The following is a 72,089-nucleotide window of genomic DNA, read 5'->3' on the forward strand; positions in this document are numbered from 1 at the left end:
ATCTTCCTCAAATCTTCCATATCTTTGCTGAAATGTTACCTTAGGCTTTTCCTGACCCTTCATGAAAAACTGAGTACACTCCCTTCCTGTAATTCCCACTTGTCATCTACCTTATTTTTATTCCATAGCATGTATCACTCTGATATATTCCCTATCTCAATTTGTTTACTGTCAATGTCCTCACCTCTAGAATATACATTCCGTGAAGGTATGGATTTTTTATGTTTTGTTGCTCCCAAACTTGGAATAGAGTCTGGCACATAGAACTAAAAAAAAAACCATTAGAAAAATAAGCGCCTATGTGCATAATTATAATGAAATATAAGAATGAATAACCCATAGAGGAGTTTAATGCATTCACCAGACTAGTTCGGTTCTGATTACTTACTCATGAATTTCTCTATCAGTGGTTTTAAATCAGGGGTATTACTGCACCCCTCCCCCTCCAGAAGGCCATTTAAAATGTATACGGGTAATTTTGGTTGTCACCATTCTGTAGAAACTGAAGAAGTTTCTCTAGGGATTTAACATTCAGATAAGCCAGGAATGATAAATGTCTTTCAAGGCAGGGACAGTCTGTCTCAACAAAATATTTCCCTATCCCTCATGTCAACATCATTCTTATTGAGAAACACTACTGAAAAATAATTCTTTCCTATCTATAAAAACACAAAAGGGCTGCCCAATACTGTATGAATCTGTTTATTAATAAATAAAGTATTAAAAATAAATGGACATTATGTTTTACTTCAGGAAAGATTTATAATTTATCCAAGAACTTATTAATACAATTATAGGTTTAGATAGTTGTTCTATTATATAGTAAGATTTATCATTTTATTTTCTATCTCCAAAAAGATAGTTCATGTTCTTAGACTTCATTATTTTTTTCCTACTTGAATGTTTCTCCTTCACATTGGTTTGATGGTTTCAGTTCAGGAATCCAGTCAGAATAGAATTCTCACTGTCTCAGTGTTCTGGGTACCAGAACTCATTAAGTAATGGGGAAAGACCCAGGTTGTACACATGACAATTAATTCTGTTATTTCCAGATTGTCCTACTTGATTCACATGGAATTACTGAGCAAACGCAAACCTTGACATACTTCTTTTTACTTATTTCTTCTTTCTCTTTCTCTGCGGCTTACTCACATTTTTAAGTACAAATAGTGCAGGAAAAAGCTGAAGAATTTGGTGCTGTTTTCTCAGAACTAGCATTCTTTGTCTTATTCTTTTCCATATAAGGGTGAAATCAGGGCACAACATAAAAATGTCTCTCTAGGCAATCTCTGTCATAAGTTGGCCATTCAGATTACATGGACTTGTTCCCAAAGGGATACTAATTTAATTATGATTTCAACTACAGATTAAAGAATAAAAGTAACTTAGATGAGAGATAATGGTTTTCTGGAAAAACAGGCTTGGTTTCTGCTTCTGTGGCAAATTAATTCTGTTAGCAGAAACTCTAAGGATATAGATTCCATAAATCCCTGGTTATTTTTCAGAACATCATGAAAAAGTAATAGTGATTGTAAAAATCATTTATTTATTTATTTTTATTATTTATTATTTATTTAATTAATTTATTTATTCCTTACCAAGAACTGTGTGCAAGAAATTCTTTACATCTATTACCTCATTCATTCATTTATTGATCTATCTCACAAATATTTATTGGGCACCTACAAAGTTCTAGGTATATTCCAAGGCCCTAGAAATAAGGTAATAAATAAGGTAAAGTGCTTGCCTTCATGAAGCTTATGTTCTTGTGGGAGAGACAGATAGTAGACCAATATATGTAATGCAGTTAGCAGCATGCACACATGCAGATCTTAGCTCAGTTATCATATTGGTAGATCTCTGGAGGCAAAAATGCAAAGGAAGAGTTAGAGGGTGATGGGGTGGGAAAATTGTCAGTTGGGGGGCAGGTGGGGCAGATTGAAAGGCTAAGGAAAAAGCCTGTGTGACTCTCTGGGAGGAGGATGTTCCCGTCACAAGGAAGAACAAGTGAAAAACCCCAAAGACTAGATGAATTTGCAGAAAGCAGGCATAAGTGGGCTGCCAGAGAGAAGTAGAGTAAGATGGAGAATGAGGAGAAACCAGTCCAGCAGAAGTAACGATAATGCATTGGGTACACTGAGTGCCTTGCAATGTCAGCAGAAGCTTTTGGGCAGCAGAGTCATTGAATGTGCTTTACTTTCCAAATGATCAATCCAGAAGCTGTGTGGTGCTGGACTGTGACAGAGAAAAAGTGGAAGCAGAGAAATATGTAGTGAAGCTGCCAGTGTTTAGACTTGTCACCTCCAAACTTTTTGGTGTGTACCCTTACTTGTAGAAAGTTCTGGATCTTGCACACTCACTGTATATAATATAAATTACACCATGATGCCAGTATACATTAGAGACTTTATACCATGCACTGATGTATTGTGTGCTTACGAAAGAGAAATAACAAATAAAATATTTAGGATAAAATTTTTAAAAACCTTTAAAAATGTTATTATTTTATCAGTGTTGTAAAAACATTTGCCTTCACCAAAATATTATTTGGTATTTCTGCTATTATTTTAATTTTAAATTTTATTGGTATTTACAATTTCTATCAGAATAATAGGACAACATAGGCTCAATAATTTTGAAAAGTCTTGTTTAGTATAAAGCTTCAAGCACAATTTTCAATTATGTTGGTTTAAAAATGTTTGCTAATCATGACAGCTTCACCGTCACTAGCTAGCTTATCAAAACAAATGTTGGGCGCCTGGGTGGCTCAGTGGGTAAAGCTGCTGCCTTCAGCTCAGGTCATGATCTCAGGGTCCTGGGATCGAGTCCCGCATCAGGCTCCTTCCCTCTCTCTATCTTTGCCTGCCTCTCTATCTACTTGTGATCTCTCTCTGTCAAATAAATAAATAAAATCTTTAAAAAAAACCCAAAAAAACAAATGTCATTAATGAATATTTAATAGCATGGTCACCATTCCAAATAGTCTTGAAGAGTTTTAATTCTTTGACCACTCTGTCACACGTGATTGTGTCATCATTGTTTTTCCTCATAATGTGGTTGACAGAAAGCTTGTTATGATAAGCACAGAAATTATGACTGTTAAAGTTCCTTAGGGTTAACTTGTGCTTTCATTACTAAATTATTTTAAATCTTGAGGTTCCAATATTTGTCAAGGTCCAGTAAAAGCTGGATTTCAAAAGTGGTTAATTCTCTTACCTGAGTCACTAAAATGCACCATGTGCAAAAGCCCTAAAAGCAAACAGTCACCTGAGGAGCATAGTAAGGCCGCCTTGTACACTCACCATTCCTTCAGGATGCCCCAATTGCCTCTGGAGACACATGGCCCTTACATGTGTGGATCTGGGGGAGAGGGGGCTGTCAACCCATTATTCTATATAAAATCTTAATAACTTTTCTTTTTTCTTTAGATAAAATTAAATAGAAGGAGGAGTTCTTGTGTTTTTTAAGTGCTTTTCTTAATGGTTCTTCTTGTGCATTTTCTGGGAGCACAAATTCCTTGTTGGACACCATTAATTTATGTGAGAAACAATGGTGGCTTGGATTAGGCTGCTGGCAGCTGAGGAGATGTCAAGCGTTACTTCTAGTGGTGAATGGTACCAGAGATAATAATCTGGGCAATAAATGCACTAATTGTTACTGGATTGCCATAGCCCCTAGGGCTTTTTTACCCCTCAAAGCTAAGCATATTGATTTTTCATAAAGAAGATAGCTTGAGGTAATAACTCATATTTAATATTTCAAATTCATAGTTAATATTTTAGTGTTACTTTTTTAGAAATTGTGCTTCTTTTCTCTTACATTGAAAAACTGGTTCCCGAAAAGAGTACCCAAATTACTTATTCGCGTTATTTTTTCTCCTCTTTCCCTCCCAATACTACCACAGAGAGCCAACTGAATATAGTTGTTTCTTTGTAGCTCTGTCTTTACAATATATTCCACTAAGGTTATACATTCATTGCATTTCAAAGTTATTTAAAATATTGTTGTCCCCTCCATCCAGTTCCCTCTCTCACAGGTAATCATCATTATTTTATTTTTATTTATTTTTTCTTAAAGATTTTACTTATTTATTTGACAGATATCACAAGTACACAGAGAGGCAGGCAGGGGGGGCGGGAGTAGGCTCCCTGCTGAGCAGAGAGCCTAATGTGGGGCTCTATCCCAAGACCCCAGATCATGACCTGAGCTGAAGGCAGAGACTTAACCCACTGAGCCACCCAGGTGCCCCCATTTTTATTTTTTTAAATTTATGATTCTATGTCTCTTTTTGCAAATAAAAACATATATATATTATAACTGCATGTGTGTATATGTGTATTATTTCCACTAATATTTCTTATAAGGGGAAAATTCTAGTTATATACTTGTGTATGTTATATGCTTTTTCACTTAGTATCATACCCAGGGAGACAACTCCCTACCCTCCCTACCAGCATACAGGGATTTTTCTTGTTCTGTTTTTCATTTGCATAGTATTCCCTTATGTGGACATACCATTCAGGCAATTCTCTTTGTAACGTTCAAACATGTGGATAGGGAACTAGAGGCTTGAAAGATGAGGGGGTGAAGCAAAAAGAGAGGACTAGCAGGAGAAAAAGAAGCAATTGACAGAGAGCCACAGGGCTCCTGGAGAGAGTCTCTGAAAGGATTTAGGTTAGTGAGGCTTGGGTGAAATCTGGTACATTGGTTGTGGCAGCAATTCCAGTGTGTGTGTGTGTGTGTGAGAGAGAGAGAGAGAAAGAGAGAGAGAGAGAGAGAGGCTAGGCGGCTTCCCACATATCACCAAGCAATTCTCAGACACAAGCAGGTTGTTTAGGATTTTTTTTTTTTCTAAGATTTGTATTTATTTATTTGACAGACAGAGATTACAAGCAGGCAGAGAGGCAGGCAGAGAGAGAGGAAGGCAAGCAGGCTCCCTGCTGAGCAGAGAGGCTGATGTGGGGATTGATCCCAGGACCCTGAGATCATGACCTGAGCCAAAGGCAGAGGCTTTAACCCACTGAGCCACTCGGGTGTCCCAGGTGTCTAGGAATTTAACTCAATTCTGATACTATCTATCTACTCAGAGATAATATCAGATCCCACAGGTCAAGATTCAGTCCTACAAGACTGCTCTCCACCTCAGATGCCAGCCACAAGCCCAGGTTATTACCTATGCTTACCACCAACCATGAACTGAGGTTCCCAGGACTTCCTCCTTGGAGTTAGATGCCAGTCACAGGTCTAGGTTTTACCTGTACTTTGGAGCAACTGGCTATAAATCAGAGGTTCCCACCACTTCCTTTGGACTCAATGAATTTGCTAGAGCAGCTCACAGAACTCAGAGAAATATTTTACTTACTAGATTACCAGTTTATGATAAAAGGATGTAACTCAGGAACAGACAGATGGAAGAGGTGGGTAAAGCAAGGAATGGGGGAAGGACAAGAACTTCCATGCCCCTCCTGGTCCTACACCTCCTTGTGTTCGCCAACCCCAAAGCTCTCAGAACTCTGTGGTTTTTCTTTATTTATGGAGGTTGCAAAAGATAGGCATGATTGATTATATCATTGATCATTGGCTGTTGATTCAACTTCCAGCCCCTCTCCCCTCCTGGGAAATCAAGGGTGGGACTGAAATTTCCAAGCCTCTAATCACAGGGTTGGTTCCATTGACAACCAGCCCACATTCTTAAGTGCTTTCCAAAAGTCACCTCATCAACATAACAAAACACACCTGTCTCACTCTCCATCAACACTTAGGAATTCCAAGGATTTGGGGAGCTGTGAGCCAGAAATCAGAGGAAGAACAAATATGTATTTCTTATAATAAATCACAATATCACATATAATAAGGAAAATTTTAAAGTCCTAGATTCAGATACTTCTCAGCTCCCTGGCCCGTGAGATGTACATTTCGCCAGAGAGAAATTCTATAAGATCTATAGAAGATCTATAAGATCTTCTATAAGATAGAGCCACCCTAGGAATCACTATCCTTGGGCCAACTAGTGGCCTGAGGTGTGCCTCTTCCCCAGGAACATCTACGGTTTCTCTTCAGGCTCTCCATGTGGGGAAGCATAAACATATTTGCGTTCAGCTATTACAATTTTCCTCAGCCAGAACTTCTTGATGAACATTGATCTTTTCCTCTTCCTCCATGGAAATGTCTTTTATATTTTTACTTCAAAATATTATTTGGAATTGAGTAGAAAAAGAAGGGAAGATGGAAAGACTGAGGCAGGGAAGAGAAGAAAGAAAGGGGGAAAAAGGAAAACAGAAGATTATTGGTATATTTCAGTGATGCATTAAAGATAAAATCATTGTTGCTTTAGAGAAGTAGTTCATCATACCTTATCAAAATTATCATGCCATCTAGTTCTAAGTCTATTTGAAAAATCTTCTGAAAACAAGAAAATAATTAGATATACTTTTAAAACAAAACAATTAATTATAATATTTTATTGAAAGAAAGAAAATACAGCAGAGTTCAAAAAGCTACACTTGTTATGCTCTATAAGAATAGAGGTTTACACAGGTTTTATGTATGTACACATTCATGACATTATATCACAAAATCAAAGCACCTTTCATTGCCACAGTGTTAACTAATGAATAAAACTTATCCAAATTAATCTTTAAAAAAATCTAAAATGATATGGTATATTTTAGGATTATGTACATATTCGAAATGTTTATATTTAAAAAACACATTGTTTTCATATGTGCACCACAATTATCACCAATTCCCAAACTACAATGGTACCAAAATTCTGTTTGTCAAATAACAAAACATGAGATCCTGTAAGTTATCTCCAAGCACCAAAGTTAGCATTTGATTCTTCATCCCACCAGCTTCTGACATATGTAAAGTGAAGTGGGTATTGAAATAATTTAGTGCCTCAAATTTTTTCTTATTTTAATTACCTGATTATTTTAGAGAAAAATAGGGGGAACTGGATGTTTTAGATCATGTTTTTCTGTTTAATGGAATCCTTGGGCTCTAAGAAAAAACATTCTGCTCACTGGGGAAAGTTGGGAATTTGAGCAGATCCATTTTGTATGTAGTATATGTTAGAGTTTTATATATAATTGAGATCATTAAAAGAGTTCTTTTTCTTTAAAATAAGTTTGAAAATACTACTGTGGAAAACTGCTTCAAAATATATTTCACTCGGTTATGCTAACATAGTATAAGAAACATTCCTGTCAGAACAGGTTCTCACAATTGTGTGATACCTACACATAATGTCAATGACATACCTCAACTGGAAATTTACAGAAGACTTTTGTCTTTGTTAGTTATACCAAGTGATATAATTCTAAGTTTTTATGTACATTTGTTAGGCTAGAAGGACTTTGCATGGAATAATACAATTTTATCATTAGCTAAATACTATGACCAAAGAACGTTATCAAATTTTAGACCAAGTAAAAATAGAGAGGTAATCCTTTTTAATGAAATTAATTTAACATATCTTCTTTTAATCTTACATACTATGTTAAATAAAAATAATCACTTCTGAAAATGAGACACATTTATAATTCTGTTCCCTAACCTTAACTCTAATTGTATTTATGTTGTAAACCAAGTGAAAAACATACTTTAGTAATACTTAGTTAAAAAAAAAAAAAACTTCGATGAGCACCTTAGAACCAAAATATCATTATAAAACATTATTATTTAAGAAAGTGGATGCCAAGACATAGTCTCTCTCTTATCCTCTCCGAAAATTATATCAGTACAGTCAAGCATTTTCAAATGCTGTCAGATTTAAAGAGTACCCTAGAGTTCCAATATTGAGGAACTTCAATTTTTTTGAACAAAAGAAACTGCTCTTTTTGCAGGCCAAGCAGCCACCAAAAATTTATTTTCACAATCACCAGAGGGCGCTAGTGTCCGCAGCACGATTGGTGTAGGTGTACTCTAACCTTCAGGTGATACTTGAATTTGGACACTGCCAAACTAAAAATGCCTTAAAAAAAAGGAAATTGATAACTTCTAAAAAATATATTTACATTCTGTAACACCTAAATAATGTTGGACTGTTAGATAAATACGAGAGTTTACTGGCCTATTTCTGGCTAACATTAATTTAACAGGATTTTATTAATATTTCTGAATCAGGAATTGAATGGATATCACTTTTAACAATGAATAAAGAGCGCATTACTAAAACTATTAACACTAACAATTCATTTAGCACCACGTATTTAGCACCAGAATCAATATCAATACTTCACACTTAGTAAAAACTTTAACTGTAAAGGACCTCAAAATGTTAACAAGGATATGGTGGTTGTAATGCATTTTCAGCACCATTAATGAGTGAACTGTTAAACTTTCTAAACTTTTGATTGACCTCTCTTAAGTCAAAATTATATCATGGCATAATTTTTAAAAATAATTTTGCATGTGCTTAAATATACCTCTCCCCACACAAATAACAATAATATTATATATATATCAAATATACTGTTAGGCACTGATAGAAATCTAACTTTACTCTCCCTAAACACTTTGGTTGGTAAAAGCTTCCATTTATGTCAAAATTTGCATCCTTCGTCCTTTGATACTGAGGAACATAGGGAATGGTGTTTTACAAAGGGGAGAACACAGAGCACAGGCTGACTGTTACTTTTCCTTCCTGGACACATTCAAATTGTCTGTGTAGCTTATATATTCATTTACTAGCAGGGTATGAAGACAAAACACTTCAGCTGGTCTAAATGTGTATCAGATTTGCTTCTGTAGATGTTATAAGTTGCTTTAACACAAGCATGTATTAATGAGAAAAATGCACGCTGTTTCTGTCCAAATAGTCTGAGTAAATCGTACTGGGTCAACTTGCCTTCGTGTTTGGTCAGCTCTGTGCTAGAGCTGCACGGAGCTTTCGAATGAATGTTTCCACGAAGGTTTCAAGTGAACGGTATGGCGCTGCCAAGGGAAGCTGGTAGGGGAAACCCTGACGGACCACAGAAATCACGACACTTAGGCTACTGAGCAGAAGCAAATATGGTACTAATAAAAATTGTTTCCAACACATTTTAAAAGCAAACTTATCTGTCATAACCAGCAACATTAAGACGTGCCTACACGACTTAAATGCAATTCTGTAAAGAAATCCATCGGTTTAACAGTTAAAATTGTCCTTTTTCCTGATGACATGGAAGCAAAAAAAAAAAAAAAAAGTCCTCTATTGTGACAGAGTGTTTTCTTTTTTACTGTATAAAGGGTGATCTGAAAACTCTTTGCTATAGAGAGAGGATCTGTACTGTGGAATATGGAGAATATGGAGAGTACGCTTTCTTTTGAGTGATATGTTTTGAAATGAAAACCTCAACACTGACAATTTAAAGCTACTCTTAAGAAATATCCAATACCCAGACTCTTTCTGCCCTTGGGAATTACAGCGAGAAGGAGCCATCCTAGCACCATGGTTGAATGCTGTGAAAAACAGAGCACACTGTGGATATCAGCAAATTTTCATTTGCTTTTGCCTGGAAAATGAAACATTTCACATGCCTACCTTACGCTACTCACTTTAAAAAGTACACATAGCATAACAAAAATACCCGTTATATTTTCAGCTGAGTTGTTAAGTTATAAATAAATGCATAGCTCTAGTTGTGATTTGGAAAGGACTGTGGTCTAAGTTATTCATGCCTAGATCCTAGGTCTTAATCTGGTATGTTTGATGACTTATCTGGATTTTTGATGCATTCAGAGCTTTATATTTAAGAATTTTTTTGTCTTAATAAAATACAGAAAGGAGGGCATCCCTTAAATTGCTGCAATCCTACACTTTTTAGTTAATTCTAAAAATATATTCATAGACACGTTTATTAAACACTTTCTGCATTATAGGCACTCTATAAGAAGTTGAGATGGGAATCAGACAGTTTCTGCCAAAGAGAAGCTCATAAAACTTAATTTTTTCCAGTAAGTTTCACAACATTAATGATGCTTTTACTATTCATAAATTTGCTATTAATATGGTAACTTTAGTCTCATAGGAACCTCTGTGAAATATGTAGCAAATATCATTATTCTTTTTCAGAACTGAGAAACCAAGCCACACAAGCAATCCAGCAACAGGACTGGAACTGAGAACAGTCATCTTTGTTTAATAGTACTTTTGCTACTTCTATAGAAGAACTCTAGGGAAATGAAAATTGGAAATACTTTGTAGAGAAAGCATGTAAACATCCCCCTAATTAGCTTTCTCTCCAATTGCCCACAGCTAGATAAAAGTTAGACTGGGGCTTGAATTTTACTTACAACTACTTCTGTTCTCCAGTTTAGTCTCCAAAAACATTTATTTTTAATACAGTCTATGTATGTGCCCACAAAAGCAGGGTAGTATGATATCAAAAACTTTTGGTCACCACATTCAATTTGTAAAAAGGAATCAGACCAATTGTTTGTCATCATGTAAACCTAAAACTCCAGATGGTGGATTTTTCCCTCATTGACTGGATTTAATTGTCAACTTTCAGTGCCTCCACCCTAAGAAACTGCAAATGTGTAGTGAATTTTAAACAAGTAGCTTCCTTCTGTTATTTGCACTCTGGAACTAACCCTGTTTGCTTATGCTGTAATTCTATGGAAGAATTACAGAATTTGTGAGCACACACACACTCTCTCATAATCTCTCTTTCATTCTCTCTCTGTCACACACACACACACACACACACACACTCTCTCTCTCTCTCTCTCTCTCATAATCTGTCTCTCTTTCATTCTCTGACACACACACACACACCATAATATAAGATGTCTTGACCCAGATGTTGAATTTTTTTTCTCTCTAATAGCAAATTCCTGAAGGAGGAAACGTTGCATTTCCAAAACCACATGAGTGAAATTGCCACAGTGACTTCGATTTGATTTCCACAATGCAACTTAATGGAGAACTGAAAAATTATTCTTCTACATAGACACAGAATTAAGCTTTGCTAAGTAGTCCTTAGCAAATCATCTGAAGAGGGCCACTTTGCCAAACCCTAACCGTGCTGAGCATGCAGGATCTTTATGATGATTGGAGGGATGCTCACCGAACAATGACGTAAAGAGACGCAAGAGTCGTTGGCATCTCACGTGTCTCTGGCATCCTTCACCCTCTGCTGACAGGCCTCAGGATATACAAGACTCTCCGGATAAGCCCTTCTGAAGCTCTCACCTGTAATTTTTTTGTGCAGTGACCCGATCTCTGTGACTTTTCATACCTGTGTCCTAAATCTTAATTCTCCTGGGCTTTGTCAGGTTTTTCAGCGTCCTGCCTTCTGCCTTCTGAACTCACAACTACTTACTCTGGTACAGTAATCCCTGGGCAGTTCATTATGTTCAACCTCTTTTAGTTCCAAGTGTTGTAGCTACATTTTCATGCTAATCAAAAGCCTTTCATATTACACAGTGTTACACATATTACACAGTGTTCTCATCACCTGTTTCACCTATAGGTGACCATTGTGGCATCTGGTTCCTCAAACGTACACTGACATCAGTTTGTTAAAAAACTAATTTTGCAGCGAAATCTTAAACTGTATTGTTTCCTGAATATTTTTTGTGAGCTTCTTGAAGGCAGGAACCGTATCTCATGATCTTTGCATTGTCAGAACATAACTGAGTGCCTTGCACATAGGAAGCACTCAACACACGATTACTAATTCAATAAAAGAGATTAAGCAAAATGCACGACGTGACCTTACATAAATTGAGCATATCCTTTGGTGAACCCAAATAAGACAAGATACCTCCAGAATAAAATCCTTGGTTGCTTAATTAAATTGTTAAGCCCGGATATCACTGAATGTTATCTCGTAAATTATCACTTTGTAGGTATTATAGAAATGGGTGCTGAGGATGTCCCACCACCTCATCTATATTTTTAGAATAGTGTAATTTTAAATTTCCCTCAAGTTAACTACTGAATTACATTATTGCCTGTGTTACATCATCTATTACATGTCTGTGCATGCAAATATACATATACACATATGTATATATATGTGTATATGTATATCTACATACACACACATGAATTACAGGTCAGATATATATATTTTATTCCTCACAAATGTAACATCTTTCCTTTGGAAAGTAAGTTTTAGAATTGGATGCCTCAACTATGTCAATACTACATAGACACCATTTTAAACTTGGGCTTAGAGGTCAGAAGATAGAAATGGATGTTTTGATTACCTCAAAGATGAAACAAACATACTAGACAAACACTAATTTATACAAGGAATAATAAAAGGAAAACAAGATTATTATAAAATATGTATAATATGTGCAAAACTCAATATATATATATATGCCTATGAGTCCCAGAAAACATTCTGTTTCCTGGAGGAAAAGATAAGCTTATTTAAACCAGTATAAGTAGTTTGATGTTACTCCTGGAAAACAAAGATTATCAGTACAAGATCCTCCATAACTTGGAGGGCAAGCAGAACATGGTACTCCTACTTTATAGGGTGCTTCTCCAATCCAGTTGCCCCTAAAAGAAGACAAAAAAGTACAAAGATAACATTAGTGCTATATTAGTGCCCATTTAAAGAAATGTGCTTGTCTTTAAGCATATGGCTGCATGGATGACATGATCTTTCTGAGAAGTTTGTCAGTTTAGAAAGGCACTGAAAATTATATCCATTTCTTTCTTTCTTTCTCTCTTTCTTTTTTTAAGATTTCATTTATTTATTTGAGAGAGGGAGACACTGGGAGTGAGCATGAGGTGGGGGAGGTTTGGCACAAAGGGAGAGAGACCAGTAGATTCCCCAGGGAGCAGGGAGCCCCCGGCTGGATTCCAGGACCCTGAGACTATGCCCTGAGCCCAAGGTAGACGCTTAACCCACTGAGCCACCCAGGCTTTCCTCCATTTCTTATTTATACAGTAACTTATTTTTCTATATATCTTACTTCTTAAATATTTCTCTCTGCAACATTTAGTATTATCTTAATTTACAGATAAGACGTGAGGCACTACAATGAATGATGACATAATTAGTCATCTGATGCCAGGCTCAATGCTCATTCAGTCACAACATCTGTCTCTGCCCTGTAACTGCCTTCTAGAGCACGTTGGCAGGACACATTCCCATTTCTAAACTCCTGCTAATGCTAAGGATGGTAATATATACATGCACTTACTATTTTCTGGGAGGCTTAGAAATGATGAGATGAGCAAGAAGTTGTCATGGTAAGAGATTAAGGGCTCAGGGAAGCAATTAAAGGTGATTTCAAAACCTTTACCTATGTGTAAACTCATAGCTTTTGTTTTCAGTAATACTATTTGTTTTTTAATAATGTTAAACACTGTGTTGTCAATCTTTTCATCTGTATTGATGGCCATGATCATAATAATACATCCAATTCATCATTTACAATAGTTGGAAATAGCTACAATGTCTTACTGTTCAATTATGAGGGAGAAGGTAATAGATGTATTTTCAGTAGAATGGTGATTAGCCCTAAAAATAGCAACATAGCCACATTTTGAAGGAAACTGAATGGTCAGGAGGAAATTTGGTTGTCAGTAGTAAAAAGTCAGGGTTGAAGATAAGACAACTGTAAGAGGCTAAAATATGAAACAGGTGGTTCTCATCTTCTTTACAACCTGAAGAAGCCCAAACAGTGACTCTTAAAGTGAATCTACATAAAATATCTGCTGAAATCAGTCAGTTAAAAATTCAGGATTTGGGATGCCTGGGCAGCTCAGTGGGTTAAGCATCTGCTTTTGGCTCAGGTCCTGATCCCAGGGTCCTGGGACTGAGTCCTGCAAATGGCTCCCTGCTCATCCCTCTCCCTCCACCTGCCCCTCCCACTGCTTCTGCTCTCTCACGCTCACTTTCTGTCTCTCAAATAAATACACACATAAATAAAATCTTTCTAAAAATTCAGGCTTTGATCTACAAAATATTTATGGAGGAAAATTTACCTATAAAAATGAAATACATGCTGATTAGTGATTCATATAACAAAATGTCATCAGATTCCAAGAGCACCCACCTCCATTCAGTTTATTCTATACTCTGCCCTCTGGATAAGCTTCCTCAAGTATAATTTGGGTAATGACACATGCTTACTCCAAAACACTCGAGGAGGCCCTTTCTCTTATGAGTGTAATTAATTCCTTTATCCTAATCTCTCCTATTCTATATTAATAATCTTATTTCCCTCTATCTCTTTATCCAAAGCCCATAAGTGCATATGGGTCAGCCTATACTATTTTAATTTCATATTTTTCTATTTATTCTACAGAACTTTTTGAAATTACACAGCACATATTTTTGGTAACATAAGCTTAGAAATACAATTTTATTATGCATAAAAAGTGTTACATATTACGTTACAAACTTTTACATAAATCACAGATTTTTACTGAATAGAGGACAATTACATTCAGAAGTAAATCAGTCAACCAGTGAACTTATATTATTTATCCTTCCATTTTTTGTTCATTCCATCTGATTAAAATTCCCTTCCCTTCCTCCCTCCCTCCCTCCACCTCTTTCTTCCCCCTAAAAAACAGACTTGAGATAACTTTATATTGGCATTGGAAAATTCACACTCAAATAACAGTCAAGATTTTAAAACTTTTTTCATTGCCTAGGTTTCAAAATAATGGTTCTTTTTTACAACAAATTAAGCGTTTTAACACAATATCTTAATCTCTCATTGAAAACAATCCGATATCCCTTCAATAATAATATTAGAAAAGTTGAATCAATGTTTAAAAACAAAACAGCTAAACAAATGAAATAAAAATCTCTTTCACCATTTGAGTACTACTTGGCCTATTTATGTCAAGAAGAAGGGTAAAGTCTTAATAGGAAAATATAAAGTGTGAAAATGAAAATATCAAGCAAATGCACAGTTTCAATGCTTTTTGTAATGCAAACACATTCTACTTTCCAAACCTAATTATTCCAATAATTATGAAGGGGCACCATGGGAAAAATCGCTATTTTTCTAACTTTGCAAAAACACTGCCACTGGCATATTACCATATAAATGAGTAATGCAGTTATTTGTGAAACATTTTCTCATTCCCTCCCCATATTGGCAAAGCTGGAGAAAATCTTTGTTTGGGACTTACTTTGGAAGACACCAAGAGTGTCATAAATCCTTTGCACATTTTGCTATTTACTCCAAATGGGAACAGACTCATGTATAAATATTGGAACATTTTATCGTCTCGAGAGTTATTGTTATCAGGAAGGCATTTTATCAAATGTTAACAAATGCTTATTTATACTCATCTTATAAAGATTATTTATAAATGTGGCTATATTTTATAATCTTTGATCAGTTTTCACAATACACTTTTATGTATGCTATAAAATATAACTAATGAAGAAATCGTGGTTTTTTTTAGACTTATTTATTTGAGATAGAGACAGAGAGAGTGTGCACACATGCATACAGGAGAGGGGGAGGGGCAGAGGTAGTGGGACAGAGCTAATCTCAAGCAGACTCCCTGCTGAGTGGAGTCCCACCCTGAGACCATGACCAGAGCTGAAATCAAGAGGGGGACTTTAACTCAACTGAGGAACCCCCAGGAACCCCAATGAGAAAATTCTAAATTTTCAATACTGAAACTTAAATCATGGCAAAGCTTTAATTTAAAAAGAAGTCACAGCATTTAAATTTTCCCTTCTGGCAGTGAATGACTCCTTAGCCATCTATAAAATTAGTAAACTATAATTTTTAGTTTTACTCTTAAAGGAAGAAGGACTCTGTTTTGCTTTCCCAGTGAAAAAAATAAGCCAACAGTTTAGTACTGATAGCTGGGAATAGTGCAGTATTAATAAATTCCCTAAAAGATTCTTTTCTTTTTCTTTTTATAGAACAGTCAAAAGCCTAAAAGTACAGTATTTATTTTACAATTATCATGACTAAAAACGGGTGAAGGGAATTTAGTGAATTTCCATATCTCAAATTGTTTTGCCCACAATTTTAGCTGGAAATACCTATCTGTGAGAAATAACTGTTCATCTCATTATTTTTCAGGTATATGAGGTCATGGGACATTTGAGGATTAGAGGCTATTATAATTAAATCTTATTCACATTAAAATAACTAGCAGACTGGAGATATTTAATATCATTAAAAGTTCCAAGAAGTAGAAGTCAGCCTAGTACTTACTTTGGGGCATAGTTGCATACCAGGTAAACTGCACGTCGCCACACAGCTCCCCAGACATTCATGTTTTGACAAGTATGAATTGCACATCCTACCCGATTGGAGGTGGCCCAAACCATCTGCAAAAATAAACCAATACATCATTATTGAAGTTAAAGCTAAGAAAATGCATATTCCCCAAAAGAATAGGAGCATTTTTGAAACTATGAATCAAAAATTAACAAGACAATTGAAATAACCTGTGTATAATGTGTGCACATGGGGCCAAAACATCTCATAGGACATCTGGGGTTGCAATCCTGAGGATATGGAAAAGCATAATCTTTCACCTCATCATACCATGGCTTGACCAATTGAAGAATAGAGCGATATCTAGATACCAAGAAAAAAAAGAGAGAGAGAGAGAACTTAGACTAAAGCAGTGGTAATTTATAGTGAACTCATGTTAAATTGCAAGTTAATAGTTCTTTTTGCAGATTATTCATGATGACTCAGGAGGAAATCCATACCTCACAATTACCACCATCACCTATTCTTCCAAGTAGGGCCCAGCTTGAAAATGCCCGGGACTAAAGCAAGTGAGCCTATGTTCGTTTAAGTATATGTCTGGTTGTTTCCAAAAAAATGCAAATTTCAGGAATCTTCATCTTTATCTTGTTTTATATTGTTAAAAATTTCTCCACCAGAATCATATATACAATTAAAAATTAGATAAATAAATTGTAGTTGTGATACTAGAATGAAATGTGTTTTTTCCCTTAAACTTGATTCACTTTAATTTTAGTAATAGCACACCTGATTTTTCTCCTGTATATGGAAGAGAATGGGTCTTTGGAATCTTGGATGGTGGTGGAAAAGTTATCCTATCACTGGGAACAGCCTTTCCCATAGTTGCACAGACATTTATGAGTATAGATAATGTGCGACCATGGGAAAGTTTCATAGACACAAGAATGGTTTCTGCCACACTGAAAAAAATTTCCTGAGGTGGGAGAGTCAGGGTATAGGCTATAACATATGCCTAACCCTTTCAAAGATTCTGTGACGTAAGCAAAGAATACAGGCTAAGAGAGGGTGTTCCAAGGGTGAAAGGGGAAATTGGTCTTATTAGGACCTTTTAACAAATTAAATAACCCTTGGGGCACCTGGGTGGCTCAGTGGGTTAAGCCGCTGCCTTCAGCTCAGGTCATGATCTCAGGGTCCTGGGATCGAGTCCCACATCTGACTCTCTGCTCAGCGGAGAGCCTGCTTCCCTTCCTCTCTCTCTGCCTGCCTCTCTTGTGATTTCTTTCTGTCAAATAAATAAATTTAAAAAAAAATTAAATAACCCTTGAAGACATCTGAAACAGTCCCAAGCCAAGCATCATTGCCCGACACATAGTGAGCACTCAATAAGTATTTGCTGATATTACTTGAAAGTGGTATCACTCCCCCCTTGGGGTCCCTAAGTAATAAAATGTGTGGATGAACAGTATCAGTGAAACTGCTTCCTACCTTCCAGTTCGTACAGAAAGGTTTTGGCCCAAAAATCTCAGTAAATAAGAAGGTCCATGGTCCCAAATGCAAGTAGCTGCCCACGCCTCTGCAGATTTTGCAAGATTTTCATCCCAAACCTGTGAAGGGGAAAAAACCTTGAACTTTACCAGTTTTGCCAGTAACTGACAAAAGTACAGAGGAAGAAATGGTACTACTATTTCCTAAAGTCCTTTCAATTCTGGTTTCTTTCACTAAAGAAAGAAAATTCAGACCATCAATATTAAAAGTTCTATAATGTAATATGATCATATCACAGAAAACATTACTGTTCTTACAGTGTCATCCAAATCTGAAGTCAGTTTTAGTAAAGGATAGGCTAACAAAATACCACGTCCATCTAGATGTAGCTTGGGGACACATCATACTGACACCTGAGTCAACTGATTTTCCTAGAGGTCATCTTAATAACAATGAGGAGCAATGTTATTGATGTATCTTAAAAACTAATATCATCAAATTATTTATTCAAACTGATCTACCAAATTAATAATGTCTAACATTATACTGCAATTTTTAAAGGTCAAGCTATATTGTTGTGTAATAATTCCCAAGGAGCCTTCATATTTTACAACATTTGAATCTTTGGTAGTAATAATAATATGAGAACTAAATTATAGTGTGTATGAACTAGAACAAATTATGATAAAGAATAATTTGAACTATGTCCATAGGACTTCTATGAAAATATAGCACATTATAATTCAATTAATAAATTAAGAAAAATAGTAATTGTTCTCAAAAAAGGAAGTTGTTTAAATTGATAAGGGTGTTATTGATGTATAATAACATTTCTTTAATTGAAAAAAACTGCAGGACAAAATTTGAATGAGCCTTAGATTTAATAGATCTTTATATTAGTTACCATATAGATTGGTATTTTCATTTCTAAAGCTGTATGGGGAAATGAAAGCAAGAATTTGTGGACCTGCCAATTATAAATCAACCTAAAATGGTAATCTATTTTATAAGATGCTTCAAGGTACAAAAACACAAAATAGAGAATATTTATAATTCTTATAAATCAATATACAAAAAATGCATTCAAAAATTTTCCCTAGTAAAAATATAATTTAGTAAAATATTTTTCTTCTCTGTGGAATGGTTTTAATTGAAGTTGATAGTTTGTATCATGACATTATTTCCTAAGTTATTTAAATATTTAAATATTATTCTAGCTATCTGAAAAAAATTTGTCCAAATTTTGACTAGATAGTAGCATATGTTAGAAGATAAGAACTTACATGAAAAAATAAGTGTTAATTTTATAATTATTCAAATTCACATGGAGCTGCCCATAGGAAAGTGTGTAGATGTTCTTCTACTGAACATTATTTTTCTGTTTTTCATAGTCTCTCTTATTTTATTATTCTTTGATGACTTTCTTCTTCACCAGGCTGATGGAGCTAAGTAAGACTCACCTACATCAGGGTTGATGATCATGAGTTCACTTTGAGTTATAAGCTTTCAAGCAAACTCATGAAACTGCTTGACTAGGACACTGAGAGGCTTAATTTTCTACAGGGTGATGGGATACATATATTTAGTTAAGATAACAAACCGGTGATTCACAGACCTGTACCCCTGGGGATAAAAATACATTATATGTTTATTAAAAAAAAAAAAATTTGGAAGGGGAGGCGAACCATAAGAGACTATGGACTCTGAAAAACAACCTGAGGGTTTTGAAGGGTCAGGGGTGGGAGGTTGGGGGAACAGGTGGTGGGTAATGGGGAGGGCACATTTTACATGGAGCACTGGGTGTTGTGCAAAAAGAATGAATACTGTTACGCTGAAAAAATAAATAAAATGGGAAAAAAAATTTGGAAAAAAAAATACCAGTTTGAAAAAAAAATACATTATACGTTTATTAAAAAAAAAAAAGAAAGAAAGAAAGAAAGGATGAATACCCAACTTTTGTAGCAACATGGATGGGACTGGAAGTGATTATGCTGAGTGAAATAGGTCAAGCAGAGAGTCAAGTATCATATGGTTTCACTTACTTGTGGAGCATAACAAATGACACGGAGGACATTGGGAGATGGAGAGGAGAAGGAAGTTGAGGGAAATTGGAAGGGGAGGCGAACCATAAGAGACTATGGACTCTGAAAAACAACCTGAGGGTTTTGAAGGGGCGGGGGTGGGAGGTTGGGGGAACCAGGTGGTGGGTAATAGGGAGGGCACGTACTGCATGGAGCACTGGGTGTGGTGCAAAAACAATGAATACTGTTACGCTGAAAAAAATAAATAAATTTTTAAAAAAGATAACAATGTATTTAAGGGAAGAGAAATTCTTTTAGTGACTTTGAAATAAAACAGACAAAAATCAAAATAATAGATGAACTCTTCCAGAGACACTTTCATCCCATGAGGCCACCTTCAACAGAAATTTGTTAGTTACTCTGAAGTTGTTTTCAATTAGGAAAGCAATGTCATCTTACATATACTTATCTAGAATTACATTAAGGTAAACATAAGGTTTGTATAAAGTGAGAAGTATTTAGAAAGAATCTGGAGCAATTCTATGGTGACAATGGCCACATCTTAAGGAGCTATAACAAAACATACTTTTCTTAGTTACCCAGAATATCATCTGCCAATTTTGAGGATTAAATTAAATGTGGCAAAACATCACATAATGCCATTTTAGTCAGTGAGCAATCAATGTTATATACAGTACCAAAAATTGAAAACACTCTATCATGAGAGATTTTGTACTACAGTTTTCACAATTACTTAGGTCAGACTTAAGTTTTATGAATTATTGTTTCAAACTCCTCCTTTGTCTTATCTGTAAAAATTTGGGCAAAGTGTATCAACAGTAAGAAATAAATTTATAATTAAAGCCACAATATCTAAGGACTGGAATTAACTTTTAAAAACATTGGGGTGGGTATGTGCTATGGTGAGTGCTGTGAAGTGTGTAAACCTGGCGATTCACAGACCTGTACCCCTGGGGATAAAAATACATTATATGTTTATAAAAAAATAAAAAATTAATAAAAATTAAAAATAAATACATAAATAACTAAAAACATTGAAGCGCCTGGATAGCTCAGCCATTTGAGCATAGGACTCTTGATTTCAGCTCAGGTCATGATCTCAGGGTCTTGAGATCAAACTCCAAGTCAGGCTCCACACTCAATGGGGAGTCTGCTTGTTCCTCTCTCTCTCCCACTCTCTCCTTTTCCCCCACTTTCTTTCTATCCTTCTGTCTTAAATAAATAAATAAATAAATAAATAAAATCTTTATAAAAAAGTATTTGTTTGGCTGATAGCGGATTTACCTAGTATTTATTCTTTTGAAGTTTTCTCAATGAAATATGGGTTACAGTTCACTGAAGTACAAAATAGCACAATTAATTCACAAAGGAATTCCAGATGGCATGGCATCAAAAAATTATGTCCACTGATGGGTTCTTAATTACTGGCAATTACTTGGGGGAAAAATGCATCTAAGTATTATTTACATATTGAACTGCAATGTCTACTCAGATGAAGAACTGCCAAGAGCACTTTCTTATAGTCTTATCCTAAAATATAAGCACAGCATGGCACAGATAACACTGACCTGAAAATAAAAATCTCGTGTTCTAACCCTAATTATACTACTAAGATTGACTATGACTGAAGACATGTCAATTATTTTCTCCCCCTTAACTCATCTGTAAAATAACATTGGATGAGGTCATTTCTAGGATACCTTTCATCTCCACTTCTCATGATTGAATATACCTGAGTAGCACCAGCATCAAAGCCAGTAAGATGTATGTTATATTGGTCTACAGTTTGCTCAATTCTAGCCCTTTCCATTCCACAGAGAGGATAAAACCAGATTCTTTTCAAAATAATTCATAATATTTAAAGCTGTTAAGAATTTAGAAGTAATTTAGCATGTATAAGTCTATCTTTATACTCCTTCATATATTTTAAAACTTAATATTTTAGGGGCACCTGGGTGGCTCAGTCATTAAGTGTCTGTCTTTGGCCTGGGTCATGATCCCAGGGTCCCGGGATCCAGCCCTACATTGGGTTCCCTGCTTGGCGGGAAGCCTGCTTCTCCCTCTCCATCCTTCTGTTTCCTCTCTCACTGTGTCTCTCTTTGTCAAATAGATAAATTAAAAAAAAATCTTTAAAAAAATAAACTTCATATTTTATATATCAAAAAGACAAACCATTTATCATACATGTATAAGATATAGATGGATAGATTGATATAGAGCTGTATTTAGATCTCAATCTATATTTATCTGAAATATTTCCACTCAAAACATCAGTTTGGATATACAGATGAATCCTTTATGTATGGCTAAAAGCATTTTTACTTTATTAAAATGTTGGTCACAATTGGAGGGGGAGATGAGCAACAAAGTTCATTCCCAAAAAACATCTTACATGAACAAACCTTATTAACCATGATAAGGGATTTTGATAAAGAAGACAATGTATTTAGCATTATTGATGCCTACATTTTTAGGCATGAGTTTCTATGTATAAATATTATAATAAAAATTTTTGGGAAGATGGTTATGGAGGAGAAGGGATAATCACTTTCTTCTCTCTCCATGTTTACTTTTAGGGAACTGATGGGAGGGACTTCTGCCTGTCTCTATGTTCCTGAAGGAAGATGCTAGAGAGACTGATAGGTTTGATCCCACCCCCCCAGAGAACTGGTCATTTTGACTCCCCTTGGGAGACATGGTCCATTGTCCTTTGATACCCACTGCAGGAGAAGTCAAAGGGGCTATACTTTTTCTTGCCTCTTTGTCCTCAAATAAGACTCACACTCATCCTAGAGAGAGGGGAAGATCCAGCTTGAGTAGGGAGCTCTGAAATTTAGGAATTACATCAATCACATCAACTGGTGAAATTAAGATCTGTGTTTGCTATCTGTTTTTCTTCCTGGGTTACAACTTCCAGGAGAAAATGGGTACATTATTTATCCCCTTAGGATCCAGTGGTATTTAAATTTATTAATATGATGAGAGGTCTTTGAGGTTTGAAAATAGCAAGCAATGATAACTTTATTTAATAACAGTAGGAGATTTCAACAAAAAAATTGTGGCTATAAGGAGTGGTCCAGTATGATCTTCTTTTTCCTATCCAGAATCTCTAAATTGTAGTGAATTGTGGCCAAGCACAACCATGTGAAAGAATTCTTACAATTTATGAAGTTCAGGAAGTGAAGATGTAAATTGCTTAAGCATTTAACTTAGCATATACATTTCTGGATGCTTGATGGGTAATCTATCTACTGAATTTTTCTAAGTATGTGCAGCATTTATTTGAAAATATTTTATTTTATTTTAAAAAAGATTTTATTTATTTATTTGACAGACAGAGAGAGAGGGAGAGAGAAAGAGAGAGAGAGAACAACAAAACAGGGAGACCAATGTCGGACTCAATCCTAGCACCTAGGGATCATGACCAGAGCCTAAGGCAGATACCAAACTGACTCAGCCACCCAGGCACTCAGAAATAATTTTAACATTGGATCTTACAAATATAGCAACAGAAAAGGGCACACATGTGCATTCTATGGAATGCCTGTTAAATATGTAACATACTATTTGTTACCTTTTGTTGGAAAAACTAGATATCTGACACTTAGATTTTATTCAACCAGGTTGAACATCCTGTATTTTGGGGTTTTGCCCTTCTAAATAGGTAAGATGAGTTCACAATAAATTAAGTTGTAAACACTTAAAATTTGATCTTGCCTCCTAAAAGTGAGGCAAAAATTAAGAATATTATGCATGGAGGCACCTGGGTGGCTCAGTCGGTTAAGCATCTGCCTTTGACTCAGGTTATAATCCCAGGGTTCGGGGATTGAGCCCCGCATGGGGCTCCCTGCTCAGCAGAGAACCTGCTTCTCCCTCTACCTCTGCCTGCTGCTCTGCCTACTTGTGCTCTCTCTCTCTCTCTCTGTGAAAGAAATAAATGTGAATAAAATATTTTTTAAAAAAGAATATTATGCATGGATACCCAAAAACATTTACAGGACACACTAGAACTTAGATATTATGATTAAATTAGTTCACAAAATAAAGATGGCTTAAAACAGTGTGAGGTGTGTCCTATTGCTCCAAATGATTTTCTTCCAATCCTTGTTGTTAGAGCCATTTAGTTGGTTGGCTTATAAAAGGACTGATTTGTCTTTGTACTAAAATATTCATCATGAACTATTCTCCTTGTAAACAAAAGTTAGCATCTTGTCTGTGGCAACCACACAGTTGGACTAAGCCCTGAGAGCTATCCCCAATTCAAACTGATGTCATTTAAATATCTGTAAGAGTTGTGGCTCCAAGAAATAGGAGGGGTATGAAAAGAATGTAGATTCTCATCAAGTTTAGAAGTCTTTAGAGCTTGAGCCAAAGAAATACCAAATCAAATCAAAGAATGTTGCAGTATGGGAGAAGTTTGCTGACTTTCATAAGCAGACAGAAGAACTGAACAGTGATATGATCCAGCCAGGGATAAGGTTGTTTTGCCAGCATCCGTGAGTTTTGGTATCCACAACACAGTGACAGCCAGAATCATGAAGCGCACTGGCATCTGAAGCACCCATCCCAGTCAACATCTTGGACAAGTGTACTCAGACTAGAAGGCATCCCTAAAAATTACTTGGGAATACATCCTCACATTTGACATTGTTTGAAATGAAATAGTGCTTTTTAAAAAATGGGTAAGATCTTTTAATTCCACACGTAAGATTTAAATGTAGGAATATTTGAAAGAATCAAATTTAAGGTATTAGGAAAGAATTTCTGGCTAAGGAACCTGTGTGTACTTGATATTAAAAATCTGTAATGGTTAAGAAAATGTGCCTATTAAAGCAACAGGTTAGCCTTATAATTTTGACATAAGTATATCAGTGAGTAATTGTTTAACTTGTGATTTTAAGTTGAAAAATACAAGAAAAATCTTAATTTTTTTAAATAGTACTGCACAATTTAAAACTGAAGAGTCACTGTATTTCTTAGACTTTTAAGATCCTTTAAGGGGAACCTGGGTGGCTCAGTTGGTTGAGTGTCTTCCTCCTGCTCAGGTCATAGGGTTGAGATCTGTCTCAGGCTCCCCACTCAGCAGGAAGCCTGCTTTTCCCTCTTCTCCTGCCCCCCACCCTGCTCATGCTGTTTCTCCCTATCTTTCTCTCTCTCTCTCAAATAAATAAATAAATTTTTTAAAAAAAGATACTTAAATGTATGAAAACTATTTTCAATAAATCAATTGAAATACTTTTTTTTTTTTTTTTTTTTTTTTTTTTAAAGATTTTATTTATTTATTTGACAGAGAGAGAGATCACAAGTAGGCAGAGAGGCAGGCAGAGAGAGAGGAGGAAGCAGTCTCCCTGCAGAGCAGAGAGCCCGATGCGGGGCTCGATCCCAGGACCCCGAGATCATGACCTGAGCCGAAGGCAGCGGCTTAATCCACTGAGCCACCCAGGCGCCCCAAAATACTTTTAAAACTCAGATAAATTAAATGTATACATATGGCTTAGGAAATTTAATTAATTAAAACTGATGGTAATAAATATCGAATAAATGTGTCTGTCAGAATCCTAGATTTATAAATAGGACAAAAGATTAATGAATTGTGGCTAAATTAATGAAGAACCAGGAATATTAATTTTGGCCTCTTGAAAAAATCTACTCTGCTCATGGATACTATCTTCAAAGACATAAAATGCTAAAAACAAAAATATCACACTGAATTTTCAGAGACACATTTCTAAATTGGTTATTGTCATAGACACTACGGTGACAATGCCATTGGAGAGAGTTTGGAATGTCCCATAGTTATGTTGCCATTTCTTGTATATTTTGAAAAATGTAAACTTAATTTAGACAGACACACTTTGAGGTTTTAAAGAAATGACTTATCTAAGACTGTTTGATCTTTTCCTGGGTTAGTCAAATTGGAAAAGGAGTACTGGCTTATGAAAGTGAGAAAGAACCATTGCAAAGAAATTAAGTGATGATAAAATTATTTCCTCTGAGGGCAGCCAAAAGCTTTTAAAAAGCTTCACACGCATGATTGTGGTTCTGATTTGAAATTGGTTGGTTTTTCCCTACTAGGTAGAAATGGTTGTGAAATGGCCAATAAAGGACACTGAAAGTGGAATATAGAGACCCAGTGTTAAACCAGGTAGGAGGGTAGAAATGAGATCTGGGGCAGAAGAAGAGAAAATGCCTTCTTATGGCAAATTCTGGGCATTGGTTGAACTAATGAAACTGATTCTACTTTATAGGAGAAGTAGATAGTTAAAGGAACTTGATTAAAAAAATTCACTCAACCCTCAAAAATAACTACAAAATATGGGAACACATTACATTGCAAAATACCAAAATAAGGTCTGAAGCATTTTTTTTAAAATGCTTATAAGAAGACAATGAAGACTTCCCTCCGGTAAAATGAGTACTACCTTTCATGTAGGTGGGAGAGGAAAATTTCTATAAAGAGATGATGTAAAATGGACTCTTTTTTTAAAGAGAAGATCATTGCCAATGACATAAATTTATTAACAAGAAACTAAAAAAGACCTCTCTTGACCCCTTTTCATCTTCCAATCAATCCATCATTCTCTCCTTTCTCTTGCAATAAATTCCCTGAGAGTTGTCTTAACTGAGAATTCTCAGTTTCCCTTCCTCCCTTCTCTCTTGAGTCCACACCTACACACTCCCACCCCACCTCCACTGCACCCAAGCTGCTCTTATCAATGTCATCAGTGGTCATTTCTTGGTCACCATTTTACTTATTCTAGCAGCAGTGTTTGGAATGCCTGACCACCTACTCTTCCTGGACACACCCCATCTCTTGGTTTCAGGACCCTACATTTGCCTTCATTTCTTCTGGTGACTGCTTCTCCTTATGCATGCTGACTCCTCTTCATTTCTCCAACCTCTGTGTGCTGGAGGGCTCTCAGGACTCAGGCCATATCTATTTCTCTTTTTCTCCCCCTTTGGTTCATCTATATTCAAGGCTTAAGAAATCTCATTCAGTCTCACAGATTGAAATACCATTTATATGCTGGTGGTATGGTACCACATTTTATCTCCAGTAGTTGAATTCCAGACCACCTTACTACTTTAAGTCTCTACTCAGCATACCACAAACTGAGCTCCAGAGAGTCACAACCCCACTCCACTTCCTAGTCCCTCACCAGCTACTCCTGTAGTGTTCCTTCCACCAGGAAATGGCATTGCCCATCTTCTCATTCAGGGATCACCACATCTGTCCTGTTAACATTGTTACATTGTCTACCGCTGCTGTTGTGCTATAAAAGCAGAGCTGCGTGGTTGCAACAAATGCCATATTTACTATTTGATCCTTTACCGCAGAAATTTACCAACCGCTGTTGTAGTTGCTCAGGCCAAAATCCAAGTGGTCATCTTTACTCTTTCTTTGCTTCATAATCTTAATCTGTTCCATCAGCAATTCTTGTTGCTCCTCCCTTCAAAATACTGTACATTCAGAATACAACCACCTGCTCATCACTGTTATTGCTACCACCTCGGTCAAAGCCAACATAATTTGTTATCTGGGTTACTGCAAGAAACTCCTAACTGAAGGAGTGCTTTGTGTCCTTGAAACCTTTATATATAAATTAATGAGGGCATGGATGAAAGATAATACATTCAGAATTGGAAGTAAGAGCACTTAAATACGACTGACGTTTAGGAAAGAAAGTTCCAGTGCTTTACATCTATGTGTGGCTAAATCTGCACTGTGAAATTGTACTTGACTTAAGTGCTTTGAAAATATTAGAGCTCTGTATAAATATAGTAGTACTCAAATGACTGTGTTGGGGGGATGGTCTAGTAAGGAAAATGAATAAAGCAGTATTGAGTGTAAGATGGCAAGGTTGCATGTCCAGAGGACAGTTACATGGGGGAAAAAATAGACTCAGAAATGAACAAATCTGCCCCACCCAAAGAGGCTACTCCTCTCTAACCAATTGCTGACAAGTAGGAAGTGGGCTTAATGTCTCTAGAACTTTCCCCTCTTGAGGATAATCTGGAAATACAGGTCTATGTAAAATGTATCAACTTTAACATTTGACAAATGATTTTTTAAAATGTAAAATTCTGTCCAGTTCAATACCATGCAGAGCAAATTAAGTATGCCCACTAATTAGAATGGTTGATGGACTCACAGTTTATGAATTCTAATGTAAGATATCATTTTCATAATTACACTCACATGGATGTGGCATCTTCCTTCCTAATACCCATGGATGGTGGCAGGAAAGTGTTCCTGGAGCCACATTTGCCCCAAATCTCCTACAGCAGACCTACCACACACGGGCTGCTGTTTCAACAATGAAAAATGCAAGAAACACACATTTCCAGATTAACCAATAGGATCCCAGGTAATGCATTCATCTAGACAGCCCGTAAATCAATATTCATTGGGAGGCACTGGGTACTGTGAATTCAACAGTCGGTTGGGCAAACATGGACTTTATCTTAAAGTTTAGGGAAGAGACAGAAAACAAAAGTACTACCAAACAAATAAATGAATAATTGCCAACTGTAATACATCACATAAATACATTATTATATAACAAATTATACATATATACAATGCATATAATACATTATATTAAAAAGCTCCAGAAGAATCATGTGCTACTTAGAAGTTTGCTTCTTTTAAAGTTCCCTTAGTCAATCAAGTATATTTCCAAGTGAGCAAGATTTCATGTTGCAGACCCAGAGGGCCCATATGAAACCAGATGTGGAATAATTTCAAGCAAAATTTTGTGATAATGTAGAATTATCACTGGGATCATTTTTCCTTTGGGTTAACCCATTAATTTGTTCAATGTATAGTCTCTTGACAAACAAGTGGATATTGAAGCCACGTAATATTTTCCTCAGCTCAGTTTTTTGTCCTAAACCAAGATTGAAGAAATTTATCACCTAGCAAATTACTCCAGGATCTTCTGGGGAACTTTCAAGAAGATAGATGCTTAGCACAATCCTGGACCTATCAAATCAATGTTAAGACTGGGGATCTTAAATGTGTGCTTACAAAATAGTTCTGTTCTCTTCTGATTAGAAATAATTATCTAAAGCCTTCTTGGTGGAGAGGCATTTTGATTGCAGAGAACTTTGGGTCTCCCCTCTCCTCTCCTATTCCTACTCACCCCCTGCCACATCACATGGAATGCTTAAGAAAAAGGACACATTTCTGATAGTTAACATCTATTAATTTTCACATATAAGCACTTATATCAGTGTCCTTCTTCTACACTCTGGTCTGTTATTGACTGAAGTTTAAATAAAAATTAAAAATAACATTTTGTCCTGAATATGCCTCACTGTCACAGATGCTAGATGTTAAACTCCATGAGGATATTTGTAATGTGTATTCAAGGAAGACAGAATTATTGGAGTGAGAGAGAGAGAGACATCGTTGTGTGTGTTGCTATACAAATATGCTAACATCATCCACTCTGAGAGTGACAATTTCAGGAGAAAAGAACATGTATTCTATGGTTACCTGGATATGAACACAGAAATAAAATGGTATTCACAGCACTTATTTAGACCTCATGGGAAATCTAAGTGGCTTTATTAACTAAGTTATTACAAATAACATGGGAAGAAACATATACAGAACTTTCTGAAAATCTAAAATCTTGGAAAAAAAGATACAAAATTTAAAAAGACCCTGCCCTAGGCATGTGGGGTGAAAAAAGATACAAAATTTAAAAAGACCCTGCCCTAGGCATGTGGGGTGGGTGCCTTTTTATGATAATCTTCTGTGACCAGCAAGGAATAACCAACCAGACCCTATAAAGGAAGTAAGCCATTTAAGGTGCTCAATGGTGATATCAATAGAAATGTTTAAAAGGATTTAAGTACCCTGGTTAGCTTTCTATAAAAGACCAACCCTGAAGGCCCTCACTGGTAACCCTATGAGGATCCCTTTCACTCTTGAGAGCTTTTTCTGTATCCTCACATAATAAACTTCTATCGCTTTACTCACTCTCCTTTATCCATGGGATTCATTCTTCGATTCCGCGGGGCAAGAACCTAGCTCTCCCGCATCGTATCTATCTATCTATCTACCCATATATCATCTATTTGTTTCATTTCTGTGATATTATTTCATATATTGTTGTATCTCTAACTCAGTACTTACTCTTCAGTGAAATACATATTTCAGATATTGCATTTTTTATCTCTAGAAAACTGTTTTGGCTATTTAAAACGTCCTCATTATGTACATGTTTTCCCCGAAATATTTGAGCATGTTTATCATAACTTTTTAAACTTTTTTTTCATGGGGCTCCTAATGACTCAGTAGTTAGGCATCTGCCTTCAGCTCAGGTCATGATCCAGGGGTCCTAGGATGGAGCCCCAGAAAGTAGGCGGGAAGCCTACTTTCCCTCTCTCATTCCCCTTGCTTGTGTTCCTGCTCTCACTGTCTCTCTCTATCAAATAAATACATAAAATCTTTAAAAAACCACAGCTTTCTCTCCTGGTAATTCCATCATTTGTGTTTCTATTGTCTGATTTATCTCTACTATGTATCCTATTTTTCTGCTTCCTTATATGTCTGATACTTTTGATGTCAAACATCATAAATTTCATGTTGTTAAAAAATAAAATAAAATAAAAAGGCAATCACTTGCCACTATAATGACACTGAACCTGAATTTAAAACACATATTTGACCAGTATGCAATTCATGAGAATACAAGAATATGATCCAAATCAGCAGAAGGTGCCTGCCAATTCTGCAAACTTAATTTTAGGATGCATTCACAGAAGTAGAATAAATAGAGAACGATGTGTCATTGCTACTCTGCACTTGTCAGATCACATAAATTCTAGGCACCTTACTGTAAGAAGAGCACATATGTACTGGAACCCATCTGGGATGACAACAGGATGAAAGGCGTTCCTTGCTCAGAACCACTCTGCTTTCATTTCCCAAAACAATTTAATGGGCACCATTCATGTGTGTCTGTAAAACAGTGTGGGGTAAAAAGTGTGGGGGGAGTATACTGATTTTCTATTTATTTAATAGTACAATTCTTACCTTTTCCAGTATTTTCAGAAGGCAAATATCTCTTTGCAACCTTCCCTGATAGGCTACATTGACAATACTCTGCATGCAAGAGAAGTCATATATAGATACTTAACCCAAAGGGGCTAACAGCTGGGAAAAAGCTGGGTGACTTGAGGTCAAGGGTCCAAGACATCAATGTTCACAGTTCTCAAAGACTTGAAGCACTATCACAATGCAGAGTTTTCCTATATGGTTACCAACGGTAGAAAGAATACTGGGAATAAGATTTGATTCCATGTGCAGAAACACTTTCTAATATTCAATGAGGTCCTCAGATCAAATACATGTAGAGAAATACCTTAGCCAATGGTCTCAAGAGCAGGAGATGCACACAGGAAGGGGAGCGTGTAACATATGGCCTTTCAAAGCATGGGCTTTTTTGTCCTATAGAACTCTTTCTCATCATTTTGGTTTACCTGCTGTGTGACGTTGGGAAAGTTATTTATACTCTCCAAGCTCCAAGTTTCCTGTTTCTAAATAAGAAAAATTGTCTTCATATTTCAAGACTTCTTTGATGGTTAGGCAAGATCATGACTGAAGACTATTAACACAGCCCTAGGAGGACAATGGTATACTTAATGGTGGACATTAATATCACTGAGGATGCAGGCACTGGAATGGTGGTGATGACAAGTGAACTAGAAGGCCACCTAAAATGGGAAGCAGTGTAAAGTGCACTTTTGATCATGTTATCTGGCAGCCTAAAGTTTAACAGACTCCAAGTTTTAATCTCAACAAAGCAGGCATCAGATAAAGTGAAAACAGATAAACCCTGAAGCAACTAAATAATCAGAAACAGAATTGCATATAGATAATAAGCAGTTTGCTTTCAGGGGAAATAACATCAGACAGTGAAAGATAAAAATTAGAGAATATTTTAGATGTCTTAAAACTTACTAATTCTCCTCCTTAAATCCCTCTTTAATATATGTTTTACCTTTAAATTATAAGATCATTTGTTGATGGATTCTAGTAAGAATTCTCCTTCCCAGGGAAATATAATATCCATCACCTACTACTTAATACTGGAATTATGAGCCAGGAAGACATTTTCATGTATGGCTAATTTTTTTTCAGCAACTCAGTGTTGCAATAATCTAAAAACTGATTTCTTGATTGTTAAACTATCCTGTGATACACAGGCATAGCCCAAATCTTGCCAGTGACCACGTGGTCAGAAGAATTCAAATACCTTTCCGCCTACCTACTGCCTGCAGAAAACATGATCTCGCTGGAATGCAGAGAGAGAGATTTGGTAGAATGTTCACATTTAATGAAATTATGAGACATGAATTTGATGCACTTTTTAGGAGAGAAAAATAATTGTGTCCTGAAGCAACAGTTCTCAACTGTTTCAGTTTGGAGCATGTGGTGTGAAATTTTAAGAGTCATGAAAAGTTTATTCTAAAAACACAACTTGTTGGGCATTATTCCATATTCACTTAAAAAAAAAATGTTTGGTACCTGATTTAGACACTATGGGTAACAGGCTGGAAACATTTGAACCTCATGCCTCCAAACATCAGTCTGTGATGTATTTTATGCCAAGCATTTTCCTTGACCAGTTTAAGCCATTAGTTTGGATTTTTCTCTAACCTCTAACTACATCATTCTTCAGAAATTCTCATAGACTATTAAAATTCTCAAGTTCATAACTATTTAATAGCCACTGACTAGTACATGCTTTTTAGATATGTTAAGTTCAGGACACCAACCCAGAGCCAGACTAGTCAACCTCTATTATTTTGAAGTCCTCTGATTAGTTTCCAAAAAACCTTACCCTGAGCAAGAACAAGGTGGGCTTGGGCCTACCCAGGCCCCTGAAACAGATTTGGATTTGTGTGGATTTAAGCCTCAGCACTTACTTAAAAAAAAAAAAAAAGGTACATGAAACTTTCTTATAAAAATTCTTGAGTAGATTCCCAGACATAAAATCATCCATCCATACTGTCTCTGTGACACTACCCTACCCCTATTATGCAAAGTGGTTCATGTTGATTACCAAAGTACACTCCTATCCAAAAATGTTTATAGTAGAAGAATGTTCCCTCCCACATACTAGCTACTTTTCCCAACCTTTGTAGATGTGTACCCTGGATAATAAACCTGCAGCCACTGAATGACTACCTTGCTCTTGATATTGTGTTCTTCAACTCTGAGAAACCCTGCTCTTGATATTGTGTTCTTCAACTCTGAGAAACCCAGCTATCCTAGTCAAAAATGCAGCTATCCTCCTTGGCTGTGTCATCATATAAATCTTCATTTTATTTCATAATGTAGATCACTCACTCCAATTTTTGAAGGCTTTTTTTAAAGATTTATTTATTTATTTTAGAGAGAGTGCGAGTGAGCAGGAGTGGGAGGGGCAGAGGGAGAGGGAGAGAGAATCTCAAACAGACTCCATGCTCTGCATAGAGCTGGAAAGGGGGCTCAATCTCATGACCTGATATCATGACCTGAGCCAAAACCAAGAGTTGTATTCTTAACTGACTGTACCACCCAGGTGCCCCAAATCAGTCACTGCTATTGATTTGATCCCTGACTCTACTTTGTCACAATCTGATGGGCTTCAGTGTCAGAGTGTTCAGTTATCTCTCACCCAGACCAGTAAAACAGCCTCTAGACCCCTCAGCCACCTTTATTTCTGCCCTTTCTAGTCCTTTCTTCACCTTGTAGCCAGAACAACCTCTATGAAATGCAAATTAATTATATAACTTTCCTCCTTAAAACCTTCAATAACTTCCTTTGATTTTATAATAAAACTAAACAAGTTTTTGCCTGCCTTTTCCAGTCTCATCAAACATCATTTTTTTCTCTTATACACGATATCCAAGTCATACTGAATTTTTACCCTTGCCTTCAATGTACCATTCTGCTCATAGTTCTTCCTAAAAAGAGTGTCTTTCCACTCCCCATTGAATCCCCCAGCACAGTGCCAGGCACATGAGTAAATATTGTGGAATGAGTGATGGATTAATGAATGACTCTTGCCCATCAGACCACTATAGCCATGTGTTCTTTACACATGGCTATAGTGGTCTGAATGCCCAGAAAATGTTAGAAGACTTCATTCAGGTGTTCCACAAATATTTATTGAGTCTTCTCTGTGGAACAGATATGATGCTAGGTTCTACAAATACTCAGCAGAAGTACAATAGATTTATTTTTCTACACTGTTGTATGCGGTCAAATATCATTTGCCCTCAAAAAAGCAGTGTTGTAATACTAGGAAATATAGTCACCATATATGTATGGGCTTCATGAGATTCACAGTTTTTCTGTCTACCACCTAATGGTAAGGTTCTGAATCATATTGTGTTGATGTTTCCACTTGCACTTTAGAGACTGAATTCAGAACGGTCACAAGAAAATGTTCTCAACCTTCAGCTGGCTCCATACATGAAGAGTTGAACATTCATATATAAGTAACAGTAAGTAAGTAATATTAGGCAACATGCACCTTGGAAGAAAATCCCTACAAAATGTGCCCAGTCTCTGTGAGAAACCAAGGCACTTAAAAGGCTCTACATCTATGAGAACAGGAATATGGAGTTCCAAAAGCTCTGGAGAAATGCCTTCCTGTCAGCAGTCTTTCTCAGTTCACCGCTGGCTGGCAAACAGGTCTCAGGAGGCTTTCTAGTAGTCACAAAAGCATTCATTGAAAAGATTTAGGTTAGACACATCAAATTTCTCATGTTTATAACAAGAAAATTGAGTTATCCTTCCCAAATGAGAGGAAAATGTGCCATCTGGGACAATATAGGGTTTCATAAAAAAAAAAAAAAAAAAAAAAAAAGACAAGGATAGACATCACAAGTGTTTGGTCAACTACTGAATAAAGAAAAAAAGGAGTTTAACATCATCAACATTCTCTTCCACATAAGGCCCAAATGAACAAAATCAGCATTTTCATTATTCCTTCCTGAGTCATAAATTATTGTAAGCAAATAGTTTTTTGGCTATTTCCAAAGATGGAGTAATCTATTCTCCATTCATTCATTGGAGTCTGCTTTTTGTTACATTACTACCTGCCATGACTTGGTAACTAGTACTTTTCTCTTTTCCAGAAAAGTCTAGGATGCCTTAAATCCTTTTAGCTCTGCAAATAATACTTGCAGACACCAAACAAATGAAACACATTATCAACATAGTCAAATTATATTACACTTTCTCAGCTTTAAGTTGCTCAGTTCATATCAATCATTATCTTTTCATTGTCCCATTTTGTACACCGACTACAAAGACTGTGATTCCATACATCATGCTTCAGTTAGCTGTTCATACCTGTTGTTGTGTAGGTGCAGGTGTCTGACTACTTCTTACCTAAAGAAGTGGCACTATTAACTCAGTGATTGCCATTTCCCCAGTCAACTTCATTGACAATTCAAACTCCATCAACTGCTAGGGCCATCTTTCCAAAATGCAGCTCTGAGGCTATTCTAAAACTTCTATAGTCTCCTTAATCATTTTTGTATGAAGTGATTCTCAGTATTTTCTCAAACTCCTCAAAAATATGGCTAACACATTCCTCTCCTGGTGATTTTGTGCATGCATTGCTTTATCTGCTATCAGTCAACACTTCCCCTTCCTGGACATCTATCTCAAATGTTCCTCCTCCGAAGAACCTTTCTTGATTTTGCCAATAAGAGATTATCACTTCTTTCTTTGATTTCTCCATGATATTTATCTGTACCTCACTGATTACATCAATCTTACACAGCAGTGTATTATATTCAGTATAGTACTGAATTATATGCTTAGTGTTTTCTTTCTTTTTTTTTTGTTTTTCATGGTTTTGTTTATTACTCTAAAGACAAAGATTTCTGTTATCGATGGATCTCATCCTCTTCTGGAAGGAACTCAACATTTTTAAGATCAATTTATTCAGTTGACCTGTATTCAAGGAATATCTTACAAATTTTACTCTATGTGTGAGTCTTGCAATTTCATTCTTTAGGAGATAATTCTTATTCTAAGAAACTAGTGTGGTTTGTGGTTTAGAGTCATGGTTTAAGCTGCCCTTAGAAGAATGAAAAACAGCTGGTGTCCAAGGAGTTCTGGAAATTTGTCAATAAACTAATTGTGGAACAGAAGCCAAGAGTAAAGAAGTTTGACTTGCATATCTTAAGCCCTATCTATTGTATTACTATTTTTTTAAAGATACTGTGTTTAGAAAATTAGATATTTTAAATATGTATTTTTTACTAAAATCATGGACAAAATATCCAAAGAAATATTATATAACTGTAACATAAATGTCAACACTCTGTTTAAATTGCTTCTACTTTATTTAGTCAAGGGTACACTGACATAACCAAGTACTTAAAAGGAGATAAAAATCATTTAATTTTGAGGGACTATTTTAGAATTTAGGAAAAATTTTTGTTTTAAACTTTAGGCGAATGTGATAAAATATCATTATGCATGATAATAAAAATTTCCATTAAAATATATATCAAAATTGATGCTACTTGTAAACATATAACAATTCATAGGGAATTCAACAAAATCACCAAATAAATGTTGATCACTATCTATACTCAAGAACTGGCTCAAAACAAATAGAGATACAAAGGTGAATAAACATAGATTTAGCACCTAAAAACTTGCAAGAACTATACAATTAAGTATAGATTTTGATATTGATAAGAGCAAAATAACAGACATGAAGGGTTATTTATAGCAGTTAAAAGAATGAGAAATTGATGGAGTGCCTGCGTGGTTCAGTTAGTTAAGCGACGGACTCTTGATTTTGGCTCAGGTCATGATCTCAGGGTCCTGAGATTGAGCCTCCAATAGGGCTCCCTGCTTGGGGTGTGGAGCCTGTTTAAGATTCTCTCTCCCTCTGCCCTTCCCCCGCTTAAAAAAAAGGAGAAATTGAATATGGTAGTGAGGGTAAAAAAAAATCAATAAAGGACATAGCAAAAAAAATAAAGTGATATATGTTTAAAAAAAAATAAAGGACATAGAACTCTGTTAAAACTTGAAGGTCAGTGCGCCCCCAGAGGACAGCACCCAATCACTCCCGTATCCCCAGCCTCTAGCCGCACTCCGAGCTCACCCAGCCCGCGACCAGTTCAAGGTAACCCCGAGCTGAGAGTTCAGTCCTCGGCTCTGTCTCTGCAGCCGGCTTCTCCGTTCTAATACCTGCGAGCTCTCTGACACTCTGACACCCCCGAACCTCTGTGACCCTGCGGGACCTGAGGCCACGCTGACCCTGCGTGGGCTTCACCCTGGTTTAGCCTCTGGAGCAGTGTCCCTCAGTGGAACAGATGTGGTATATATACACAATGGAATACTATGCAGCCATCAAAAGAAATGAAATCTTGCCATTTGCGACGACGTGGATGGAACTAGAGCGTATCATGCTTAGTGAAATAAGTCAATCGGAGAAAGACAACTATCATATGATCTCCCTGATATGAGGACATGGAGAAGCAACATGGGGGGGTAGGAGGATAGGAGAAGAATCAATGAAACAAGATGGGATTGGGAGGGAGACAAACCATAAATGACTCTTATCTCACAAAACAAACTGGGGGTTGCTGGGGGGAGGTGGGATTGGGAGAGGGGGAGGGGGCTATGGACATTGGGGAGGGAGGGGAGGCGAACCATAAGAGACTATGGACTCTGAAATACAACCTGAGGGTTTTAAAGGGTCAGGGGTGGGAGGTTGGGGGAACAGGTGGTGGGTAATGGGGAGGGCACGTTTTGCATGGAGCACTGGGTGTTGTGCAAAAACAATGAATACTGTTACACTGAAAAAATAAATAAAATGGAAAAAAAAACCTTGAAGGTCAGGGTTGTAAATCATGGAATAAGTTAAGGAAGAGAAAGATGAAGAGAGACAGCCTGGAAAGAAGTTTCAGAGAGAAAAGTTGTGGATGAAAGGACCCAGCACATTCAACAAAAGCCTGAGCTGAAGACCATCTTCAATGAGGTTCCTGCAGCTACTATCACACACTGATGAGGACTTGAACATGTGGCTAGTGGTCTTGGTGAGCTAAGGGTCCTAAGTGTTTAATTCACATAGAAGGGTTAGGAATGGAGCTCACTTTCGGACTGCTCACAGTACAAATCAATGCTGAACAGGTATGTGGTAAATTGAGATCTATATTTTTTGCCTGGCCTAGAGATTAGTCATTTACAGTTTGTGCTCCAACCTCCAAGTAGTTTCTTACATTGTAGTTCCCTGAGTAGTTTCTCTGAGTCTTCATGAAGGATCCATGTGACTTGTTTCAGTGATTTCATTTACTCAAAGTCTTTCTAACTTACAATTTCATTAAATTGAACACATTTTTCTAACCAAACTAATCAGTTTTGTCCTTCTCCAGGGCCTTTTGCATTGCTCTTCCCTCCACCTGGGAAGCTCTTCCCTCAGCTATCAGTGTGGTGGACTCCCTCACCTCTCTCCAGGACACTCTTAGTGAGGCCTTCCCTGGCCACCCTATTAAATTTCACAATCTCACCACAACCTGCTTCATTTTTCTTAACAACCTTACCACCTTCTAATGTACTATGTACTTTTAAAATTTATCTTATTTATTGTCTGGTTTTCTACCCAGGAAGTCAAGGACTGTCTATTTTATTCATGAATATAACCCAGTGTTTAGAATAGTGCCTGACATAAAGTAAATGCTCAATAAATAATAAATGAGTAAGTACATGGGCAAATGAATTATATGCAGTATTTACATGACAATTTGATACAGTTATATTTAATTTTATAGAACTTAATTCTATAGAACTTACTGTTCCAATTACTACTTCTCATTAACTTAACTGAGTGAAGGAGGATTTATAAAACATCTACCGACATAACCAGCACTGTATCTGGTTCTTACAAAATAAATCATATCATAGCTCCTATATTGAGAAATAAGAATAGAATAGAATATGAATACTACAGGATTTCAGCTGGCATTTTAAAGGAGGAACAAAGATATCCTGACACCTCTAGGGGTTCCCCCCAGTGGAGCATTTAATAAACCTAGCCAATGGAAAGATGCTTTCCAACACAAGCACTAGCTTTGAAATTCCATAGATCTAAATTCTAACTCCATTAATACCATTCACTGTCCATGCCACCTTGGCCTACTCATTAACTTTTTTAGGTCTACATGATTTCAATTGTAAAATGAAGATCACAATCTCAACATCATAGGAAGAATGTGAGCTATCAAATGAGATCATCTATGGAAACAAGTAGCCAAGTCATTGACACATAGAAAGAAATTAAATAAATGCATGTGGAATGAAGGAATACTTGATCAGAGCAGGAAAATATAACCAGAAAGGATGTGGCTTTTTCAACCATTTATACTGTGTTGTACCCCACATTTACTCATGATGATCCCTCTGCCTTCAATGTCATTAAATAATGAATTGCATTATATATAGGTTGGTTATTATCTATATTATTATTCCCATTTTAAAGATAAGGAAATGGAGTCTCACACACATTAAGTAATTTGTCCAAAGTCACAAAGTAAGCAGCAGTGTTAGGGTTTGAACGCAGAAGAGCTCACCTCTAACACTTCAGCTGTCTTTGCCCTACTTTTGTCTGCATAGTGTTGTGATTGACACCAGGAATTATTTCCTAAACCCATAGTCTATATGTCATACTTTTCTGATCTCATTTAGAATCTTATATATATTTCTTTCCTAATTTATGATAACTAAAAAAACTTACTTGTTCTTTTTTCTATATCACTATATCACCTTCTAGAAAGTGCTATTTATCGGAGGTCTATTTTGTTGGGCTCTGATCTAGTTGCTCAATCCCTCAACTCATACTTTCCTGATTACAACCCTATATAGCAGGTACTACATTTATCCTCATATAAAAGATGATGAAAATGAAATGAAACGTTCATGCAGGTTGTATTTCAGACTGAGGTTTGAACCCAAGCATTTAGATTCCAAAGCTCATATTCTTAACCATGAGGGTAAAATGCTATTCCTAAACCAGGACTGATTATATCTCCTCTTCCAATTTCTTTACAGAAAACTCCTAGGAAAGTGCATTTTCATAGAATCTAAATTGTACTTCTATGAACTATGATTCTCTTACGTTTGGCAAGTCTATTTTCCTTGTAACTCTGACATCTGCCATTAGTCAAACTTAAAAAGCTTATTTAAATAGAAGAGATGAATTGAGAAACAGAGAAATACCAAAGTTTAGGTCACTTGTAAAAAGTTGTTAGTGATACCACCTCCTCACCCCAACTTAGAAAAACCAGGCTGGTGATCATCATTGCCTTAAAGGAGCGTCAAGCTGTGCTTTTAGAAGGTACTGGACTCTAAACCATAAGCTTACATAAATACAAAACACAAAATAAAGCAACTTTAAAAAGCACAGCTATCCTTTCAATATCAACTCAAGAGTTTTGTTTTGTTTTCTATTTCCTAAGTAGAGTGATTTAAACACAGAGTGCCTATTTTTAAAAGAGCAAAGAATGTGTTCATGGCAAGTTGGAACAGTGTGCAAGTGTGCTGGCTTCACTGTTATCTGAACGACAAAGCATTAAATCACAAAGAGGAAAAAGTCAGCATGTTCTCTGAGAACACAAATAGATTAGCATCAGGAAGAGCTTTGTCCCAGAAAGGGAAGAGACACCTACCCAAAGATAAATTATGAACACAAAGCCTACAATTTTAAAAAATTATTTTCAAGAAATGTTTTAGCCAATAAATATGACTATTCGATACACAAACACAGAAATATTTCCATGTGAATTTTTTTAAAAAGTGTGTCTTTCAAATGTGGTCAGTCAACACACCCCGTTCTTTATCTCCGTTTCTTATATAAGACCAGATTCATCAGTGGTTATGGAACTCACAAAAGAAAATGAACCTCCCCCCTTAATTCTATGATGCAACAAAATTTAAGCTTACGAGGCATATAAGGACCTTTCCTAAGTTAAAATATAGCAGAGCTCCATATTCCTTAACATATAAGCACTCTTTAGGTTCTTCAACGAACAATTTAAATCCAGCGTCCTCACTCCGAACTCAAAGAAAACAAATTCCTCTTACCATATATTCCATGTTTGCTGCCGGTGGGAACACCTTGCCCCGAACTTGATTATGGTAATCAAGAATGGCGATCATGTCATTCTGCGAAATGTAGCGCTTCCGCCTGGCTTTGGGGATATCCGCAGAATCTAGTTGTGCTTTTAGTGCTGCTTCAATATCAGTGAAATTATTGGTTGGCGGGGATGAGTCAGTGGAATTGGGTAAGACCACGGCACTTGCTTCACAGAGAAGGGAGAACAGGAGTGCACTGCTGACTGCAGAGACTGCTATCATTTTGAGGGATGGAGGAGGAGAGGCCACCAAGTATACTTTGCTTTAAAGCAGAAAGGTAGAGTTAGTATCTCTGAGAAAAGAAAAAACAATGGGGGGGGCAGTGAGTATGAATTTACAAAGTTATCATTTGGGAGCATCGCTTGATTTGATTTTCTCTGAAAAATCCAAATTGTTGAACTCAAGTCTAGGAAACAACCTAGAGTAGTTGTTATACATTTCCCTGGGTGTTATGAGGCAGATTCCTAAAAGAAACTTCCTATAGCTAGAGAAAAATAAACAATATGACTACTAACCCTAAAATGAATGTGGGCCATTTGCCCCAAATGCCTGAATCATGTAATGCATTACTGCCTATTTTCAGAGGGAAAACTTTAGGAATTGAAATTAATCTTGAGAGTGAGAAGGAAAAATGCATCACAGGTAACAATAGAGAATGTACTGATAATGTGTCCCAGACATATATGGACACCAAGGGATAGAATACAAACAAAAAAAAAGTTATATTAAAGTCAATCTCATTTCTAAAAAAAAAAAAATAAATAAAAATGTGAGCGAGTATAAAATCAATGCATGCAAAATAAACTTGTTGAGCTAAAGAGCTTACCTCTGCAGAATGCCAAAATGAATATATTGTTCTTCCAAAAATTTAAAGTTCTTTGCTAGGTTGTAGCATGAACTCTTATGAGTGTGTCTTATTACAGGCTCTCAGAGAGCAAAACTCTGCGAGGTTTGAATGCTGCTGGCTGCAGGAGCAGCTAACAGCTTTTATATGTCACAGTCTGCAACTTCCAGAAAGGGCAGTCTTTCTTAGGGTCTCTCTTAGCCAAAATCAAAGGGGAGGGGTTTTGGATAGAAAAAACAGTGATTGGGTGGCAACCTTTTTATGTGGGTGGTGAGGAAATTGAGTCACACCCACAGCTTACGAAGTACAAACCATAAAAGACAAACCCCTTTTCTCTGGGCTTCCACCTTTTCTGTGAGTGGTTAATTTTCCTTATTTAAAGCTTTCTAGTTCCTGGTTCCCATACAAAAAGGAGGAAAAAAAAAAGAAGATTGAGTTCTTGAAAACACAGACGGCTGAGTAACAAGCAGTACATTTTTTTATAAGACAGTAAATGACATGGGAGCTGAAAAGAGCAAGCTGATATTAAATCAAGAGATCAGCTCACATCATTAATCTGGGTGGCCACAAATATGACTCAAGAGGGATGCCAGGCAGATCAGTAGTAGCCAAACTATAGCATATGATATTAGGATAATAGATGCTCAAGTGGTTGTCCTTTCTGTCTCCATGTGGCTTTATTCTTCTAGTTTATGTATTTATTCTCTCCCTTTGTCTTGTTTCACCCTCTCTCCATTTTTTTTTCCTTTCTCCACAGAGGGAGGCAGCAAATTACCTGCCTTTTACCTGCCTTGTCTACAATGCAAATAGAGAAGCTCATGACAAATGACAGTAGTCAAGATAACATCTGTTTCAGGTTTAAAAGCATATAGTTGAAATCTAAGCAGAGAGGGGTTCAGACTCTCAGGAAGCATACTGAAGGGCATTGTATAGAGGCCATTAAGAATTTAACAGCAGCAGCCAGCTGCCAACAGTTAAAAGTGCCTTCTCAGAAAGATGGCATGGGAGCAAAATCCATGTCCAGCAAGAACAAGAGCCAAGAATGCGAAAGTCAGGGCAATCTACAATGAAAGGACCCTCAAAAATGCCATGTGTCATGCTATCACTAGTAAAATGTGGACCATTCTCAGTCAGTGGCAACAGAAATCCTGGAGAGTACACACTATTCAGTTTAAGAACTTACTTAACATGCACTGACTTGTCTGGTTTACCAATGTGATTGTCTCCGCATATTTCAGCAGGAAGAGTACTATGTGAATTTACAGTCATCAGAAATGACGGTCATGTGGTTAGAAACACACCAGACTGGGAGCCAAGTTTCCTGGGCTATATTCCCAGTTGGGTCTTCAGCACTATGTGTGGCCTGATGCGTACTGTTTAACTCTTCAGTGGTGCAGCCAAAACTGGGAGGAAAAGGTACATGTCTTATGGTGAGATCTACAACATCCAATTCCTTAAGAGAGCAGTAAGGCATTTGAAACCAGAAGTTTCTCTGAATTTCAAAGTACAGTGATGAGATGCAGTTTTAGATGTTAACAAGTGTCAAGTGTCATCATATTTTAATGAGATTTAAGCTCCTAACTAAAGTCAAGTCATTTTAGGAGAGCTTACCGTATAATACTGCAAGTTGTAAACAGGAATTAACGCTGGAGAACTGGAAAGACAAGAACACAAAAGCACAGGAGGTGAGCAGGAAGACTATAAAACATTAGAGCAGCTTGAGAGAAACACGTGGCTGTCCACAGTTATAGGTGTTTAACAACTGGAGCTGTCCAGCTAGGGTCTCACCTTTTCAGAAGGTATTCATGGCACCTTGAATCAATCTCAAGGACACAATGTTAAGAATTCCTGAATTGAATAGGAAGTTAGGCAACATCCTGTCTGTGGCCACCCAGTTCAAAGATCCCAGGACATTTGAGAATTTAATGCTAGCACTGATTAGCCTATATCTTTCAATATACCTCACATAGCTTTCCGGCATAAATGGGACTAAAGGACTTTTATTACCTAAACAGCAGAGATGAGCTTTTCTTTCTCCAAGGTGGCTGAGTTCTTGCTTAGAGTCACATAAAAATCAACCACTACTTCCGAGGTTACCTCTTTGTCATGTCCACTAAGAGATATTGTCCATCTCTTGAGGTTCGAACTAAGGTACTTCCATGGGGATAAAAATGCATTACTTGAGAAATGTGTCTGGACCACAAATGAGTTTCCTCTAAAAGGAAATAGAGGGCTAGAGGAGGAGAAAGAGAAGGAAGAATTTCTGTGTTGGACCTAAATAGGAGATTACCTCTTTGAGTCCAAATCCATGAGGACAGAGCTGGTAGTTGCTTAATCCTGAGACCCTGAGGCATGTCAATGATTTCAGATGTCTTTCAACACACATGGATTATATTGTGGAATTTCAGACTATTAAGGAAACCCACAAGGCTATGGAATCATAAAAGGAAAGACCTGTGGGAGGAGAATTAAGAATTCTGCCTCCAAGCAGACGTTATTGCCAGGAGTATTTGAAATGCTTTGGAAGTAATTTTAATTTTAAAATACTTGCAAAATTAAGGGGCATACATCCAAGTTGCCAGTAAGAGAACTATTAATGAACAACTAACAATGAGGTGGTTCTTTATAATATAACTTCTTGAAAAAGACCACTTACATGTTTAGAAAGCTTAGGGGAATGCTTGCCAACAGTGACAGAAATGAAATGTAGCTACCGTACTGAAAAAAAAAAAAAAGAAAAGAAAAGAAAACACACATATGACATATACAATTGGCAACAATTATTTTCTACCTTGAAACCTGTGATAAAATGATGATGAGTTTTAAATAAGATATATATATCCCAGAAAGTGCTTAGTAAATTGTGATGTGCTATATAAATAGAAACTATAATTGTATTCTCTCACCTCCAGGACAGAAGCCCCAATCATCCTTTGCTCCTCACTCTTTCTCCCCTTGTTTCATATATCCACAAGCTTTGTAAAACATGTGGATTTATTTTGTTTTTATTTAAGCATTGTTGACACACAATGTTACATTAGTTTCAGGTGTACAACTCAGTGATTTCACAAATTTATACATTTTTCTATGTTCACTACAAGTGTAGCTACCATCTGTCCCCTTATATCATCACTCTTACAATATCACTTACTATATTCCTTATGCTGCAACTTATATTCTCATGATTTATTCATTTCATAACTGGAAGCCTGTATCTTCCACTCCCCTTCAATTTTACCCAAACTCCCACCCCATTTCCCATGGCAACCATCAGTTGTGTATTTTATCTCTGAGATGTCTCACCAAAGTATAAACTAATGCTTTTTAATAGCATTATAATGTCTTTTTAAAAAAATTTCTCTGTTTATTTATTTATTTTTATTTAGCTTTTACTTAGCTTTATTTATATATTTATTTATTCAGTTAGCTAGTTTTTACTTTAATTCCAGCCAGTTAATATACAATATTATAGTAGTTTCAGGTGTACAAAATAGTGATTCAACAATTCCATACATCACCTGATGCTCATTATGATAAGTGTACTCCTTAACTCCCATTACCTATTTCATGCATGCCCCATCCACTTCCCCTCTGGTAACCAACCGTTTGTTCTCTACAGCTAAGAGTCTGTTTCTTGGTTCCTCTCTCTCTCTCTCTAAATCATTATTATGACTTCTTAAAGTTAATCCCATTATGTTTTTCTAGGATTACTCTAGTGTCTCTCCTCTCATTCACTAGTCACATTTCTTTTCATTACCTTCCTGAAAAGCAAACAGAATACTTTCACTCACCTACATGTAACACTTTTGGCTGCCCATTGCCCGTAAGATCAAGTCCAAGTGCCTTGAACTTACAGGGGGCTTGAGAGTATAAATCAATTATATGTTATTATAAAAAAAAGCTCAGTAAACTGTAAGATAACTGCATAAACTGTGTTAACTTCTCTTTATTAAAATATTTTCTTACTCAATTACAAGTCTCAATAGCATTCTAGAGCCATCAATATTTACATATGTCTAAGTGAGGTTTGCAAACTTTTTCACCAGATTAACCATTAATAATTACTAATCAATTTATGATATTTCAGATGAAGGGCTGATATCCAAGATCTGTTAAGAACTTATCATACTCAGCACCAAAAAAAAAAAATAACCCAGTCAAGAATGGGCAGAAGACATGAAGACACTTCTCCAAAGAACACATACAAATGCCTAACAGACACATGAAAATATGTTCAACATCACCAGTCATCAGGGAAATACAAATCAAAACCACAATGAAATACCACCTTACACCAGTTAGAATGGCAAAAATTAACAAGAAAGGAAACAAGTGCTGGTGAGGTGTGGAGAAAGGGGAACCCTTCTACACTGTTGGTGGGAATGCAAGCTTGTACAGACACTCTGGAAAATAGTAGGAAGTTTTCTCAAGATGTTAAAAATAGAGCTACCCTAGATACATATGCAGTAAAAAGAAGGGGCACATGCACCCCAATGTTCATAGCAGCCATGTCCACAATAGCTAAACTGTGGAAGGAGCCAAGATGCCTTCGACAGATGAATAGATAAAGATGTGGTCCGAATATACAATGGAATGTTACTCAGCCATCGGAGAGGATGAATATCCACCATTTGCATTGACATAGATGGAACTGGAGGGTATTATGTTAAGAGATAAGTCAAGCAGAGAAACAGTTATTATATGGTTTCACTCATATGTGGAACATAAGGAACAGAGTGAAGAACCATGGCGGAAGGAGGGAAAACTGAATGGGAAGAAATCAGAGAGGGAGAAAAACCATAAGAGACTCTGGACTCCAGGAACCAAACTGAGGGTTATAGAAGGGAGAGTGGAAGGGAGATGGAGTAACTGGGTGATGGGTATTAAGGAGGGCATGGGTTGTGATGAGCACTGGGTGTTATGTGAAACTAATAAATCGTTGAACACTACAACAAAAACTTATGGTTTACTATATGCCGGCTAACTGAACACAAATATATATATATATATATATATATATATATATATATATTAGGTAACTGATGAAGGGTAGAGGACTTGTAAGAATGATAGAGTTTGGGGGCACCTGGGAAGCTCAGTAGTTAAACATCTGCCTTTAGCTCAGGTCATGATCCCAGGGTCCAAGGATCGAACCCTGCATCAAGTCCTGCATCGTGCTCCCTGCTCAGTGGGAAACCTGCTTCTCCCTCTCCCACTCCCTCTGCTTGTGTTCCCTCTCTCACTGTCAAATAAATAAATAAAATTTTTAAGAAAAAAAAAATGACAGGGTTTTGGTGTCTAATATGTACTTCCATTTATAATGTAGAGGATCATGAATTTATTGGTTCAGAAAATGTGCAGAATAAACATACAAAATATTCTCAAATTTTGAGCTCTTTGTCTAATACTATATATATAGTTTATATGTTATATACTTACATAAATTTTACATATTATATAATACTATCTATAATTACGTTGCATAATAAAAATACTGTATTTTCAAAGTATTTGATAAATTTTGTAAAATATACATAATACTGTCTATATATAGTATCATTTATTTTACTATATTATTCAGTACTGTGAAACCAGACACCAGTCAGAATGGCTAAAATTAACAAGTCAGGAAATGACAGATGCTGGCGAGGATGCAGAGAAAGGGGAACCCTCCTACACTGTTGGTGGGAATGCAAGCTGGTGCAACCACTCTGGAAAACAGCATGGAGGTTCCTCAAAATGTTGAAAATAGAACTACCTTATGACCCAGCAATCGCACTACTGGGTATTTACCCTAAAGATACAAACGCAGTGATCCGAAGGGGCACGTTTACCCAAATGTTTATAGCAGCAATGTCTACAATAGCCAGACTATGGAAAGAACCTAGATGTCCATCAACAGATGAATGGATAAAGAAGATGTGGTATATATACACAATGGAATACTATGCAGCCATCAAAAGAAATGAAATCTTGCCATTTGCGATGACGTGGATGGAACTAGAGGGTATCATGTTTAGTGAAATAAGTCAATCGGAGAAAGACAACTATCATATGATCTCCCTGATATGAGGACATGGAGAAGCAACATGGGGGGTTAGGGGGATAGGAGAAGAATAAATGAAACAAGACGGGATTGGGAGGGAGACAAACCATAAATGACTCTTAATCTCACAAAACAAACTGGGGGTTGCTGGGGGGAGGTGGGATTGGGAGAGGGAGAGGGGGTTATGGACATTGGGGAGGGTATGTGCTATGGTGAGTGCTGTGAAGTGTGTAAACCTGGCGATTCACAGACCTGTACCCCTGGGGATAAAAATACATTATATGTTTATTAAAAAAAAAAATTTGGAAGGGGAGGCGAACCATAAGAGACTATGGACTCTGAAAAACAACCTGAGGGTTTTGAAGGGTCAGGGGTGGGAGGTTGGGGGAACAGGTGGTGGGTAATAGGGAGAGCACGTTTTGCATGGAGCACTGGGTGTTGTGCAAAAACAATGAATACTGTTACGCTGAAAAAATAAATAAAATGGAAAAAAAAGATAAAAAAAAAAGAAATTTAATAGCTACACTCCTAGAAAAACCCTACTGTTTTAAAGGCTCCTTGTCTACCTTTTTTGTCCTACTGAATTTAAGGCTATGCTTTCATCTTTCTACAATTCATGGAAGAAATTGTGTCCTGAATGAACATGTATGTAGTAGTTGCTACTGTGGATATTTCATGGCCCTGGAATAAGAGAGGTTAGCTTTCCCTCATCTCAGGGATTGTCTTAATGCTTTAAAACAAAATGTATGAACACTATGGCCTATGGTTTCTGCAAGGTCTATGAAAGACAAAGGCACTCTTTCTGTTTTCTAATCAATCTTTAAAATAGGCACATACTTTTCCCTGCCTCCCCTAGACACCCTTCAGAAATCTTGGGTAATAATCTCAAGGCTTTTAAGACCAATGTGTCTGGTGGATAAAGAAAAGTCTCACAGCTTAACTAGACTTCATAAATTTATGGACTTTGACAGCCTTGAAGGAGGACAGGCATGAAGGAGCTCTTCAAACAGCCAGTATGTTTGTGTTGGTATTTGCAAAACAACCAGCTGGAGAGCTGGGTCATTCTCCACTAAGAGGCTTCTAGATACATTAGATTTTAATGGATACGAAGGATGGTAAAATCGAACTTGTAATTATTTGGCTCCAGGAGGTATATTAAAAACATTCACGGTGAGTAGATAAAAGATAAAGTTACAGTGGTAAATTCTGGGATGAAATATTGGTTATATCTGGTCAAACACATGAAGAATCCAAAGTACTTAAAGGCAGATAGTTGGAGTTGGGGTGTGGGTGTTAGTTATTTTGTGAAGGGAAAAAGAAGTCAGGTGTTAGGATCTTATAGAAATTGTATGGTTATCCTACAGAGATGAAAAGCCCTGAAGTTCTATTCTTTTTTTTTTTTTTTTTTTTAAGATTTATTTATTTATTTATTTATTTGACAGAGAGAGAGATCACAAGTAGGCAGAGAGGCAGGCAGAGAGAGAGGAGGAAGCAGTCTCCCTGCAGAGCAGAAAGCCCGATGCGGGGCTCAATCCCAGGACCCTGAGATCACGACCTGAGTCGAAGGCAGCAGCCTAATCCACTGAGCCACCCAGGCGCCCCTGAAGTTCTATTCTAATATATATATATATATATATATATATATATATGTCACATACATACATATTTGATACATACATACATATTTGATATATATGTATACACACATACAGGTACATATACACACATACATAATATATATTAAAACTTTTAATATGTAAATATTATATATATATATATATTTCCATTCCCTAATGTTTAGGAAGTTGTTGCTAGAAAAGAACAACAGCACAATGACCCAAAGATAAGATATTTATTTTCCACGTGCCAAGAATATATCAAAATAAAACCCAAGAGGTTCAAGTTGTGGTCAAGTAGACTGAGAGATTTTAACGCACTTTTTCATGGCATGATTTCAGACTTTGCCTATAGTGGGTATTCAAAAGATGTTTGTTAAATTTGATAAATAAACAAATGCTATATCAGCATGGCCTTTTCCTAATCCAAGACCTCAGCACACAGCCAGAAAAAACTTGGGCTTTCCAACAGTCATCTGCACTCCAGCCAGAGTCATCAATTCTCCTTGGTCCTTTCACTCACTATGAAGAAGGTCTGGATAAACTTTGTGGGAAAGTCTTTTTAGCTGCCCAGTAAAAATTTAGAAATGAACATATGGGATGGTTATATTAGGCTGTGTGGAGCCATTAGTCAGATTATATATCACAAAGTCCATCATTTGTCATTCACACAGACCATGATTAGAGGTGTGCAATCGGGCAGCTTGAATGAAGAGTAACAGAAAGAGAATTAAATATGTGCCATTTCAGACATTTGATAATAATCTCAGACTATCTGGTAATCAACAGTTTTGGAAAATTCTTCTGAGTAAAATTGTACATAATGGGTTAATATTCCAAAAATGATAAGCTGAAGGAATGATTATTCCTCCCTTAAATCATGTTCCCACAAAGCCTGCCTGCCTGCCACTATGGTCCCAAGGAAGGACCATAATGATATTTCAAGGATAAGGAAGCTTTCATATAATAGAAGTCTTTTCTAGAGAGAAAGGAATAAAAAGAATTTCTTGTTCCAAGGAACATAAGAAGAAAACCAGGAAGATAAATGCTACAGTTATAATTTCAGGTTGCATTCCTGGGAGATGAAGCGTGGATGGCAAAAAGTAGATATTTCATATACACAGAGCAGAAGGCCAACAGTAGAAAGACTTTGACTCACTTCTAATTTGAGCTTTTAGGAAGAAAGCACATTGCAGGGTGCCCCCACACCAGTATGAAATTCCCACTGGATGGAGTAGTGTCACTGAGAGCATGGCATAATTGAGCAGAGAGGAGAGAAAATGTGATATATGCCAAATCTCTCTCTGATCATAAATATCACAGAAAGCAATTTTCAGATGCTCTAGTGGTAGAGAGATTGGAGGACAGAAGAGGGATAACCATGCAGAATGAGGTAACCTTGTATCAGAGGCTGCAAGCGGAGGTGGAGAAGCCAAACCAAGAGTGACAACGAACAACCTGATTGAGATTCTGAAGACCTGTAATACCAGGAGAGCTGATAAAATCTAGTAAAAACAAAAAGCTCTATCATCATGAAATTACCTAAGATTTCCTCCATCCCTCGTGTCCTCATGGTCAGGATGGAGGAGAAACCCTAAACTACTAAGTATTTACTCAAAAGAGATTGAGTTAACCTGTGAGAATCTGAAATTCCCTTTTTTAGCAAACTGGAGGATATATTTGCCCCAAAGTGCAACTATCTAGCAGTGAGGGCTTTTGGAGATTAAGGAAAAGAAAAGAGCTAAACTGCTTTTGGAGCAGTCTTGAATTGTGACACATAAACTTTGAAATACGCTGTAGATGTTTACATCAGATTGTTTGGAAGATCTATCTAGACTGTCCAGATGTTATCTTTGGATTACGCCAAATGTCAACAGAGAGTCACAATTTTGGACCACATTCCTTCGAACCTGCTGCAATAATTCTTTACCTGTCTTAAACATTGATACTGAGCCTCAGGTGTAAGAGTGCTAACTGAAAGGGGAATGGTGCTATCTCAGTAATTCTAGGGATATTGTTAAACATGTTGTCAGCCACATCTAGTGTTTCCACCATAAGTCTTAGTATGAAAAGTCTATTTCTTATAGATAATAGGAAAAATTATTTCTCCACCAGAATTTGTACGTTTTTCCTTTTGATAATTTCAAATCTTGTAATTCATTGAATTTCCTTTTCTGCTTAGGTTAACAGAACCTAACAGTCTATTTCAGTGTCTGCTATTGACTCTAGGATTGCATATCTACATATCCATCTGTTTTTGTATTCCTGGTCTATTTGTATTTTTGCAGTCATGATTTTAAATTATTACTTTTATTTTTTTTGTATAATTTTGGTTTTATTTTTTAATTTATGCTTTTTTTAACAAATTTAATTTATTTATTTTTTTCAGCGTAACAGTATTCATTGTTTTTGCACAACACCCAGTGCTCCATGCAAAACGTGCCCTCCCTATTACCCACCACCTCTTCCCCCAACAAAACCTCTGCCTTCTGCTCAGGTCATGATCTCAGGGTCCTGTGATTGAGCTCCACATCAAGCTCTCAGCTCAGCAGGGAGCCTGCTTCCCCCTCTCTCTCTGTCTGCCTCTCTGCATATATATATATATATATATATATATATATATATATATATATGCAGATATATATATGCAAATATATACATATTTATATATATATTATATAATATATAATATTATATATAATTATATATAATATATAATTATAATAATATAATATATAATATAATAATATATATAACCTTTATTTTAACATTGTTCTTATCTATTTTTAAAGATTTTATTTATTTGACGGAGAGAGATCACAAGTAGGCAGAGAGGCAGACAGAGAGAGAGGGGGAAGCAGGCTCCTTGCTGAGCTGAGAGCCTGATGTGGAGCTCAATCACAGGACCCTGAGATCATGACCTGAGCAGAAGGCAGAGGCTTTAACCCACTGAGCCCCAGGTGCCCCGTTCTTATCTATTTTTAAATGTCACCTAATATTCTTTTTTATAATAGCAAATAATAATTGCCATGACATATTGAGACTTCTTATAGTAGGACTCTTAAAAGATACAGTTTAATCCTCACAAAATCTATAACCTATGGAAAAGTTCCCACACATCTTTATTTTACTGCTGAGAAAACAGGTTTAATGAAACTAGGCAATTTACTCAAGTTCACAAAGCTAGAAAATGCTTGAGCTGGTCCCATATAAAAAGAAAAGAAAGTGATCAGGCTATGATACAAACCTATATCTTTCTGAGGGCAGAGTCTGATCTCTTAGTTGCTATAGTATGCCTCCATTTTGGAGGAAAGTGATATTTATACAAATGAACTATCAATCACTAAACAACTATGAGTTATTTACTCTACTTTCAAGCATCTATCGGGCACTAAAGATCACAATAGAAATAAAATAATAAGTCACCCTGCATTCCTAGGGTCTTATATATAAGTTATAGAAAAAAATTATAGAAGGGAATTTGTAACTAAATTTGTTCACAAACTAAGAAATAAAAGAAAGTCATCTGGAAATGTTTAAATGGAAGAAAAAGAGCCAACATTAAGTTAACTGGGGATTTCTTATCAAGAAATGAAAATCAAAATGAAAATAACCATATAAAGTATGGTTAAGAATAAAATTGATGAAGGTGAAGACAGAGCCTTCCACGTAAGGGAATAGGTTGAAATTAGGCACATGGACAAAAATAACAAGAACAATTTTATAAGATAAAGTGATTAGATTGTAGTCAAAGAATAATGTTTCATAAGCAAATCACTAATAAGGTTGGGGGAAAAGTGTGACTAACAATTTGGGAAGAAAATCCCATTTGAAGAATAAATGGGGAGCTTAGTTTGCATGTGTTGAGTCTGAAATGATATCCACTTGGAAATACCAAGCTGTGGGGAATTGGTAATGGTCAGGATGTATCACACTGGGATAGATGAGTACTGGACACAGAATATACTTCAGGCCAGGTTCTACCCAGAAACCAATCAACACTAGAGAATTAGTTAATATGTGAATAAGTAACTCATCTTAGTCCAGGCAAGGGAGCAAGTGTACAGTTTGAGAAGGCTATATAAATGAGAAAAAGAGGTGGAAAAGATCTTGGTGGTGGTAGGGGGGAAACCAGAACATATACTCTCTCATTTGAAGCCTAAGCTATATGTTGTTGGGTATAGATGGGTGATTAGATAAGAGGGTATACATCTGGAAGTAAACAAAGACTAAATTCCACAAAATTTAGTAGACTGTGATTACAAAAACAGCACTGGACTTTCAAAAATACTCTCAGAAGACTAGAAATAAATATAATCTTCAAAATAGAGATGCAAGTGAGATCCTTGAAATTGTACTAGTTACTTAAAGTAGGGTTGGTTCAGAGAAAAAGGTCAGAGAACAGTCTTTGGATAACGATACATGTTAAAAGTAAAAAGAATAAAAATCAAAGGAAAGAGATGAAAGAATGATTAAGACAAGGAGAATAAGAAGGAATTATTCTGGCTTTCTTTCAACTATGATAATACACATCATGTTTCACCCTAATTTATCTGCATTTAAAGATTATATAAAAATAAGTAAATAAGTAAATACAAGCCATACAATGTAGTATTATAGAAAATAAAGGCCTTGATTAATTTGAAGGTGTCATTGTGTAGAGCTGGTGTTCCATGTACATGCAAACTACTGATTATAACATGTGTTTTGAAAAAATTTGAAGCATCTACTTACCACTTGATACCACTATCTACTATGGTGGAACCACATATGCCTTCTCTGATGTGGTTGCCCACATTAGAGTCTCTAATGAAATGGGCAACAAATGCAAGACAAATGTGTACAAAATGTCAATGGCAACATTGATTTGTGATACGTAAAAGCAACTTTTTAATCTTTTATCCCTACCAGTACACTGATATCATAAGTTGATTTTGCCATATTCCCCTTAAAAGGCATAGACGGCCTACACCAACAACCTCCCAAACCCCACCCAACCCACTCACAGCTTCTCATTCACCTTACCTTCCTAATTCTCTTAAAGCGGAGCTTCTCAAAGTTTAGCATTATCAGAATCATCTGGAGAACAAGTTAAACACAGATGGCTGGGCTAGGATGAGAGCAGGATCAAGAATTTACTTTGCTAGGGGCGCCTGGGTGGCTCAGTGGGTTAAAGCCTCTGCCTTTGGCTCAGGTCATGATCCCAGAGTCCTGGGATCGAGCCCCGCATTGGGCTCTCTGCTCAGCAGGAAGCCTGCCTCTCTGCCTGCTTGTGATCTCTGTCTGTCAAATAAATAAATAAAATCTTTAAAAAAAAGAATTTGCTTTTCTAATATATTCTCAGGTCATGGTAATACTGTTGGTCTAGGAACTACGAACACTGTGACTTAGAAGAAGATCGTAGTTACTTGTATTGTTAAAAAATTGTTAAAAAGTTGTTAATTTCTTACTTATCTCCTCCAAAAAGTAATAAGGTAAAGAGAAGACTGTCTCTTGTTTATCTCTGAACTCCCACTGGGCAGGGATACTATCCAGTACAATAATAAATCATGGACAGAATGGACAGAATGGACAGATTAACCCTCATTTCTCTCTCTCAAGGTTTTTTTAAATGTGTATGCCTATCTTCTAATTTAGTATTCCCCACACACCCATACTTAGAATAAGAACTACCTCTTCTCTCAAAACTTAAATCTTCAAACTTGTGAGCTTTATTTCCTCCATTTCTGGAAGGGATAATTGTAGAAATAAGACATTTCTGTAATTATTCCTTCCCTTTCCAGGATGTCAGTGTTTTGTCTCTTTTGTTTCCCATTCCCTGATTCAAAATTTATACATGTCCTGCTTATTCTAGAACAGTTTTTGAATATTATTTTCTAATGCTCTAGTCCACTCATCTTCCCTCCACATTTACCTTATAACTTTGGTATGTCTTCAGTCCCTGGCTCCGGGTCCTTTACCACTTCACAGTACCTCATCAAGAAGGCTGTGCAGAGGTCTTTGCCTTCAAACTGCACCTCTCACTTAAATCACAACTTCATACTCTCCACTGCTTTCTATTAGATAACTCAAAACTCAACAATACCAGAATGATTATTATATGCTTCACAAAATATTTTCTGTCAACCTCTCAGTCTCTATTCATGTCACCATTGAATGCCTATTCCTAGTATGTAATGTAGCCCAAAATTACCACTTCCACCTTGAAATAGCTGTATATCCATTTTTCTCTCTCCATTTGAACTTTGATCACCTTATTTTAGGCAATCAGGACATGGGATGCCAAAATACATGTTCAATTAACTAACTTGACTTCAGTTTTTTCCCTATTCCTATATAACTAACCCATCATTTACCAGAATTTCATAAACACACTTATCTTGTTATTCCTCTGTTTGAAGTTCCAAGAGACTCTTACTCCACAAACATAAGTTCATGCTATCTCTTCCTACTTCCCATTAATACTAGGCTAGTAAGGTCAGTTGCCTCCATAGATGATGATGCCTATCACAACCCTGGTGGCTTTGCTTAGGATGTGTCCTCAGCAGCGTAAACCTACTTCTTCTTACCTCTGCATATCTTCTCTAAGGGCTTTCTAGATCACTTCTACAAATTGTCTCAAATCCTTTGTCTCAGATTCTTTGGGAGACAAAATGGAGAAGTACAAACCAACATTTATCTCACCTGTCACTGATATTTTATTCTGTATTTGATTATATGCTTTATTATTCCTTCTCTGTCATGTGTAGAATTAATCTTCAAACTGTCACACAAGTATAAATTCCTTTTGGACAAAGACTGTATCATCTATAGCTTCATACTACAAAGAAAAGTTAGAAATGTATTAGTACATATATGAACTCAACAACTACTTTTTGGCTGTCATTTATATACCTAAGGGTTAAAAGGGACGCATCTTACTTTAATGAAAAGTACAGATCATACTATGAGTGGAAGAAAACTATATAAAAAAGTTTGAATTGTGATTCACATAAGCCTTTAAAATTTTAAAAGTTACCTTTAGAAAAAAAGACTGCCCTTTAACATTTGAAGTGAAATTGTCTTACACAAACCACTATGTACAATCTTTATCTCTGACTAACAGTAACAAAGCAAAGAGAACAATTTCCCAACATTGTGGTGGGAAAATCATCCTGTAATACTCAATTTTCTTGCAATTTTCCGCTGCTTATTAAACAATGTTTGATACTCCCACTACAGTGTAACGTCAGCCATGTAGTCCTTTAACTCCTCCAAGTTTGTGTTCTTGGCAGAGGGCCACATTGTCCAGCCAACTTCTTAAGTATCTGAAGAGTAACAAGTGGTACCCAGAAGTTAAAAAAACCCTATAACACAAAATGTTTTTCTTTCCCAGAAAATAGTGGGAATTAATCCATAAGACATGTAGTGAGTCTTCTTCCTTATTTCTTCCTAGCTCTAAAATACACCAAGTTTGTACAAGCACAAGCCTCACATTTACTGTTAAGTTTTTCATATTCTATGGAGAGAAAATGAGAAATGATATAGCAGGGCAACAGAGAGCACGTACTCTGGAAATATGCAGTTGCTCTTCAGCACACATCCCACACTACTACTTCCCAGCTCTTGAACTGTCAGCAAATTACCCAACCTTTCTTAAGTCCAAACCTTTTACTCCTTAAAGAAGGGATAATAACCTATCTCACACAGTTGTGAGAAGTAAAAGAAGTAACATGGAAAACATTTGACACAAATTCTCACACACACACACACACTCTCCAAAGCACATTTAGGGCATCTTTGCCAATCTCCAAACCCCTGGGAAGAGGGCGGAAATTGTGGAACTGGGGAGGTGGATAAGAGAGAAAAGGAAGGAGAGTCTCTAGATTGTTGATAAAAGGAAAAAGGAAACATGTTCTTACAATATTCTAATTTTCTTCAAGAGGTACACAGTTGAGAAGATAATCATAGAGTGATAGAATTTAGATTTTAATTTTACATATGTGAATGTAAAATGTGAATTTAATGTAATGAAAAGGAGAAGAAAGAGGGTAAGAGGAAACAACTATAACTTAGGAACACAGTTTCCCACACTGCTCATAAGTGCCATTCTTTTCTCAGTCTCAGTTGTAATGTATTCAGACTAGCTGCTATAGAACATATGCCAAATCCTGAAGAAGGTTTGGATTGAGAAAACTAGAGGAAGGAACTGAGGAAGAGAGAGAACAAGAATGTGTAGAACACATGGACTGTAACCAGCACTAAAGTGATTCAGTCAGAATGTCTGGGAAAACCCAGATGGCTGGACCACCAATAAGGAGTTGGTGTCACACTGTTCTAGCACATTGAGTAACATTTAGAACAGAACAAATTCAAATGTCCTTTTGTCTTTCTCCTTCTTCTGTTTTCCCACCAATACTGATGACCTCTGTGCTCACAGCATTTCTGTGCATCATCTGAGCTACATGAGTCCACTGAATGATGCACTTGTTCAGAAAGAGATACATATGACTATCCAAAAGTTCAGGCCAACTCCAGAGGGTGCCAAGCAAGATCCACTTCAACAGATCATAATTTATACTGGCAGCTGGACAAACAAAAGCAGAGTGACGCATGAACCAGCTTAAGAAAATTGCCAATCCTCCACCAACTGCTTGTTATATTACTCTTAAGTGTTTCTAAATAGGTCAGTTAGAATAACATCATGTGGGCCATAGTAAGTCAGGAGAAAATAAATGTCACTTTTAGCAAGCTGAATTCTTCCTTTAAATGCCTTCTCTTTGGTCCTTTTAGTTAACCATCATCTGGTGAAGGGTTAAAAACAAAATTGTCGGGGCGCCTGGGTGGCTCAGCGGGTTAAAACCTCTGCCTTCGGCTCAGGTCATGATCCCAGGGTCCTGGGATCGAGCCCCGCATCGGGCTCTCTGCTTGGCTGGGAGCCTGCTTCCTCCTCTCTCTCTCTCTCTGCCTGCCTTTCTGCTTACTTGCCTATTTGTAATCTCTGTCAAATAAATAAATCTTTAAAAAAAAAAACAAAATTTTCATGGTTTTGTATTGGTCAGCAGTTTCAATGATTCACATTTCAATGTGGCCCTGTGACAACTGTGGGTCTTTTCCAGGTGGTTTTTGGCATTACCTACATAGCTGGTCATACGATGTATTTTGCCTTGGAGACTGGAAGAATAATAACAATGACCCCATCTCTTAGAGAACCACAACTTCACTCTGGCAGAGGTTCTGAGCCAAAGCTCTGAGATCGTGAGTTCTAGCATGGTAAGGAGTTCCAGAGTCTTGGGTCACCCAGCCTCTCCTTCCACAATATTCAAATGACAAGATAATCCCTGGAAGTGTCCCAAATCAGTTCTTCTGGCTGAGGTTGGGTGTCATGTCAAAAGTGATCTCTAATAAGATTTTAGCCAGATGGGGTTGTGTTCATGGTTATGCACATCTGGAAATATAACCAGAGGAACTTTGTGAGCAATGATAACTATAAAGGGATGCTGATTTCTTTTTGCTTGTATATACTGTTCTATCTACAATGGTTTTGAGGGAGAAAATTACCAAGATCTAGTTATGAGGGAAGGAAATAGCAAAAGTTAAAAGGAGGAAGGAGGACCTAATCTGGCATTTTTTTTTCTTTTGGTATATTAAGATGATGTCTGATAGTCATACTCATACTCTTTTTTCAATGTGAGCAAACAGAATATCTAACTGTTCTTAAATACCACTAGTTCAGAAATTTTACTAACAATTATTAAGTGTCAATTTTGGGTTATAAAAAATTTTTATTCTACATTTTACATTTTTGTATTTAGAAAGTATTAGAAAAACCAATGAGGTCAGACAAAAAAGAAAGAGGTAAAATTAGTCCAGACAATAATGAGTTTAGGAAGATAGCAGTATCAAAACAATAATCACTTAGCTGATGCTATTGAGTTTGCTTGCATGAAATTAAAAATGATAAAAACTATACTTTCAGAGAAAAAGAGAGGAAATCTACTTTGTAGTCACCTTAAACAATTGTATGTGAGAGCTGGAAATTATCTTGGAAATTATTCTACCTCATTTTACTTGGGAAAATAGACAAAGGAACATCTCTACTCAATTCAGTTTAAATCTGTCTCTATAATACAAAAAAAGATGCATGCAATGCATGCTTAATAATGCTAATAAATGGGGGGAAATCAACACAGATGTTTGTTCCATTTTTATCTATAGATGGAGCATGAATAAGAAGGCATCAGTGCACATGCTGGCTGAAAAAGGAAAGAAGAAAACCTCAAGTCATGCACTCTAAAAAAAAAAAAAATAGGAGCTTTAGACAAAACGGTGTGACCTGAGAAAATGAGACCGAGGTGCTAAGAGGAAACTAGATGAATTTGAGTAATCAGAATTTGTTTGATGTCATATGATGCTGAAGTTTACTCTAGGAATATTTTAGGAAGGATGTTAATTTACATACCATTCAGGTTAGGGAATTAAAAAAAATTTAGTGATAAGTTAAGGGGAAGACAGCATATTTAGGACCTAGATGGATGGAAAACAAATAATGACTAGTGAATAATATTGCTGATTGTTGTTCTAGAGTGTGGAATGAGATGCTACCAGATGAAAATAAATGATTGCTATAGTGTCAGTATACAGAAAGTACAAAGCAGATTATTGGATTATAGCTGAATATGAAAGTCACACATAAATTCTCAGCATATCCATGCTACTTAACATGAAATCAGGTCCTCCGGACATTAAAAAAGGAGCTAACCTACAACACAGCAATTGCACTATTGGGTATTTACCTCAAAGATACAGATATAGTGAAAAGAAGATACACATACATACCAATGTTCACAGAAGAATGTCCACAATAGCCAAACTGTGGAAGGATCCGAGATGTATGATAAAACCTCAATGGATGAATGGATAAAGTCGACATGGTTCATATATACGATGAAATATTACTCAGCCATCAGAAAGGATGAATATCTACCATTTACATTGATATGGATGGAACTGGAGTATATTATGTTAAGTGAAATAAGTCAATCAGAGAAACATAATTATTATATGGCTTCACTCGTATGTGGAACATAAGGAATAATGCAGAGGACAATAGGGATGGGGGGAAATGAATGGGGAAGAAATCAGTGAAGGAGACAAACCATATGAGACTTGACTCTGGGAAGCAAACTGAGGGTCGTGGAAAAGGAGGTGAGTGAGGGAATAGGGTAACTGGGTGATGGGTGTTAAAGAGGGCATGTGATATAATGAGCACTGGGTGATATACTCAACTAACTGATCATGAACGTTAATTATATCAAGTACTAATGATGTACTATACTTTGCCTAATTGAATTTAAATTTAAAAAATGCAACTCTACTAAGTATAGAAGAGAAGGGAATCATTACAGGACAAAGAAAATGGTCTATAGAAGGAGGAAAAAATAGAAGAATAAATTACTCTTAAAGGATTTCCAACAAATACTTTGAATAAATCACTTAATAAAGAAATTGTTGAAACCTAGTGATAGAAGTTTATTTGATTCAAAAACAAAAAGTACTTGGCTTCTCCCTTCATCCCTATCATGTTCTGACCTCCTGGTAACTCATCCTCGGTCTTTGAGAAATCACTACTTACATTGCCTTTTTTCTGTTCAGATTTCTGATATCGTACTAGAGGAGTCTATCATTTCATAGAGTTGTCCTAGAATTTTTACTGTGTAAAGTATCTTGACTAAATTTGGTTTCTATACTCTGTGACCTTAGCAAATTTCACTTTCATTCCATATTCTACAACATCCCCCACCCCCATTCCCAGAGTCACATTTTGAGTCTTGTCAATTGCACATCGAAAATCTTAATCTCCAACATCCCATTTTGTGACAACAGTTTATGTAATAAGACCTCAAATTGTATGAAACAAAAGTGTTGCTGGGAAAATAAAGCTAACAACCTTGGATCGGGCTGTGAATAGCATTATGTCCAGCCAGAGAAATATTAAGTTCTACCTATTCAGTAATTTAAAATTATCAGTATTTTCATTGTTACCTTTATTTATTAGTATGAAGCTACTTTTTCGGCTAATTCTGGAACACAGTTTTGGACTAACAACATCCTACTGATTATCCAAAGGAAGGGACCTAAATGTGAGAACGTGAATTCGAAGAACTCCAACCTCAAAGGACCCCAAGAAGGATCAATATAAAGAGAACCACACATAGTTATAACATCAACTGGTGAAAAACAAAGTTAAGGAGAAAAACCTTAAAAGCAGCCAGAAAGGAAAGAAATATATTACTTAAAGGGGGAAACAACAGTATTAACAGACCAAAAAATAAGAAATGACGTCTTATAAGTGCTGGGAATAAAAGATTATCAACCCAGAATTTTATATCTAATGCAGTCATCCTTCATATAGAAAGGAGGAAATAAAGACATTTTCAGATCAAAGAAACTTGAGAAAATCCAGCACTCATGAACCTGCACAATGAGCGGTACTAAAGGAAGTTCTTCAAGATAAAGAGAAATTACCATTTCTCTTTACCAGTGGAATTACCAGTGGAATCTTAGATCTACAGGAGGGGATTAAAAAGCATTAGATATGTTATATATGGTTCTGGAGTTAAGATCTTGTGACCAACAAATATTTTCAAAAAATTTTACTTGTAGTTCCCGGAAGTAGAAAGATTCTGTTATGAATATATATGTGACCATTTGATATGCAGATGTTCCACAAAATAAGTATGAAGTTTTAAAATAGAGATTAAAAAGTAGATGGGCATTTCTCTCTAGACAGATTAGGACAAAGCTGACCAAAATGATTCAGAAGCCTAAGAACACTATTAGAGGATCTGACTATTGCCTTCATAACTTCAGTGTAGATTATATTCAAAGTTTCCAGGATTCAGGCAACCAAAGGAAATAATTCATACATTATGTAAATGTTAAAGACTGTAAGGTATTTTATTTTGTGGGTTTTTTTGGGTAATAAGATTAACCCAAGTGCCTGTCAAGAGGCTATAGGAAAAGCCCAGGCCCTGCACAGGGACAACAGCAAATATTTCTACTTTGAAGTGAGTGCAAAAGTTGTCAGCAATGGTATAGTGACCATTAAGGAAGCAATTTAAATAGCTCTTGATACTTAGAATAAATGGATCATACCACTTATTCGCAGCATTCTGATTTCTACTCAATCAAATCAACTTCATCTTATTGCTGACTATTGCAGTCTACAGTCTATCCTAATCAACTCGTACCTACCCACCACATAATTACAAAGGAGGATTGTATGTTCTATGTATGTTGGAATGTATTATGTACTAAAGCAGATATGTACAATGTACTAATGTAATTAAACTTTATTTTATACTTTAAAGTTTATACTTTATACTTTTTATTTTATAATTTAAACTTTAAATTTATATTACTACTTCATTAGTGCATGGGAAAAGGAAAATCTGCTCACTGGATAGTCTATTTACTAAATCACGGAACCTCATATGTATAAATTGTGAAGGGTGTCTAACAATAATAGTTCTTTAATTATCAAGCTAGAGAATTAATAGTAATAGAGATAACCAAAAATATTAGTTATTATTGTTTTTTAAAGTTTTTATTTATTTATTTATTTAGAGCTTGAGTGGGGGATGGAGCAAAGGGAAGGGAATAGAGAGAATCAAAAGCAGAATCTGCATCAAGTGTGCAGTCAGACAAGGGGCTCCATCTCACAACCCTGACTGAGATCATGACCTGAGCCGAAATCAAGAGTTGGACACTTAAATGACTGATGCAGGCACCCCAATATTAATTTTCACTAAAACAAAATGTGAGGGGCTCCTGGGTGACTCAGTTAAGCATCTGCCTTTAGCTCAGGTCATGATCCCAGGGTCCTGTGATGGAGACCTGCTTTGGACTCCCTGCTCAGCAGGGAGCCTTCTGCTCCCACTCCCCCTACTTGTGTTCACCTCCTAGGGTGTCTCTCTTGCTGCCAAGTCAATAAATAAAATCTTTTAAAAAATGAATATCTTAGGGGCATCTGGGTGGCTCAGTGGGTTAACCCGCTGCCTTCAGCTCAGGTCATGATCTCAGGGTCCTGGGATCAAGTCCCGCATCAGGCTCTCTGCTCAGCAGGGAGCCTGCTTCCTCCTCTCTCTCTGCCTGCCTCTCTGCCTAGTTGTGATTTCTTTCTGTCAAATAAATAAATAAAATCTTTAAAAAAAATGAATATCTTAGAATAAACTTTAAAAACCACCACACATACTTTCAACAGAGAAAGACAGGTTATATTTGAATTTTGTTAAGACAGTTTAGTAAAAGCTCTTTGTTGGGTGCAAAGCCTCGTCTTAGATTTTAGCAAGCCTACCAAAGCAGGTGGTTTTCATGGTGCAGTAATTGCCCGGGAACTCAAGTTCACTTGCTAATTATCTCCTTCAAATTAAATGGGAAATCCTCAGCCTAGTCCCCTAAGTCTAATTAGTCATAGGATTTCATGTCATTTTTTCCTGCATTGCTTATACTTTTGATTCATTTTATAAAATTGTTCATTTATAAAAGTTTTAGGATATAAAATATATGATAAACACCTCTGATATTTCCCACAAGTTAGGAATATGTATATAACACTCCGTTTCATCTGGACACCTTGGAGAGAAAGCAGAATGTATAAGGTGTGTAATTGTGTTTCCCACCTTTCTTCTCTCTTTCATTTACTAACTAAATCCCAGATATGGATATTTAGTCTTGTTCTCCCTCCACTGGGAAATTACCTCATGCCTTCCCTGACTCATGAGCTATATACACAGATACTGTAGGTCATTTCCCGCTAAAGTATTATATTTTGGGAGCAGAATACTAAAAAGTTTAAAATAACACAAGTACCACAGTACAAAAGTCTGAAATTATCTTTGGAAAAGTCTCTGATATTTTATATTGAAAAAGTAGAGTGAACATTTTTACCAGTTAAACTAGACTTTTATTAACTATTTATGTATATTATTAAGTATAATACATAGACATTGCATTTAAGAGGAACAAAACTAACAAACATGAAATAATAATGCAATAATACATAAAAACATGAGACCAAGTGCTAAGTGTCCAGACACACACACACACACACACACACACACACATACACACACTATTGGTTTTGTTTCTCTGAAGAATCCTGACAAATACACAAGGCTTTTTGGGTAATATGTTTCAATTTCTCTATCAGACTAAACAAATTGATAAAACCACATATTCTTAATTTTGTCGTCTCTGACACTCACACGGTACTAACAGCAAATGATTTAGTCCATTCTCGAAAAAAAGTAAACCAATGAAGGCCCAAAGTTGAGTGGCCCTAAGGAATGAACATAAGTGAAAATAAAGAATATGAAAGAAGCATATGCTGTAAAAGTCAATGCAGAGGAGGAATGTCTGTGTATTTGTTATTGAAACATTAGAGGAAACTGAAAATTAGCAAAAGGGAGGAGGGCAGAAAATAATAACGTTGAACGATATTTGGAGTTTGGTTAATTGGCTTCCTTATAATTATTCTTCTTTTAGTACAAAGGAATGATATTGAAATTTTTGAGACAAAGAAGGAAGAGCAGGGTGAAATGCATAAAGAGGAAAATACAAATATCTGAATAGATACTGAGTTAGTAAAATTTTCCCATTTGCTTCGTATGTAGGCCGGGAACTATGATCTTTTAAAATGTCTATTTCTTCTTTTCAGTCTCAATAAATAAAACTGCCCAAATGCTATCTGGTGTTAGCGATGTGACAAATCATGGATCTCACTTTATGATTTCATATAATTATCTTATTAGTAATACTGGTCCATTTTTTTCTTTCAACAACATAGATGTAAGAAACAAAAATTACTTAAAAGCTTCTAGAATTCTGGAAAAGGTAATGGAAAGGTTTAAAACACTAGAGGTAATTAGTCATCTATCTGAAGCCCATGGATTTAGATAAAGATCAAACCAATGTTAACTACCCTTAATTCTACAAATCAAACATGAATAATGTTAACTTAGGAATAAAAATAATCTGGGATATGTTTATTTTTATGAAATTTAATATTCCAGATGACTCAAAGTAAAGAATCATACTACATAAAAAATGAGATTGCCTGTTATCAGTCTTACTGGATATTTCCATTGTGTCAATTTAGCATCAGACTAAGATTGATCTAACATGTATATTGAGCGTCGAATACAGGCTAGGCTTATACACAAGGTACACTCTGAAAATCACACTTTAAGGTAAGTAGTATTATCCTAATTTTACACTACAATATACTAAGGTTTCAAAAGGTAAATTAACTTGTCAAAGATTAAATAAGCCAATAAATTTGAAGCTGGGATTCCAGCCAAATTCTTTTGACTCCAAGTCCAGTCCTTTTTCTGATTATGCTCCGCTGGATTGAGTATAACTTCAAAACCTTTTTAGATGGCTAGGTCTTTTTTGAGGCCAAAAAAAGAGACTGTTTTGATATGTTTTAGATAAGTATGAGAATCTTGCCTGTAAATGTATTCCAAACCATCTTTAGAACTCTGGATACCACTAAACATAAATCTCTGCTGTTGGGAAGCTCCATCTCCCAACTGCGTTTTTTGTTTATGATCACAAACACAGACAATGGCAGGGTCAGAGTATACTGGTTGTCCTGGAAAACCTATTGGTCAAAATTACGTGTTCGATAAATAATTATTACCAGCTTAAAAGAATATATAAATAAATTGTGAAGAACTGGGAACATTTACAATTAATTTAGTCCAAAATTTCTGTGTAAGGTTAATTCTACAGGGGTTTAGAAATAAAACATTAAGGATAAACATTTATAATTTATAAGGAATAATTTCACCAACTTTACAATATGGTCTAAATGAAACATAAGATCTTTTAAAGAATTGATGGTCATTATATTCAACAGAATCTATGATAGTAATGTGTTCAGTGTCTAAAAAGCAAACATAATGACCAGGCAACCAAACTTGCCTCAAAAATTCACACACACACACACACACACAAATATATATATATATATATAAAATAATCAAGCTTATCACAGTTGTTTAGATGCATCAAGTTAATCAGTTCATGTGTTGTTTTCTATGGATTCTGAAGATCAAATTGATTTGTGAAAATCAAAATTGAGTTTTTAAAAAAATATAATATAGAGACTATAAGAATAAGTGACTATAGGAAAACAAATGGTTGGCCAATAAATATTTCCTCACATTCCAAACCATTTTCATACCTGAATAACCAGATGATTCAACTCTTAAAAAAGAACAAAACAAAAATCCTAATGAAATATAGGAAAGAAGATCAATGCTACACTTGCTTAAACTGATATTCTACTAACGTAGACTCATGTATGGTATCATCAGTATATTATGTGAGCATTAAAATGTGTCCTACATCTGACTCTTCCAACCATTTCCCTGTCTCTTTCCCTCTTTTTCCCTTCAGTTGACTTTCTTTTTACACTTCTGACACAGCATTCTGGGAGCACTTGGGGGAAGGGTGTACTTCTTCCTACTCCAAATTCAATTCAGCAACTTTAAGAATTCTCTAGGAAATATTTTCCTCAAATGCAGGTGATTCAGAAAGAGTTGAAGATGCACATCAATTTTCCTGAAGGGAAAATCATGTATTTCCTCATTTTGAGGGTAAAACAGAGACATAATGCAATATACTTAATTCTGGCATACATAATAGAAATGAGATATAGTATAGCTAATCTAAACAGTGACTAGTACAAAAATTATTTGCAGTGAGTTAATTATTTACACTTGTTCTTTGTTTTGGGGATTTCTTTTGGGGGGGCGTAGAAGGTTTTTTTCCTCAATTTTGTTTCTTATGCAGTTGTTACAATGAATATTTGCTTCCTAAATAGGATAAACCCAAATAAAGATCTCAGATTTTCACATAGAAAAATATGCCCAGGGGCGCCTGGGTGGCTCAGTGGGTTAAAGCCTCTGCCTTCGACTCAGGTTGTGATATCAGGATCCTGAGATCGAGCCCCACATCAGGTTCTCTGCTCCGCGGAGAGCTTGCTTCCTCCTCTCTCTCTCTGCCTACCTCTCTGCCTACCCATAATCTCTGTCTGTCAAATAAATAAATAAAATCTTAAAACAAAAAAAAAAAAAAGAAAGAAAATCTGCCTAGTAAGTAACTTCATGTATCTGAGTTGAATGTGAAAATTTGAGGCAATGGTGGTTACAGAACCTTTCAAAGAACAAACCTTGAAATTAGGAAGAGAATTCAGAGAGAAAACCAAAGAGAAACTATAGCCTGTAAAGCATAGAATACAGAGTCTAGAATTCCAGGAAAGTACATGAAACCTCAAGGAATCAGAGAAAATAGGGAATCAAGAAGAGCTAGGAATTGTTTAATATTTTCAAAATCTAGCTTGCTCAATTTCTTCTGAGTTACTAAAAATGCACAAAGGATTCATAAAAGGAGATAAATAATGAGTCTTTTAGCTGAGTTACTTATCATAAGTGGATTAGCAATGCACATGGGAAACTTTGAGCATAGATTTTAAAGAGTCACAACCAGAGTTTATCAACCCACAGACATCTGACGACAAGATGGGAAAGTTCTCTTGGATCTTAGATTAGTTCCTTGTAAGCTTTTCAATGCTGCTCAGAACCAGGAAATTACACTAGTTTTCTTTTGGTTGCTGAAATTTGGCTTTTAGTCAGAGTTAAGGGCAATTTTAGGTGTAAATCACAAGAGTACTTGGTCCAACTAAAATATTATTTTTGAACTGGATCTTAGACTAGACCTTCATATATATCAGCAGTTCCCAGGCAGAGTAGCAAAAAACATCTGTTCAAAAAACATTGTTTATTTTATTCTATCTCTTAATATTGTGCTTAAAAATGATTATAACAATTCTAGGGGAAAGACTCAGCTTTTCCGTTTGCATTCACAGCCAGGAGTATTTTATTTAAACAATAAAGCAATAAAATATAAGATCAAAAACAGTTCTCTAACTGCTTAATTTCTAGAAGTTGTGGACTTTTAGTTTTAGGAGAGGAGTCTGTTACACATATTTCATTATCTTCGACTTTCCTAAGACTCTTTCCCCTCTTCACTCCCTTCTTTGCATTGCTAGCCCCTGTCACGTTTCCTTTCTTTCCCTAGCCAGGTCCCCTCAGTAGGCTCTATTTTTCAGTTATGTCTATGGACCCATATTCATTCCAGGCTGGAATAGTACATATGTAAGAACTCACATTCCGTATCTAATGGGTCTTGAAATTAGATCTTGTTGCCCATGACGATGAATTCTAGTTTCCAGCTCTATCTCTAGGTCTCAGGATTCTGACTTCTTTCCACTCCACTTGTGACTCAGGGCACTGTTCTTATCTTGTGGTCCTGACTAACAAGCTCATTCCCCTTAGGAGATGAAGGCACCTTGAGCCCTGTTGGTTCCTGGGTTTGCTTATCTCCTACTCCAGGAAGCTGGATTCTGTGTCAATTTTTGCTTCGTGATCAGTAGCAGATTAAAAATACATGCTAAAGGGGTGCCTCGGTGGCTCAGTGGGTTGAAGCCTCTGCCTTTGGCTCAGGTCGTGGTCCCAGGGTCCTGGGATCAAGCCCGGCATCAGGCTCTCTGCTCAGCAGGGAACCTGCTTCCCTACCTCTCTCTCTGCCGTCCTCTCTGCCTGCTTGTGATCCCTGTCTGTCAAATAAATAAATAAAATCTTTAAAAAAAATACATGCTAAAATCTTCCACCAGAATGAATTTGGCAGTTTTTTCCTCATATTTTAGATGTGTAAATATTACATGTCACGAAGGAAAATCTACACTCTTAAGGAATTTCTGAGAAAAGAAAGACTAACCTGGCTTTCAAGAGTCAGGGAATTCTTTGTGATACTAGTGTCTCAGGTGAACCTTCAAAGATTGGCAAGTTTTTAGACATATGGATAATGAGGGAAACGAATAATATGGGAAAAGGGGATATTTAAGTTAATACATATATAGATAATATACAGGTAACTGTAAACACACCTGATATACTTAGTGGAAATGTAAGCTCTTTATAGAAAAATAATAGGAAATGCATTTGGAAAGGTAAATGAAAGCTTGATTATGCCATATAAAGACAATAAAGTTTTCTGAACAGGAAAGAGAAAGGAGAAAGCTACAGAACCAATATTTGTTGAGTGCATATTATGTACTTGGCATTTCTGTGTTATTTTATTTAATTTTTGTTGCCTTGATGACCATCCATTCACTAACTATTTATTTTGATGTTCTTTCTCTATGAAAAGCAATATTGAAGGAAATGGGGATATAGTAAGTTAACAGAGTACCAATAATCTCATTATATAGCCAGAGATGTCAACTCACAAAGGGTAAACAGTGTACCTAAGAGTTCATGCCAGGCTTAAAATCTGTATCCATCTGATTTAAACACTGGTTTATTGCACTATAACATGCCCCTTCAAGTCATGCTTAGAATTGAACTTCATGAAGAGTTCATCTCACAGAACAGGGTTCATTTTCCATTTCCTCTACCCTTTCCTTATTCCAGGCTCTTATTACTGCTTCCTATACCTGTGGACATCCCACCTGTTTCTCTGAGTGCCAGTGTAAGAATCCCTTCCTTTTAAACATTTCCTGATCCCCCACGATCCCCAATGGAGCATCCATATCTGGACAGCAATATCGCAGATAGAACACACCACTAACATGGGTCAATATTTTAGAACTAGTTTTAAGCTCATTAACACAGATATTTAATTCTCCTACTTGATGGTAAATCCCTGGAATCTGGGGCTTTAAAAACCAATGAAAATGTTTTGGGTTATGGAAACAATAAGTGGAATGGGCCCTCCTTTCCCTCAAATGAGGCCTTATCTAACAGAAAAGTCACATGTGTACACAGAGACACAATAATCGGATAATTCTATAGAGCAGAAAGGAGTGACCCTCTATACCTGCAATAATATCTCATATAAACCAGCCAATAGTAACTGTTTTTTTGGACAAAGAGGTTAAAATATTCACATATTTATTCATGACAATATGATTTCTGATATATTTCTTTGGAGGTATTCATTTTTAAAATATGAAATGTGACATACTTCATTTTAAAAACATGGAAAGAGACATTACCTTACACTTTTCCTGTTGGAGAGCAGGAATGTCTTCCTACTGTACTCGGCTGTGCTTACTTACACACCTTCCTTCTTCAGAGGTCTAGATTTGAGATTGCCATAAAGTTGGCCTTCATTCTATTTGATTTTTCTATGCCACTAGAAACAACATTTTCCTGGTATTTCTATTGAAAATACTTTTGGCTCATAGAATTTGGCACTCTGGTCACAGGGTGCATGCATGGGGAGGGGTTGAGGTGGGGGAAGGAAAGGGGCAGCTTTACAAGCTGGCAGCAGAATCCTAGAGGAGAATGTATCAAAACAAACCACACATAGTATTTTCCCAAGCCCCCAAGTGTCTGGATTTCATCTCAGCTGAGAATAGGGAAATAAAGACAAATGTCAAGACTGCTTGCCTTTAGAAAATAGAGTGCCTTGGTGGTCTCAGTGTAAAGAGTTTCTTTCTAATGCTTTAGAAAGCATCATCATAAGTAAATACATTCAAGGACCCTCCTTGAATACATTTAGTGACTATGTCCATTTATTTTTAAGTAGGACCTTTGAGTTTCACAGACTGGTTTCCAAGATACTGGTTTTACTAAAAATTTGGCAGAGAAAGGAAAGACGGGTACAGCCAGAAAGACCTTTGTCATCAAGCTCTGCTTTGTTAACACTAAACAATGCAGAACAAAACAAATGAAACATAGATATCTTTTGTTTTATTATTCAAAAGTTTCTGCCATGACTAGAGAAATATGCACAGGCTCCTTGACTCCTTTTCTCAGCTTTTAGAAACTTTTCTCCTTCCTGGGGAGTATTTTTCCGTCGGCCTTGATTTGTTCTCTAATTTGACAATTACTCTAAGCCAACAATCTCAAATAGTTTAAATATTATTTGGTGACAAGTTGTTCCAATTTTGAAAACTTGAAGAAACCAAAAACCAAAGATAGAAAAGATCATATGGTAAGTTAGCATCAGAGCTATAGCATTCATCTGTCTTTAGAACATTATGCTCATAAAACTGCATGTACAAATATATGTATGTACATACATGAACACATATATACATATATGTCTATTACATACATCTATGTGCATAAACTTGTGTGTGTGTGTGTGTATGTGTGTGTGTGTGTATTTCAGCAAAGCAGACCAAGGAAGTGTAGTTTGTATAATGAGATGATCTAGTATTGAGTCTTAGCTCCATTACTTACTAATTATTGACCTTGGGCAAGCTGTTTAACATTCTTAGCCTTACCTTGCTTATCTGTAAAATTTGGGTAACGGTATTCACCTAACTTATTTTCAGGATAAAATGTTATGTAAATCACCTGGCAGGAAACTTAGTTCAAAGCAGGAGCTCAATATTATTATTGATATTGCTTTTGTTTAATGTCCCAGATTTATCCAAGAAGATAACTCTAGAGGTTACACTAGTTGAAATAGCCCAAAAGGATACAAAAACTTTCCTGTAAGGTTTCCACATGAGCATTTTTATTTCTTTCCCTTCCTCTGCCATGACTTCAGTGTGCTCACTACTAGTATTGTTCCAAAGCAAAAGATAGTTGGTCAGGTGTATACCAGGAGAATAAGCATGATATCATTGATTAAATTGTGTTTTTTCTTTATTTTTTTCTTTGTA

At 36.2% G+C, this 72,089-nt stretch overlaps 1 protein-coding gene across 1 annotated transcript; it reads right to left on the minus strand.

The window, feature by feature from the left end:
- Positions 1–10,797: 10,797 nt before the first annotated feature.
- On the minus strand, positions 10,798–41,748 carry PI15 (peptidase inhibitor 15). The gene is made up of 6 exons (XM_046019303.1): positions 41,681–41,748; positions 40,804–41,116; positions 17,644–17,762; positions 16,389–16,521; positions 16,153–16,268; positions 10,798–12,505 (listed from the first exon to the last, which is right to left on the minus strand). The coding sequence occupies exons 2-6, from the start codon at positions 41,074–41,076 to the stop codon at positions 12,370–12,372; spliced, it is 777 nt and encodes a 258-aa protein (XP_045875259.1). The 5' UTR covers positions 41,077–41,116; positions 41,681–41,748; the 3' UTR covers positions 10,798–12,369.
- Positions 41,749–72,089: the final 30,341 nt, after the last annotated feature.

The sequence above is a fragment of the Meles meles genome, chromosome 1 (genome assembly GCF_922984935.1).
Source record: "Meles meles chromosome 1, mMelMel3.1 paternal haplotype, whole genome shotgun sequence".
In the NCBI taxonomy this organism is placed as follows: domain Eukaryota; kingdom Metazoa; phylum Chordata; class Mammalia; order Carnivora; family Mustelidae; genus Meles; species Meles meles.

Coding starts and splice junctions, on each gene's coding strand:
- PI15 (XM_046019303.1), bottom strand. CDS start 41,076: ATGATAGCAGTCTCTGCAGTCAGCAGTGCACTCCTGTTCTCCCTTCTC. Junction 16,522..17,643: donor CTTTCTGTACGAACTGGAAG/GTAGGAAGCAGT, acceptor CTTGGTATCTAG/ATATCGCTCTATTCTTCAAT. Junction 12,506..16,152: donor GTATGCAACTATGCCCCAAA/GTAAGTACTAGG, acceptor GTCTTCTTTTAG/GGGCAACTGGATTGGAGAAG.